At 44.7% G+C, this 72,089-nt stretch overlaps 1 protein-coding gene across 1 annotated transcript; it reads right to left on the bottom strand.

Annotated features, from left to right (window-relative positions):
- Positions 1 to 50,307: 50,307 nt before the first annotated feature.
- LOC311010236 (uncharacterized protein) lies at positions 50,308 to 71,568 on the bottom strand (the record flags this gene model as incomplete). Its single annotated transcript, XM_084040779.1, has 9 exons — positions 50,308 to 51,083; positions 51,394 to 51,581; positions 68,789 to 68,839; positions 69,064 to 69,079; positions 69,288 to 69,372; positions 69,470 to 69,595; positions 69,691 to 69,757; positions 69,867 to 69,937; positions 71,480 to 71,568. The coding sequence occupies 9 exons, from the start codon at positions 71,566 to 71,568 to the stop codon at positions 50,655 to 50,657; spliced, it is 1,122 nt and encodes a 373-aa protein (XP_083896905.1). The 3' UTR covers positions 50,308 to 50,654.
- Between the last annotated feature and the right edge of the window lie 521 nt (positions 71,569 to 72,089).

The following is a 72,089-nucleotide window of genomic DNA, read 5'->3' as shown; positions in this document are numbered from 1 at the left end:
CCACTGTATTTGGAACTCTTATATAAAAACACACACTCAGACATCGCATGGATGTAACAACATTGGTTTATTAACACACATAAAAAACAACTATTTACAGTGGAACAATTATTATATGAATACAAGCATGTATTATTATTGTGGTTTATACACTATGTCCATGTTGAATGCCTAAACGTGATGTTTAGCTCTCTTCCAGGAAACGGCTGGTGCGTTAGCTCCCTTCCAGGACCTGTGAGGAGATCCCGTGTCCTTCGAGCGCCGCCATCTTGGATTTCCTACGAAAAAACGACATTACCCACAGTCAATAGCACGTTTTAAACAAAATGGCGGACTGACTACCGTCTTTACGGTAGATTTACCGGCAGTGACCACCAGAGACACTCACACCTGAGTTAACGTGCTGCCCATTACGCACCGTAGCTGCATAATTCCCGGACATTCTACACGAGCTCGTCCATCATTCTTTTCATAAATATAGACAAGTTATTCCTGAAGAAGGTTCTGCCATAGAACCGAAACGTCGACCATATAACTTGTCCTTCTCTGCCCGCGTGAGTACGCTCTATTGCAGACACAGTGTCGCTCGCCATTATTGCTGTGCACGTACTGCTTTATTGTAGCGTGTTAGCCACGGGGCCTAAGCCAGCTAACGGCATCGTTATCTACGGCTATTTCACCGTTTAGACCATGTAACTTGTCATTTTCTGCCCGCGTGAGTACGCTCTATTGCAGACGCAGTGTCGCTCGCCATTATTGCTGTGCACGTGCTGTGTTATTGTAGCGTGTTAGCCACGGGGCCTAAGCCAGCTAACGGCATTGTTATCTACGGCTATTTCATCGTTTATTCACCGTTATTTCACCGCTTGTGCACCGTTACTCCACTATGACTATTCTCGAACGAGACAGAGACGACGGCTGGACGGTAGTTAAGCACCGTCGCGGCCGCCAGACACAACGTGAGCGCCAGCCTTCTCCTAGGCATGATTCCCGGCGCCGCCACCAACCGTCTTATGCGGATATTGTCCGTGATTATGACATCATTCTAAGGGAAGCTTCTCCCCGACGCCAGTATAGGCGGGATTCCCCTGGCCTTCGCCGTCCTTCTCCCCAACGAGACTCGGACATAACACGGGACGATTATAACCCGCCACATCCTCAGACTTGGACATCCATCGTACGTGATAACGGCGCGGCCACGCGCGATGACGTCCCCCGACGCACATTCCGGCGAGACTCCCCGGACCGCCGCCGTTCTCCTTACGTGCATGACACGCACAAAACGACCGACTACCGGTCCGCCGATAATGAACGTCCTCATTACGACGACCACAGTGATCCTCATTACATGTATGACACGCGTAAAACGACCGACTACCGGTCCGCGGACAATAAACGTCCTCATTACGACGATAACACAACCGTGTACCGTAATGTACGTAATACACGCAACCCAACTTACCGCGTCCACAGACCGGAACCACGTCACGGACCACAATATAACCCTAAATCCTATTATGCACGGAAACCACAACGGAATCCACACCAAAATACATCCCGCGAAGACGCGCGAACCAACAGACCACTCTCAGATGATCCGGACTTTACGGCTAAAGTCCGCATTCTCTACAGAATTATTAAAACTGTACATCACCTCAAAAACGTTTCGGAACGGGACCCTCCCGTCACGATAACTCGTATGACAAAAAATCTCGCAACGGTTATTAAACCATTAGCACCCAGCTATGATACGGCACAACTAATTGGGGATAACGCTAAACATTGGGAATACACCACGTTAGTTATCCTACGTAACCACTACACAGAGGCGCTGAAAACTGTAATCACACAGCTAGTCAACTTGCCTAACCTTGAGTACCAGGACCCTCTCCAGGTGGCGACGGGCTGGGCCAGACGCAGCTTGGGCCGCCGTCTCCTACCGGAAACCCTGCAACGGACTGAGACATTGCTGGCAGCGCTTCTGTCGACCCAGGAGACCGACGAGGACTCCGACACCACATCAGAGAGGACTGACGCCGACCAGCTCATCACGGCGATCATGGCCCAGACGGTGGGACCTAGGACCGCACGGGGACCTCCTCCACCACCTGCCAGGAGGACGGCAGGACCGGGGACGGCAGGACCGGGGACACTACACAGACCCCAACAGCCCAACACAGACACTGCGGGACCGGTTACTTCGCAGAGACCTTCTCAACCACCTAACAGAGACACTACGGGACCAGCAACGTCGCAGAGACCTTCTCAGCCACTCAGCAGAGACACTGCGGGACCAGAAACCTCCCAGAGACCTCCCCGACGTTCTCAACCGCCTAACAAAGACACCACGGGACCAGAGATCTTCCAGAGATCTGCTCGACCTTCTCAGCCGCCCAACAGAGACACTGCGGGACTGGAGAACACACAGGGACCTCCTCTGCGGTTCTCCTCTCCACCGATGGCCACACCCCCACGCCCGGGGACGCTGCAGACGACGCTACGGGTGCACGACCCACCCCACGTCGTCACAGACATTGTTCAGCTCGACGCGGCTACCCCGACACCACAAGGGGCCGCCTCGAAAGCTCAGCCGCCCAACAGAGACACTGCGGGACTGGAGAACACACAGGGACCTCCTCTGCGGTCCTCCATTACACCGATGGCCACACCCCCACGCTCGGGGACGCTGCGGACGACGCTACAGGTGCAAGACCCACCCCACGTCGTCACAGACATTGTTCAGCTCGACGCGGCTACCCCGACACCACAAGGGGCCGCCTCGAAAGTGAAAATCCCCCCTACGGGGCCCAATACAGACTGGTTTGCTACCCCAGATGGAGGGAATATGACCACAGACTCGTACACCATTACACCGTTTAAGAAGGAAACAGTTGAGGAGAACTCAGTGTTGGATATACTGGACTCCGACTACGTCGACATTCCCGAATCGGAACTCCAGTTTCCCTCCCCCTCTCCTCCTCCTTCTGCTCAGAGACGATTGCGTAAGGCCAAAGTCAAGACAACCCCCTTGGTTACAAAGCTTGTATGGGACGTGAACACTCCAAAAGGGCCTGATCCCTTTCCCTGTACCAGCAGTACACGCAGACCCACCAACACTGCCAGGAAGATACATGCCCGTTCAAATTTGAATTCAAATTGAAAGCAGCAGACTTCCCCATAAGCCCACAAAATAAGGAGGGGAAATTAAAAATATTCAAATAAAACCAAAACGTCGTTTCATGCACTCTTGTTTAGACACCAGACATGTTTGCAAAAAAACACACACAACAACAACTCTTTTATTTTATTTTTATTTTTATTTTATTTATTTTTTAAAAAACAGTTTTTCATGACAAAGCTAAGACACACAACTGTATAGATGTCAGGAACTGTATACTATGTGGTTTGCATTATGTCGGGGAAACCCAAAACACTTTACCCAAGGAGGACTGAAGGAGAGATGACCACTGCCTGCACTGCGACGAGGGAGGAGTCGTGCTCGGGAGGAAGAGCTGCAGATGGACAGTGCATCGGACTCCGCCGCTGCTTTGCAGCGTCGGAGTCCACCACCCTCTCCTCCCCCTAACCAGCCCGTGCCTCCAGCTCGGACTCTCGGGTGCGGTCTGCTCCCTCCTGCAGCGGCGGTGGTATGACACACTCTACACATCCTTCCTCCTCCCCATCACATCTAATCTGGACCCACGTCTAAACCTAAGTCACAGGCCCCCCACGTCATTCGGACCCACTTCTAAACCTAAATTACAGGCCCCATGCACAATTTGGACCCCATCACACCCCACTACAGACCCACGGTACATAGGGAAATAAGACACCTCACCCTGTCCACTTTCCCTAACCTTAACCACTCCATCTCCACACCTAACCCTAATTACGGGATAGGACGGATCCTCCTCCACCCGTGTTCGACCCCGGCCACACGACCTGGATGACGATCTGGTGGGTTTGGATCCACTGTCTAGTCCAGACTCCCTGAGCCCAACCATAAGCCACCATCCACTGTATTTGGAACTCTTATATAAAAACACACACTCAGACATCGCATGGATGTAACAACATTGGTTTATTAACACACATAAAAAACAACTATTTACAGTGGAACAATTATTATATGAATACAAGCATGTATTATTATTGTGGTTTATACACTATGTCCATGTTGAATGCCTAAACGTGATGTTTAGCTCTCTTCCAGGAAACGGCTGGTGCGTTAGCTCCCTTCCAGGACCTGTGAGGAGATCCCGTGTCCTTCGAGCGCCGCCATCTTGGATTTCCTACGAAAAAACGACATTACCCACAGTCAATAGCACGTTTTAAACAAAATGGCGGACTGACTACCGTCTTTACGGTAGATTTACCGGCAGTGACCACCAGAGACACTCACACCTGAGTTAACGTGCTGCCCATTACGCACCGTAGCTGCATAATTCCCGGACATTCTACACGAGCTCGTCCATCATTCTTTTCATAAATATAGACAAGTTATTCCTGAAGAAGGTTCTGCCATAGAACCGAAACGTCGACCATATAACTTGTCCTTCTCTGCCCGCGTGAGTACGCTCTATTGCAGACACAGTGTCGCTCGCCATTATTGCTGTGCACGTACTGCTTTATTGTAGCGTGTTAGCCACGGGGCCTAAGCCAGCTAACGGCATCGTTATCTACGGCTATTTCACCGTTTAGACCATGTAACTTGTCATTTTCTGCCCGCGTGAGTACGCTCTATTGCAGACGCAGTGTCGCTCGCCATTATTGCTGTGCACGTGCTGTGTTATTGTAGCGTGTTAGCCACGGGGCCTAAGCCAGCTAACGGCATTGTTATCTACGGCTATTTCATCGTTTATTCACCGTTATTTCACCGCTTGTGCACCGTTACTCCACTATGACTATTCTCGAACGAGACAGAGACGACGGCTGGACGGTAGTTAAGCACCGTCGCGGCCGCCAGACACAACGTGAGCGCCAGCCTTCTCCTAGGCATGATTCCCGGCGCCGCCACCAACCGTCTTATGCGGATATTGTCCGTGATTATGACATCATTCTAAGGGAAGCTTCTCCCCGACGCCAGTATAGGCGGGATTCCCCTGGCCTTCGCCGTCCTTCTCCCCAACGAGACTCGGACATAACACGGGACGATTATAACCCGCCACATCCTCAGACTTGGACATCCATCGTACGTGATAACGGCGCGGCCACGCGCGATGACGTCCCCCGACGCACATTCCGGCGAGACTCCCCGGACCGCCGCCGTTCTCCTTACGTGCATGACACGCACAAAACGACCGACTACCGGTCCGCCGATAATGAACGTCCTCATTACGACGACCACAGTGATCCTCATTACATGTATGACACGCGTAAAACGACCGACTACCGGTCCGCGGACAATAAACGTCCTCATTACGACGATAACACAACCGTGTACCGTAATGTACGTAATACACGCAACCCAACTTACCGCGTCCACAGACCGGAACCACGTCACGGACCACAATATAACCCTAAATCCTATTATGCACGGAAACCACAACGGAATCCACACCAAAATACATCCCGCGAAGACGCGCGAACCAACAGACCACTCTCAGATGATCCGGACTTTACGGCTAAAGTCCGCATTCTCTACAGAATTATTAAAACTGTACATCACCTCAAAAACGTTTCGGAACGGGACCCTCCCGTCACGATAACTCGTATGACAAAAAATCTCGCAACGGTTATTAAACCATTAGCACCCAGCTATGATACGGCACAACTAATTGGGGATAACGCTAAACATTGGGAATACACCACGTTAGTTATCCTACGTAACCACTACACAGAGGCGCTGAAAACTGTAATCACACAGCTAGTCAACTTGCCTAACCTTGAGTACCAGGACCCTCTCCAGGTGGCGACGGGCTGGGCCAGACGCAGCTTGGGCCGCCGTCTCCTACCGGAAACCCTGCAACGGACTGAGACATTGCTGGCAGCGCTTCTGTCGACCCAGGAGACCGACGAGGACTCCGACACCACATCAGAGAGGACTGACGCCGACCAGCTCATCACGGCGATCATGGCCCAGACGGTGGGACCTAGGACCGCACGGGGACCTCCTCCACCACCTGCCAGGAGGACGGCAGGACCGGGGACGGCAGGACCGGGGACACTACACAGACCCCAACAGCCCAACACAGACACTGCGGGACCGGTTACTTCGCAGAGACCTTCTCAACCACCTAACAGAGACACTACGGGACCAGCAACGTCGCAGAGACCTTCTCAGCCACTCAGCAGAGACACTGCGGGACCAGAAACCTCCCAGAGACCTCCCCGACGTTCTCAACCGCCTAACAAAGACACCACGGGACCAGAGATCTTCCAGAGATCTGCTCGACCTTCTCAGCCGCCCAACAGAGACACTGCGGGACTGGAGAACACACAGGGACCTCCTCTGCGGTTCTCCTCTCCACCGATGGCCACACCCCCACGCCCGGGGACGCTGCAGACGACGCTACGGGTGCACGACCCACCCCACGTCGTCACAGACATTGTTCAGCTCGACGCGGCTACCCCGACACCACAAGGGGCCGCCTCGAAAGCTCAGCCGCCCAACAGAGACACTGCGGGACTGGAGAACACACAGGGACCTCCTCTGCGGTCCTCCATTACACCGATGGCCACACCCCCACGCTCGGGGACGCTGCGGACGACGCTACAGGTGCAAGACCCACCCCACGTCGTCACAGACATTGTTCAGCTCGACGCGGCTACCCCGACACCACAAGGGGCCGCCTCGAAAGTGAAAATCCCCCCTACGGGGCCCAATACAGACTGGTTTGCTACCCCAGATGGAGGGAATATGACCACAGACTCGTACACCATTACACCGTTTAAGAAGGAAACAGTTGAGGAGAACTCAGTGTTGGATATACTGGACTCCGACTACGTCGACATTCCCGAATCGGAACTCCAGTTTCCCTCCCCCTCTCCTCCTCCTTCTGCTCAGAGACGATTGCGTAAGGCCAAAGTCAAGACAACCCCCTTGGTTACAAAGCTTGTATGGGACGTGAACACTCCAAAAGGGCCTGATCCCTTTCCCTGTACCAGCAGTACACGCAGACCCACCAACACTGCCAGGAAGATACATGCCCGTTCAAATTTGAATTCAAATTGAAAGCAGCAGACTTCCCCATAAGCCCACAAAATAAGGAGGGGAAATTAAAAATATTCAAATAAAACCAAAACGTCGTTTCATGCACTCTTGTTTAGACACCAGACATGTTTGCAAAAAAACACACACAACAACAACTCTTTTATTTTATTTTTATTTTTATTTTATTTATTTTTTAAAAAACAGTTTTTCATGACAAAGCTAAGACACACAACTGTATAGATGTCAGGAACTGTATACTATGTGGTTTGCATTATGTCGGGGAAACCCAAAACACTTTACCCAAGGAGGACTGAAGGAGAGATGACCACTGCCTGCACTGCGACGAGGGAGGAGTCGTGCTCGGGAGGAAGAGCTGCAGATGGACAGTGCATCGGACTCCGCCGCTGCTTTGCAGCGTCGGAGTCCACCACCCTCTCCTCCCCCTAACCCTAACCCTAACCCTAACCCTAACCCTAACCCTAACCCTAACCCTTATTGTTATTATTATTATTATTATTATTATCATTATTATTATTATTACTACCCAAGAATCTAATAGTAGCCCTTACCCTTAAACCCCAACCTCAACCCTCCAATTATAGCCCCTAACCCCAACCCTTAACCCTAACCCTAACCGTAACCCTAAAACCTTTATATCCAATCCTAGCATTTAACCTCTTAGTCCTTAGTGTTATCTTAAACCGACCTTAACCCCACCCCAATTCTAAACACTTAAACTTTACCTCTAGATCTAATCCTTACTTTAGCTCTATTTTACCATATCCTGTGCTCTACTAAGGTTCTTTATCCTAACCCTTACCCTAAACCCTTACCCTAAACCTAAAAAACTTAGATTTTCCTAACATTCTATCCAATTAATTTACCCCTGGCTATATCCTAACTCTAACCCCAACCCTAACCCATAAAAATCTTGAATTTAAGCCTATAACCTTATACTCAACCCAACAAACAAGACCAACCTAAACGACCGCTATAACCAAGTGACAGAAAAACACACACGACTGAGGGGATATTGAATAACAGGCGCCGGCCAGTGCCTTGCCTTGGTGCTCCATTCAACTGCGAAGTCGTTGGACGACGCGGGGAGCTCCATGTGTCTTTTCTCTATACCTAACCCGAGGAGGGCTGTCCTCCTCTCCTCCCTCTTGACCTCTGGCGGGAACCTCTGAAGGACTAGTGGGAGCCATGGCAGTCCCCACTCCCGGTACCGCTCCATGTGGCCCTCCTCCGAGAGGCCCCGATCCAGGATCTCCTGAATGAGCTGCTCACCCAGCCTGATTGCACTTGTGGCCTGTGAGACCGGCTGCCCGCAGCTCAATGAAGGTGTCAAACCCCCAGTTGACCCATTTGGTGCCTTTAAAGGTGCGGTACCTCACGGCCGGGAAGTACCGCAGCCCGAGTGCTGCGAAGCCTGCCTCAAGATAGATGGTGGGATCCTCCTCCTCGGCCACCTCCATTAGCTCCATGGCCCGGGGGAGCACACAGGGGTAGCGGAAGTGGCTGATGTGCTCCACCACCTGCTTTGCACACTCCCCGTACTCGAGGGAGTCTTTGGGTTTGATCTCCTCATCACTCTTGCCCTGCAGCTGGGTGATCGGCAGATGTTGGTTGGTCTGGAATATGTCCTTGAGGAGCACAAGCACCAGCTCTGTGCCCAGGACTGCCGGATTTGCACTCATGCATTCAGTCAGGGGGAACAGCCGCTCCACCCTGAGCTGTTGAAGAGGGACTTTGGTCCAAAGGTACAGCGGTGGGGGCACTGTCCCCGCACTCGCTGAGCTCCATGGGGCAAGTCCGAGGAAGCCACGCTGCCGACTTAGGCTTTTAATGTGGACCGAGCTTGTGCCCAAGCTCACACTATACTGGCGGCTCAGTATGCTGCGGGGCTTGCCATGGAAGAACTCCTCCAGAGCTAATTCTAGCTGGTAGGCCTTCCAGGACGCGTCGTAACCACCCTGGCTTCTGGCCGACAGGAACAGGGCCTCTAGTGCAGTGGTCAGCTCCTCCAACACCATGTGGACCACCGACCGCAGACCCCCACCCTCCAACTCCCTGAAAGGCACGAGCATTGGCTCCTCCCTCAGGAGCTCCTGAAGCCGCTCAATGCGGATATACGAGAACGCCGTGAGGATCGTTGGCACACTCTTGCCCTCCATCAGTATGACCGCCTCAATACGGGCTGGCAGCTGATATCCACCCTTGCCAGCAAGGTCTGCCATGTGCCGCCCATACCGCTTGGCCTTTTTTAGGAGCTCCTTGGTGGTGTTGTGATGAAGGAGCCCACAGGTGGCGATGGCACCACTCACTGGGTGGGAGTAGAAGGGGCTTTGGTGCTGGTGGAGTGCATCACAATACATTTGCAGGAAAGTCACCACGTTGCCCGCACGCACCCGGATTACCTGCCACAACTTCTGGTGGACGTCAATAGGTTTGCCATCCAACAATGACTGGTAGTTGGCAGCCTCATGCAGCGACATGTTGGTATAAATGTTGGCATTCAGGCCACACAGTCTGTTGATGGCATAACGTGACCACATGAGGTCCACTAATGGGTCGGCGTGGTAAATGTTGATGGCAACGTGCACACTCATTCTGTGTATTTGGTCAATATCTGTCACAATGTCATTGACAAGCAGCGGCTCGGGGTCCTGCTGGCCAAACTGGGCAAGGGAAATGAAAAAGGACAGCCCCGGCTTAAGCTGGACACCTGCCAAAGCTTCATCCAGCAGCTTCAGGATGAACACCTGGTCCCCCCTGCAGATACGGAAGGTGTCTAGCTCCGTCAAGTTATTTTTTTGAATGGAGGCCCTGTACCTCTCTTCAACTGGGATGCTGCACAGAGCTTCACTGAAGGCTGTGGCCAGCATGCCCGACACCTCGTTTGTGTACTTCAGCGCAGTTAAGTTACTCTCTAAGCAGCTGCTGCTGCCTGAGTCGGTCCCGTCTGGCACAACAGCAAGCTTGAGTACCCACCCTCCATCCAAGAACCCGATCTGGAATGCGTGGACGTGTCTCCACAGCTTCAGGACGCTTTGGGATAGGGTGGTGAGGTGCAGGTGTTTCTTCAGCTCAGGCCATTGAAGCCGAGCCGAATAATTCACCCGCAACTGTGGCAGAAAAAGACGTTGCACCGGCACCTTTAATCCGGAAAAGCTCTTCAGTTCGAGTACTGCCCCATCGAGGTCATGGATGAAATGCATGCTGCTTGGATCGCTGTGCACCGTGGGGTGCACAGCTACTTTGACGTCCTCCGATCGCAGGAAGTCATCGGTGCAGGGAAAGGCGTTGTAGGACTCCAGCAGCAAGCTGGAGTTCTCCTCTGCTGTCTCCAAGAACTCCATGGAACACCTATCACTAACCACACTGACTGCTGTTGAATGGCTGGTGTCTGCTGGGCAACTGAGCTCTCCCCAATGCACTCACTTATATAGCCTCTGTTTCTCGCCTTTTTTTTTTATAAACACTATAAACTTCAAAAGTCTTAGGGCATCACAGTTTACGTTTTAAAATGTTTTTTTTATTTTATTTTGATGTATTTTCTCACCCTCTTTCCATTTATGGAGTCAGATTTGCGCTAGGACTTATAGTTTTTGCGTTATTGAATGTTTTGCTTATAACTCATCACAGGAGTGTCCCAGCGGCTTGGGACGATTATATCTTTAATATATGCCATTCCTTGTTCGTCTCGTCGAGCCGAGTCGATTGGTACCACGCACGAGCCTCTAGGTCCGAAAAACAAAACCCGAAATAGGTTTTTGTTGAATAACTTCCGATGGGAGTATCCTACAGACACGGGCTTTCACAATTCGTTTTCCTCTCGTCGAGCCGCGTCGATTGGTGCCGGCCCCGACTCCCTGCGTCAAAGTGGGGCGAGGCAAGAGCCGAAAAACCACCCGCGAATAGGTTTTTGTTGAATAACTTCCGATGGGAGTATCCTACAGACACGGGCCTTGACAATTCTTTTTCCTCTCGTCGAGCCGCGTCGATTGATACTGGGCCCGACTCCCTGCGTCAAAAGGGGGCGAAGCTATGGCCGAAAAACCAATCCGAGCGCAAACATGAGGTTCGCGGACCTTCTTGGGCCGCGATATGTCGAATGCGATATCTCGCCAACGGTACATGCCACGGGGATGGTTCAGGTATCTATGGATTCGTCTCGGCGAGACCTACACGTGGACACCCAACACGATGCTCTTTTTTTCCAAGTAAATAAAATTGCCTGATTCATGCTCCTAAGGGGTCTCTGGGATGTCGCCTTTCCATACAACGACAAAACATAGCATGGGAGTCTATGGGGGAGCGACATCTCGCGATTTCTCGCCAACAGTACATGCCACGGGGATGGTTCAGGCATCTTTGGATTCGTCTCGACCAGACCTTCACTTAGACACCCAACATGAGGTTCGTGGGACCTTCCAAGACCGAGACACGGCCACTTCCGGTCGCGTTTTCCAAGAAAATAAAATTGCCTGATTCATGCTCCTATGTGGTTTCGGGGATGTCGCCTTTCCATACAACGACAAAACACTTAGGCGTTTTTCAAGGGGGACACACATTTAACATGGGAGTCTATGGGGGAGCGACATCTCGCGATTTCTCGCCAACGGTACATGCCACGGGGATGGTTCAGGCATCTATGGACTCGTCTCGACCAGACCTTCACTTAGACACCCAACATGAGGTTCGTGGGACCTTCCAAGACCGAGACACGGCCACTTCCGGTCGCGTTTTCCAAGAAAATAAAATTGCCTGATTCATGCTCACAAGTGGTTTCTGGGATGTCCCCTTTCCATACAACGACAAAACACTTACGGTGCGTACCCACCAAACGCGATGAACGCGATTGAAACGCGCGACAAATGAAATCGCGTCGCGCTAGACGCTCCAGTTTTGACGCCGGTCCAATATGCCAAAAAACGCCTCATCGCGGCATCGCGTCATCGCGTCGCGCGACGAGCTCGCCCAAACAACAACATTTCTTCCGCCATTTCATTCTCTCGTCGATCATGGCTGAGATAACCACCATCGCTGCACTGTATCTACTCTGGAGAAGTTCCCAGCTTCGTCTGCGGGCTAGGCGCCGACGTCGGTTCTGGGTGCATGCTACCCTACGGAGGCGGCGTGAGCTCGGCGAGTTCCACCGTCTCCTGCAGGAGCTGCGCCTGGACGACGGCCGGTTCCAGCGGTACTTCAGGCTGACTGTTGCCCAGTTTGAAGACCTGCTAACCAGGGTACAGGACCGGGAGGTTTAGCTGCTGCTCTGCCCAGAACTGGTGCTTCATAGCCGGCCATAAGCCCCATTGATAAACAATCGCAAAAAAAAAGATCTCTGTGTGTGAAAGAGCTGGGATTGATATGTATGTATGTGTGTGTGTGTGTGTGTGTGTGTGTGTGTGTCTGTGTGTGTGTGTGTGTGTGTGTGTGTGTGTGTGTGTGCGCGCGTGCGTGCGCCCCCCAACTTTGATTATGGGCAATATATAATATAATATAATATAATATAATATATAAATATTGTGGCAAAAAGCGAGGGAACACCAGGACGTCCGTACGTCAGCACGTCGGTGACGATCTCAACGCTGATAGGCTGTCGCGGCGCGTCTTCACGCGAATTCGCCGCAAAAGTTCAATTATTTCAACTCGAGCGATGGCGCGATGGCGCGATGAAGCGATGGCGCGATGAAGCGATGAAGCGATTTTTCGCGTCCATCGCGTCCATCGCGCCGCGCTATCGCGTCCATCGCGTCGCCCGGCGCGATGAAGCGTCTAATCGCGTCTTTGCATTGACTTTACATGTAATCTTGTCGCGCGATGAAGTTTCATCGCGTTTGGTGGGTACGCCCCGTTAGGAGTTTTTCAAGGCCGACATCCATTTAACATGGGACTCTATGGGGGAGCGACATCTCGCGATATCTCGCCAACGGTACATGCCACGGGGATGGTTCAGGCATCTATGGACTCGTCTCGAATAGACCTACACGTGGACACCAAACATGAGGCTTTCGGACCCTCCCCGGCCGAGACACGGCCACTTCCGGTCCGCGTTTTCAAAGGAAATGAAATGGCCTGATTCATGCTCCCAAGTGGTCTCTGGGATGTCCCCTTCCCATACAACGACAAAACACTTAGACATTTTCAATCACTCCCATTGACTTGAATGGGGAAACTTAAAACGCTTATAACTTTGGACAGGAAGGTCGTAGCGACTTGGGACCAACACTGGCGTGCTCAGGGTGCATGGAAATGGGGGGGTAGCCGCAATGTCATCCCGATGTCACGCTGGGAAATACACTTCTTGACGATCTTGATTCCCCATTCATGTCTATGGGAAAAAACAAAGTGTCCAAAGTTGATGATTTTATGTGAGGCATTCAAGGGGCATATCCCCCTGAGCCCCCACACGAAGTTTCAGCTCAATTGGATAAAGTTAAAGGCATTTGCCCCCTATTTCCAAAGTGGCACTCATCCCTATTACCCCTAACCTAACCCCTAACCCCTAACCCTCTAACCCTAACCCTAACCCGCTCTGCAGGAAGAGCAATTTGGTCCGCCAGCCGCTAGTGTCGCTGTAGAGCAAGTTACCCGTCTAGATACTCTCTTTGCACAGACACCGACGTCTACCTCTACCTGTTTGCGGAGTCAGAGCGAGGAGATTCAAGAAAATGGCGGCAAATATAAATCCAGCACCTTCGTGCTTAAAAGCAGAGTGTGGGAGCACTTTGGGTTTAAAAGGAAGAAGGAAAGTGACGACTTAGACAAAAGCATCGCGGTTTGCAAGGCTTGTAAGATACAGTTTGCACTGTTTCAATAAATGGAACTAATTTTCTTAACACATCTTTGATTCATTTTGTCCAGCATTTGCAAGCTGTAGACTCTCTGTCCAGTCAGACACATATTGTGTAATTGATGTTTTTTGTTTTCAGTTCAATTAATTCAATCCAAGTAAATGGAACACTCACAAGATGTCACCAAAATCACACTGTACCTTTTAAATCTTTCAGAAAATGATGTAAGTGTATCGAATTATATCAAATCGTATCGAATCATATCGTTGACTGAATATTGTGATATATATCATGTCGTGAGCTGAATATCGTATCATATCGTGAGATTAGTGTATCGCTACAGCCCTAATTGGACCCACTACACACACACTGTTGGAGCTATTTGGTTGTTTGTTTGTTATTGATAATGTTTGATTAGTATAGTTTTATTTTGATTCAATTTGTGACATTATTTTCTATTATTAGTAATTTAAGGTAAATATTATTGGTTTGTTTCGCTAATTTAGTTTTTTGTTTTCTTTGTAAATTGGGTAGCACTGGGCACCGGAAATTATATAGGTATGAACGCAGGTGGAGGACCAGAATGCACCTGGGTGGGCACATGGTTTTTTACCAGTGCAAGAGAGGCAAACACAAAACAGGATTTGTTTGTTTTATTGTTTTGCTTGCTTGTTTTTTGGGATAAATAAATCATCTAAAGGAAACCAAGAACTTTGAATGGACAGTGACTTCTTGCCTGCGTACGATTCACCCCCATGGTGCACGAAGTGGCCCTCTTTGATTTGATCAGTTATAAGTTAAATTGATTTCTGGACAAACGGCCAATACATAAAGTCAAAAACCTGCCCTTGGACTAAAAGGAAGGAGCCCTCAGTATTGGACTGGACTTTTGTGGACTATTGTGGACTTTGGATGGAGGAGCGGAGCGGTGCGTTTCATTCATCGCTCTCTTTGTTCTGCATCAGCGGGAAAGCTCCTCGTGGCACGGATTAACAACTACGTGTCTTCATAACATACTGGTATGTGATACTACTGCAAGCTGTAATTGGAAAACGGCCAAACGAGTGGAGTTTGAAGATCAGTGTTTCACAGCCAGACGTACAAGTTACATGAAGTTTGAAGATGGACAATGTTGAAATGCTGCGCGTAATCATTGCGCAATACTTTACGCACGAGTGCCATGTGTAATGAAGTGGATCTGTGAGCCTGAAGCCACGGCTGTTGTTTTACCTGCCTTTTACCTGCCTTTTACCTGCACTATCCACGACTGAAGAATGGAAGAAACGCTAAAACCTGTTACGGCGAGTGATGTTGAAACGTCGTCAGTAAAAAGACGCATGAAGTTTACCGCTAAAGGCTTCGGTTTCTACGTGGAAATGTGTCAGGAAAAAAGGAGTAAAAAAATCAAACAAGCCAAACGGTGTTTGGAAAACATCCGGACGTTAATGACATCAGATGAAAACATTGTACCAGTGAATTCTGAGCTTGCCAAGTTTATGAAATATTACCAAGACGCAAGTGAGATGCACGAGTCTTTCATTAACTTACCTTTGCCACAAGATGAAGTGACGAGGCAAAATGAATATTTCAAGGCAAAAATGACGATGTATGGTGATTTCACTGAAAAGGTAAAACGCTGGCTGTCTGAAATGGGTCATCCTTATGTGCAGCCAAATACGGACCCCCCTGATGATCAAAGTGTCATAGACAACATTAACGCTGATGACAGTGCTTCTAATGTGTCAAGCATAAAAGGACCTTCTGTCAAGTCACACTCTCGGCTTTCACGGATTTCCTCAACATCATCTGCACGCATTAAAGCTAAGGCCGACCAGGCGGCTCTGATGGAGCGTGTTTCAGCATTAAAACGGAAACATCAAATAGAAGCTGAAGAGGAAAAGCTAAAGAGAGAAAAGGAACAATTGGAGCTTGAAACGGAATTGGCAGCAACAAGTGCAAAGCTTAAAGTCCTGGAAAACAACTCACAGTGTGGCTCACAATTGTCAGATGGCATGAACTCTTATTTTGAAAAGAACAATTTACAAGAAGCAGGTAAATTAAATCCCAATGCCGGCAGCTTTGTTCCAGATGAAGTGGATGAAATGGTTAACACTCTAGCTGTGCCTGGTTATACATCTCAACCACAAGTTGTTAAGCCTAAACAAAGACCAGCAACCAAAATGGAGGAAAGGAGTTTATTGAGGGTTGACGCTCCAGTTCAAGTGATGCAAACTGTTGGAAATCATACATTACCTGTGTCTCCTCAAGCTCAAGCCATGACTGACAACTATCAGAATGACATTGTAAATATTATGCACAGACAAAATGATATCACTGCTCTACTGGTTCAGCAAAATCTGTCCTCTGTCCTTCCACCAAGAAATATCCCTGTGTTCGATGGAGATCCTCTTCATTTCAGGTCTTTCATCAGAGCTTTTGAAAATGGAGTGGAGGAGAAGACGAACAATTGGAGCGACTGTTTGCACTTTCTTGAACAATGCACCAGGGGGCAACCAAGAGACTTAGTGCAAAGTTGTCAACATTTACCTTCTGAGCAGGGATACCACAGGGCCAAAGGTCTTCTGGCAGAACATTTTGGAAATGAGCATAAAATTGCATCTGCTTATATGGAAAAGATTCTGAACTGGACACCTGTTAAAAGTGAAGACATTGAAACATTACAATCATTCTCCTTGTTTCTCAGAGGATGCTCAAATCTAACAGAGCAAATGATGCATATGAAGGAGCTGGACTTACCATCAAATATGAGGAGCATCATCCTGAAGCTTCCTTATAAATTAAGAGAAAAATGGAGAAATGTTGCTTGTGATCTGCAAGAGCGAAGTGGAAGAAGAGTGCTGTTTTCTGATCTTGTCACCTTCATTGAAAAGCAGGTCAGAATACTATCAGACCCACTTTATGGCAACATTCAGGACTTACCATCCACCAACTTTAAGGCCTCCAATGCTAGTCACCTAAAGCAGAGGAAAAAAGGAAGCAGTTTTGCCACCAATGTCACTGCAGTGAAAGAGGGAGTCATTACTCAGGATATAGGAAACAAGACCAAGTCCTTCACTACTCACAACTGTCTGTTTTGTTCACATAGTAGTCATTCACTTGATAAATGCTCACAGTTTAAAGTTAAAGTACACCGGGACAAGATTAATTTCATCAAAGAAAAAGGAATCTGTTTTGGTTGCCTGAAAGTAGGCCACACAAGCAAAGACTGCAGGAGTCGTTTGGAATGCAACGTGTGTCACCAAAAGCACCCCGGAGTTCTTCATATTGAGTGGCAGGATAAAGGAACATCCTCATCACAAGCCCAGCCATCTTTGAGCCCACCAAGTGATTCTACTACTACTACTACTACAATGTCTCAGACCTGTGGCCATATTGGGGCCGGTTGTGAAGATGACTCCATCTTTTCTATTGTAGCAGTTAAAGTCAAGAGCCAAAGGAGTAACAAAACTGTACAGACATATGCCTTCTTGGATCCAGGGAGTTCCGGCACGTTCTGTACAGAAGACTTGGCAAGGAAGTTGAACCTGAAAGGTAAAAGGACAAGTATTCTGTTAAGAACAATGGGTCAAAAAAAGGTTGTAAATGCTCATGTTCTATCAGGTCTTGAAGTGTCTGGTATGGACATGACTGATTTCATTGAGTTACCGGACGTTTTAACTCAGAGGACCATGCCAGTCTCTACACTCAATGTTCCACGACAAGCGGATGTTGATCGGTGGTCGTATTTGAAGCAAGTCAAGCTCTACGACACTGATGCAGGCATTGATTTGCTTATTGGAACTGATGCCCCTAAAGTTATGGAACCTTGGGAGTTGATAAACAGCCAGGATGATGGTCCCTATGCAGTCAGAACCAGGGTCGGTTGGGTTGTTAATGGTCCACTTCGTGGCGGAAGCAGCGCGAGTAGGCGTGGTTGCCCTGCTGTAACAACAAACCGAATCTCTGTTGAACACCTTCAAGAAATGCTGGTTAAACAGTATAATCAGGACTTTAATGAGAGATCATCAGAGGAACAGATTGAAATGTCTAGAGAAGATGTCAAGTTCATGAACATCATGACCAGTACTACAACATTAACTGGAAACCATTACTGTATCGACTTACCTCTCAGACAGGAGAATACCATCTTACCAAATAATCGCTGTGTGGCAGAACAGCGCCTCCTGAGCCTGAAAAGAAAATTTGACAAGAATGGTCCATTTAAGAAGGAATACATCACATTTCTTAAGGACATGATAACTCGAGGATATGCTGAGCTGATACCTGCACAAACTAAGGCAAAACGATGGAAAGGTGTGGTATATCCCTCATCATGGAGTTTATCATCCCAGAAAAGGCAAGCTGAGAGTTGTTTTTGACTGTGGAGCAACGTACAAAGGGACATCACTAAACTGCCAGCTCTTGCAGGGTCCTGATCTTACCAACTCACTTATAGGAGTCCTTGTTAGATTTAGGCAAGAGCCTGTTGCTGTAATGGCAGACATTCAAGCCATGTTTCATCAAGTTCATGTCTCAGACAAGCATATCAACTTTCTACGCTTCCTCTGGTGGCCTAATGGTGACACTGCACAGTCTCCCCTGGAGTATCGCATGAAAGTACATCTGTTTGGAGCTGTATCATCACCAAGTTGTGCGAATTATGCTCTGAGGAGAACTGCAGATGATAATGCCAAACAGTTCCCTATTGAAGTGGTCAGTACAGTCAAACGTAACTTTTATGTGGATGACTGTCTGAAATCGATGGCTACAGTAGAGGAAGCAGTGCACATGGTCAAGGATTTGACTGCTCTCTGTCATAAAGGAGGATTCAATCTTTCCAAGTGGACCAGCAACAGCCGTACAGTGCTACTATCAATTGCTGAGGACAGCAGAGCAAAGGACATGATGGAATTGGATTTTGACACAGACCAACTTCCTATGGAACGAGCACTAGGACTACAGTGGTGCATCGAAACTGACAATTTTAAGTTCAGGATCTCAGCACAAGAACGACCACAGACCAGAAGAGGGATTTTGTCAGTGGTCAGCTCACTTTATGACCCTTTAGGATTTCTAGCCCCTTTTAGTCTGCCTGCAAAGCTGTTGTTGCAGGAGCTTTGTAGGAGAAATTTGGGATGGGATGAAGCAATTCCCAATTCCTTTGCTGAGCAGTGGTCTGAATGGCTGGAGGGCCTCCAAAAGGTGGCTGAATTCAAAGTGGACCGCTGTATTAAACCCAGAGACTTTGGAGATCCTGTTACAGCACAGCTTCACCACTTTTCGGATGCCAGTCAAGTTGGATACGGAACTGTGTCTTATCTAAGACTGGAGAAGGATCACAAAGTACATGTTGCATTTCTCTTGGGAAAAACCAGAGTCGCTCCTCTGAAGCAGACTACAATTCCTCGATTGGAACTCACAGCTGCAGTTCTTGCTGTTCGAGTGGATAAAATGCTACTGAAAGAGCTGCAACTTAAGCTGGAGAAGTCCGTTTTCTGGACCGACAGCACAACAGTCCTTAAATATATCTGCAATGAAAACAGGAGATTTCACACCTTTGTGGCAAACAGAACCTCTGTCATCAGGGAACCAGCAGATGAAGCATCAAGAGGAAGGAGAGCTGAGGATTTCCTGAATGACAGGAGATGGATAAGTGGACCTCAGTTTCTCTATAGGTCACAGGAGGAATGGCCTAAAATGGATGTGGATCTTGGTGTGATTCCTGCGGATGACCCAGAGGTCAAGAGGGACTTGATAGTGAACACTGTTGTCAAGGATGTGGAAAATGCCACTGACAACCTCATCTGTTATTTTTCATCTTGGATGAAGCTAAAAACATCTGCAGCTTGGTTTCTGAAGGTCAAGGAAACTCTGATGTTATTGGGACAGAAGAGAAAGGAGTTTTGTGCTTCTGCAGGCCTCAGAAAGGACAATCTCCAGATGCAAGAACAGGAAGTGGAAAGGAAAATTCACAGCTTCAAGGACACACTCAAAGGACAAAGTCTTACTCCTGAAGATCTTGCTAAGGCGGAGCAGTCAATTATTCAATATGTGCAACGACACAAGTTCAGAAGCGAAATTGCCTCACTTAAGGGTGGCTGCAAAAACATTCCCAAAGACAGTCTACTGTACAAACTGGACCCGGTAATGGATGGTAAAATCCTCCGGGTGGGCGGTCGACTGAGTAAAGCAGCAATGCCAGCAGAATCCAAACATCCAGTCATCTTGTCTAAAGACCTGCACATATCCACACTAATTCTGCGCCATATCCATCATCAATGGGGCATGCAGGAAGAAATCACATGCTGTCCAGTTTACGGCAAAAGTACTGGATAATTAGTGCAAACTCTGCGGCCAGGAAGGTAATATCTGACTGTGTTGTTTGTAGACGTAACAGAGGAAAGCTTGGTGAACAGAAGATGGCAGACTTGCCTGAGGAGAGAGTGTTGCCTGACAAAGCACCTTTCACAGATGTTGGTGTTGACTATTTTGGTCCTATCGATGTTAAAAGAGGCAGAAGTCATATTAAAAGGTACGGAGTACTTTTCACCTGTTTGACCAGTCGGGCTGTACACTTGGAAGTCGCATATACATTGGATGCAGACTCCTGTATAAATGCAGTTCGGAGGTTTATCTGTAGACGAGGACCAGTCTCATCTATCAGGTCTGATAACGGCACAAATTTTGTTGGAGCCAATCGGGAGCTGAAAGAAAGTTTGGCTGCTTTAAATCATGGCAAAATTCAAAGTACTTTGGTCAAGGACGGCCTAAACTGGAGCTTTAACACACCAGCAGCTTCCCATCAGGGTGGTGTTTGGGAGCGCTTGATCCGTTCAGTGAAGAGTGTTCTCACCTCCGTTCTGAAGCAGCAAATTCTGGATGATGAAGGTCTCCAAACCATTTTCTGTGAGGTTGAGGCAATTCTAAATGACAGACCCATTACAAAGGTCTCAGATGACCCGAATGACCTTGAAGCGCTCACACCAAATCACATTCTACTGTTGAAGGGGAAACCAATCATGTCATCAGGACTTTTTGACCAGAGTGATCTATACGCCAGGAAAAGGTGGAAGCAAATACAGTACATGGCTCAACTCTTTTGGAAAAGGTGGACTTCTGAGTACTTACCTATGCTGCAGGAGAGACAAAAATGGACAAGGCCAAGAAGAAGCCTCACTCCTGGAGACATTGTTCTTGTTGTGGATGCCACGGCTCCAAGAGGATCTTGGACAATGGGGAAAGTTTTGGATGCCAGACCAGATGCTAAGGGCCTGGTTCGCTCAGTGCGCCTTAAAACAAGGACCAGCATTCTGGACAGGCCTGTGACGAAGCTCTGTCTGTTGCTGGAAGCAGCAGTCTAGCATCATGGACTGATCATCATCTCTTTCTCTCTCTCTCTCTCTCTCTCTCTCTCTCTCTCTATTAATCTCTCTATCTTCTTATTTTTTGTTCATTGCAGGTTCATCAAGAATACGAAGATTCGATTAAGATAAATGCATGACATATAGAAGGTTGCTATGTCCATAGTTTTTTATTGTGAGAATAGCTCCTCTCTTGGTAATGTATTGGTAATTGTGATACAGGCACAATTAGGGGCCGGAGTGTTGGAGCTATTTGGTTGTTTGTTTGTTATTGATAATGTTTGATTAGTATAGTTTTATTTTGATTCAATTTGTGACATTATTTTCTATTATTAGTAATTTAAGGTAAATATTATTGGTTTGTTTCGCTAATTTAGTTTTTTGTTTTCTTTGTAAATTGGGTAGCACTGGGCACCGGAAATTATATAGGTATGAACGCAGGTGGAGGACCAGAATGCACCTGGGTGGGCACATGGTTTTTTACCAGCGCAAGAGAGGCAAACACAAAACAGGATTTGTTTGTTTTATTGTTTTGCTTGCTTGTTTTTTGGGATAAATAAATCATCTAAAGGAAACCAAGAACTTTGAATGGACAGTGACTTCTTGCCTGCGTACGATTCACCCCCATGGTGCACGAAGTGGCCCTCTTTGATTTGATCAGTTATAAGTTAAATTGATTTCTGGACAAACGGCCACTACACACACTTAGTCCGACATTTTCTGCTATAAATCATTCATATAACCTCACATGCTTCAAACATCACTAGTCACATGACCATGACATTTGCTTCATCAGTTTCCAAGCACATGTGAGCATATCAGGTGTCAGATTGCCATCACTAATTACCAACAAACTTACAATATACTGCTTTGGGACACACCTTTAATGAAAATATCACTTATCTCTACTGGATCTCCAAGACCATAGGCTGTTGATCCACGATCTCCTTCCTCCTCAGGGAAAACTTGCAGTCCATCTTCTGTCATCATCATAGTTTTCTGGATCATCAGGAACATAGACTTCTCCTCACTTTGGTGAAATGCACACAACTTGCACTGGATATATCACCTGAAATCAAAATCAGCTTTGTCATCTTTACGCTTTATTTGATCTACTTTATAGTGGACACATGTATTTTTCTTTTATGGAGATTGCAGCTTTAATGTGTCACTCTCTCACAAGTCTTTTGCAGGTGGAATGTCATTTGTAGGACAAGCGGGAAGTTGAGCCAAATGCTTTTTTCACATCTCTCTCTATCATTACATGTATAGACACAATTTTCCATTTTTCCCTGTATTTTTAGAATAAAGATTTCAAGTTCACCTACTGGTCTCTGTGGATTATTTGGATGTGGACATGAGGGAGCTCACTAAGAGCATCACATTTAGCCCTCTGAGACCCACATAGAGAACTTTCCGTCTTGTCATACTTTTGTGTATTGCCTATAAAATTGTCATTTTTTAGAGTATCATCAAGTTATACACATCCCCAGAATCAGCACAACCTCAGCTAACTGTGTGTATCACTCAATAAATACTTATATACACTATAATAGGGGATTTTGCCCCATAAATTAAAAATAAATAAAAACGCACCTTAAATCTTTACACATTTTATTTAAAAAAGCACTGTAAACCATTATAACGAAAGAAAAGCTCAACATAGAAAGTTTAACACACTTGTTTGGATTGTTCTAGAAGTTATTTGAAGCTTCTAGCTGCTTTTGTCTATGAAATATGGATATTCTTTTGAGTAGTGTCCATGGGCGTTTTTTTTGCCAGCAATCGTCCTTTCCTCTCCCTGCCCTAAATATGTGTGTATATAATGTACTTCTTCTGTGCCATTTATGTATTTAACTTTCTCTATCACTACAGTAACTTTTTGACCGTTCTTTTTCCTCTGTGTCTCCCGTTTGGGCAAACACAACGACTCACGGCCAAGCGTAAATCAGGCTTTCCGATTGGCTGTAAAAGCCGCTACGGGAGCCAATAGGAGTGTCTGAGACATAAACGTAACTCTATACGTCACTAGCAAGATGGCGGATAAAAACAATGATCGATAAACATAAACAAAACGGAGAAATGCGCCGCGGAAACGAGGAGACATCTAGTCACATCTTTACAACTTTACGCATTCGTTTTGTTAATAAATCGCTCACATGGACAAGCAGGGTACCGTTGTTTAGTCCCGTTTCTCTAGTTTAAGAGGAAATAACCCGCATCGTAAACCATTACGGAGTTATGACGCGCTAAAGAAAACATGATTATTTGTAGCGTATACGCCACAATGGGTCTCAGAGGGTTAGGCTTTACCTACACAGCTTTTTAACTCATATTACAATTACAGTACTCATCAGGCGACATTTTGTAAAGAAAAAAAAGGCCGGTGAATTACTCGTCATACGTGATACATTTAGCTGCTAATGCGTACACCAAATCAGCATTACAATTACTGGCGGCTGGAAAGCCACTACGTCACCTTACAAAATAACTCATTATTCGCTGGGATGAGCCCCGTAGCCCGGTGACAGCGGGACGTGGCGCTAAACGAGTCCAGCGGAGCAACTAGGCGCTACACTGACATAACGGCATAACACTAAGCTAACGCCAAGAGGCTAACTGAACTCCAGAAACAGACGTGTGTCTGCAACAACTTCACAAACAGGCAGACTGCGCGGCGGAACAGAGAACGTTTATGTCCATAAGGCCCGGGGCTACGCTGTTCAGCTAGCGTCATGGCTAATATGACGCTAGCTGACTGGCTAATATGACGCTAGCTGACCGGTGACTGCACGCCAAGCTAAAACAATCATTAATTATTTTTAAAACAATTCAAAGTATATAAAATACTTCATTTTATGAATTACTAACCCGAAAAAGCATCCAAGAAGGAGGGACACCTCACACACGATTGTTGTGGCAAAGTCACGAAGTCACCCCTGAAAATTACTGGGTGTTTTGAAAATGTCCATGTTGGCCAGGCCGTGTTCCAATAGTAACATAATACATATTTACTGTGTACATACTGCATACTGTCTAGTAAATCAACGAATCGGAATGCAGTTACTCAGACTGTCAAGTTGCGCAAAATACAATGACCGTTTCCGGTTCGGTCTACAAAATAAAACAAGAACATCGAAGACGGGAGGGGGGAAAAAAGAAACGACTAATCCTCTGACGGTTCACACGAAAGTAAACACGTCTAATGTCTCTCACGTAACACCGTGATTACATTTAAGGCCCGACCACCCGTTTCATGGAAATTAAAAATACAAACCATGATTATTATCATTACACTTCGTTACATATTTACAAATATTATTTAAATCAAATTACCATTGTTAAATTGGTTATTTTTAAGAGACACTCTTTATTGCGTGTAATCTGTCATTGTGATTTCACTGCCGTTTTACTCAAGTGCACTACTTTATTTTCACCACAGTGTGTCGCAAGTTTACAGGTCAAGGGCTCATGCAGCATCGTTGTGATTTGACTGCCGTTTTACTTACTGAGGTGCACTACTTTATTTTCACCACAGTGTGTCGCAAGTTTACAGGTCCAAGGGCTAATGCAGCATTGACTTCACAGTTCATTCCTGCATTGTGAAGACTGCTTTGTCTCAAAGAAATACGCCAGAGAGGCTAAACATGGTTTCTTCTTCCATCCATCCATCCATCCATTATCTTCCGCTTATCCGGGACCGGGTCGCGGGGGCAGCTGCCTGAGCAGGGACGCCCAGACTTCCCTCTCCCCAGACACTTCCCCCAGCTCCTCCGGGAGGACCCCAAGGCGTTCCCAGGCCAGCCGGGTGACATAGTCACTCCAGCGTGTCCTGGGTCTTCCTCGGGGTCTCCTCCCGGTGGGGCATGCCTGGAACACCTCCCGAGGGAGGCGTCCAGGGGGCATCCGATGCAGATGCCCGAGCCACCTCAACTGGCTCCTCTCGATGTGGAGGAGCAGCGGCTCTACTCCGAGCTCCCCCCGTGTGACGGAGCTCCTCACCCTATCTCTAAGTGAGCGCCCCGCCACCCTGCGGAGGAAGCTCATTTCGGCCGCTTGTATCCGGGATCTTATTCTTTCGGTCATGACCCAAAGTTCATGACCATAGGTGAGGGTAGGAACGTAGATTGACCGGTAAACCGAGAGCTTCGCCTTTCGGCTCAGCTCTCTCTTTACCACGACGGACCGATACAGCGACCGCATTACTGCAGCCGCTGCACCGATCCGCCTGTCAATCTCACGCTCCATCCTTCCCTCACTCGTGAACAAGACCCCAAGATACTTAAACTCCTCCACTTGAGGCAGGAACTCCCCCCCGACCTGGAGGGAGCAAGCCACCTTTTTCCGGTCGAGAACCATGGCCTCAGATTTGGAGGTGCTAATCCTCATCCCGGCTGCTTCACACTCGGCTGCAAACCGCCCCAGGACATGCTGGAGGTCCTGGCTCGAAGGAGCCAACAAGACCACATCGTCCGCAAAAAGCAGGGATGAAATCCAGTGGCTCCCGAACCAGATCCCCTCCGGCCCAAGGCTGCGCCTAGAAATCCTGTCCATAAAAATAATGAACAGGACCGGTGACAAAGGGCAGCCCTGCCGGAGTCCAACATGCACCTGGAACAGGTCTGACTTACTGCCGGCAATGCGAACCAAGCTCCTGCCCCGGTCATACAGGGACCGAACAGCCCTTAGCAGAGGGCCCCCGACCCCGTACTCCCGAAGTACCTCCCACAGAATATCACGAGGGACACGGTCGAATGCCTTCTCCAAGTCCACAAAACACATGTGGACTGGTTGGGCAAACTCCCATGAACCCTCGAGCACCCTGCGGAGGGTATAGAGCTGGTCCAGTGTTCCACGGCCAGGACGAAAACCGCATTGTTCCTCCTGAATCCGAGGTTCGACTATCGGCCGAATTCTCCTCTCCAGCACCCTGGAATAGACTTTCCCGGGGAGGCTGAGAAGTGTGATCCCCCGATAGTTGGAACACACCCTCCGGTCCCCCTTTTTGAATAGAGGGACCACCACCCCGGTCTGCCAGTCCAGAGGTACTGTCCCCGACCGCCACGCGATGTTGCAGAGACGTGTCAACCAAGACAGCCCCACAACATCCAGAGACTTGAGGTACTCAGGGCGGATCTCATCCACCCCCGGTGCCTTGCCACTGGGGAGCTTCTTAACTACCTCGGTGACTTCAGCCCGGGTAATGGGTGGATGAGCCTCTGAGTCTCCAGCCTCTGCTTCCCCAATGGGAGACGTGACAGTGGGGTTGAGGAGATCCTCGAAGTATTCCTTCCACCGCCCGACGATATCCCCAGTCGAAGTCAGCAGCTCCCCACCTCCACCGTAAACAGTGTTGGTGGAGGGCTGCTTCCCCTTCCTAAGGCGCCGGATGGTTTGCCAGAATTTCCTCGAGGCTGACCGATAGTCCTCCTCCATGGCCTCCCCGAACTCTTCCCAGACCCGAACCTTTGCTTCAGCGACCGTCCGTGCTGCAGCACGCTTGGCCTGCCGGTACCCGTCAGCTGCCTCGGGAGTCCCCCGAGCCAACCAGGCTCGGTAGGACTCCTTCTTCAGCTTGACAGCATCCCTTACTTCCGGTGTCCACCACCGGGTTCGGGGATTGCCGCCACGACAGGCACCGGAGACCTTACGGCCACAGCTTCGAACAGCCGCGTCAACAATGGAAGCAGAGAACAAGGTCCATTCGGACTCAATGTCCCCAGCCTCCCTCGGGATCTGGTCAAAGCTCTCCCGGAGGTGGGAGTTGAAGACCTCCCTGACAGAGGGTTCCACCAGACGTTCCCAGCAGACCCTCACAACGCGTTTAGGTCTGCCAAGTCTGTCCAGCTTCCTCCCCTGCCAGCGGATCCAACTCACCACCAGGTGGTGATCAGTTGACAGCTCAGCCCCTCTCTTCACCCGAGTGTCCAAAACATACGGCCGGAGGTCAGATGACACAACCACGAAGTCGATCATTGACCTCCGGCCTAGGGTGTCCTGGTGCCATGTGCACTGATGGACACCCTTATGTTTGAACATGGTGTTCGTTATGGACAAACCGTGTCCAGCACAGAAGTCCAATAACAGAACCCCACTCGGGTTCTGATCGGGGAGGCCGTTCCTCCCAATCACGCCCCTCCAGTGTTACCTGGAGGGTTTCTTCTTCAGTCAACTTATTCCCCCGAGTTCAGCGCTGGTGAGGCTGCAAACCTCAACAGTTATGCTCCCACACTTTTTACTTTCTTCCTCTTACACCGGTGGTAAAAGTCACTGAAGGGTCTAAAAAATATCAGGAAATTATACAATTAAAGTAAACAACAGAACGATAATGATTTGTTTCCCTGTGAGTTTATTGTATCCACACAATAATTCCAACATACATTTTTTTCCCCTCAATTTTAAATTGAGAGTATGGTACAGTGGATACAAAGATGTAAAATAATCTCTTAATCATAAATACATTCACATAAATGGTATTTATTTTATTATGGTTCAATGACATACAAGGAAATATGTGTTGACTGGGAACACGATATATTTACAAGTATAATATTTAATATAATTTAATATAAGTTATTGAACCATAATAAAATACATAAAATTATTTTTTTTTACACATTAAATTAAAAAGAAAAGAAAAAGCTCTTCTTTCCGGCTATGCGGGAACCTGGAGGACGCCTCTCACTGAAACGGAACACAGAAACAAACACAAATTAGTACTAGTCTATGGTAATCATGCAGAGTTTAAAAATGAAAAGTGGTATCGTACCCGACGACGCCATCTGAACAGCAGTCCTGGTCCTGGTCCACATTGGTGTGCTTCAGGATGCTCACTTTCTGGACCGTGTGGATCTCTTTCACCTCGGCATCAGCGGGCCAGGAACGTGAAGATGTGAAGTACAAAAAAACTATTTAGTTCATTATAACGGAAACAGAATCAAACTACCCCCTTCATCCAGTTAGGCTTCAAAGTGTCTCGTGCCTTATTTACTGAATCTCCATGTGGACAATAGATAGGTTTACATGACCAAAAAAAAAAAAAAAAAGACATACCTTTGATATCTAGCTGAAACAAAGAAAAGTTATTGCACCAATACAGATCTAAGCTGATGATTCAGAAGTCGAAGACCTGTTGGGGTATCAGTCGCTGCAGTGTTTGAAATGCTGGAGAAGTCGAGGTTTAAAAAAACATTCACTTGAAAGCAATTAGTTGCTGTGAATGTTTGACCCTTTGTATTAGCCAAATAGTTGATATACTTTGTTACTCATGTATTTATTTTGTCTCTTGTGCATGAATCATATATTGAGGTCGTCTTCAATGGCTTAAGCTTTAGTGAGTGAATGTGTTGTATTGTTTTTGTCCTGTGAGAAGATGCATCTCGAGGGGTTATCCTGTTCAAACCGTGTACTGTACTCCAGGATGTTATGAAGAGTGATCAGATGAATTGAAATTCATTGCAAAGCCCCCTTTTGCTCTGAAAATGCCACAGAAGGCCCAGCTGACCTCAGGTCAGCGATTCTCTCAGGGATACCGTGGTGATAGTGTTGATGAGGACAAGGCTGTCGTGCTGATTGAGTTCGAACAACGGACTGATGTGTGGCACTTTAAATCATTGTTCTTCCTCTGGTAACCATGGTAACCTGCAGTCATTGGGTTGCACAGAAAGGGCATCACAGGCCAGGATAGCGCTGCTGGTGAGTGCACCGTTTATCGGATCATCAAGAACTTCGAGGTTCAGTGGTTGTGAAGACGTCAGAGCGCCCAAGAAAGTCCAGCAAGCAGCAGGACCTGAAAGGTGATTCAGCTGCATGCACAGCAAAGTGAAGGCTTGTGGAGGATGACCTGGTGTCAAGAAGGGCAGCAAGGAAGCCACTTCTCTCCATGAAAACCATCAGACTGATATTCTGATAAGGTTCAGGGATTGTTCTGCTGAGGACGGGGTGAAGTCATGTTCTCCGATTGTTTAGGGCATCCAGGAGATACATATGCGAGTGAGAAAGAGATCAATAAACCAAGTGAATGATCAGTGGGCGTGGTGGCCACATTGGTATGAAACCAGTTTTTGTGAATTGCAGACCAGGAAATGGCGCTGTAATAAATTGGCAGCTGCAGCTGCCAACCAAAAAAAATAAAATAAATAAAAAAATAATAAAAAAGGTACCTTGGCCATTGCACTGTCATGTGAGATGCTTGAGTGAAGGACCCATTGAATGTTTGCATGCCAGCCCTGTAAGCAGCTCTGTGGCTGCTTCACACCTTCCTATGAAACCAGGATTTGTGAATTTCCGTTTAAATCACGTTTTGTTGACCCAAACCGGCACGTCTGCCATTGCACTGTCATGTCAGATGTTTGTAAAAAGGACCCATAGAGTTTTTGTTTGACACCTTTGTATGAAACCAGTATTTGTGAATTGCAGACCAGGAAATGGCACGGTTATAAATAGGCAGCTGCCAACCCAAATAAAAATAAAACCACACATCCACATTCATACACAAGCACACAAAGACAGACGGGCGTGGTGGCCAGCCACACCCGCCTGTCTGTCTGGAAGCAGCTCTGTGGCTGCTGAGAAAGTCAGTCAGTCATCGGTGCACCGTTGGTCAGTCGAGTATTAGGTCACCAATGCTGCCAATAAAATAATCTGAAAAAACCTGACTATTAAAATATAGATATTAAAAAAAGGTCTCACCTTATCCACCCGGGAAAAGAAAAAAAGCAGTTTCACCAACACTGCGATGGACAAACCAGTCTGGAACGACTGTCATGAAAGAAAGACATTCAGATCTACAGAAAACAATTATTAAAAAAATACTACAGTTTTGTAAATCTAAACAGGATTTTAATAAATCCACCCATCGGTGATATGACTTATATTCTGATTATTGTGTATTAAATGTTTCAATCATATTTCGCAAACTAAATTTACCTACAATATTTATTAAATAAATACTATTTAATAGATTCAAAGGGTAGGCTCGTGGCCAACCCCAAAAAACCCACACAATTATTAAATAAAAAAATAAAAAGGACTTACCTTTTGTAGATCCACCCGGGAAAAGAAGAAAGTAGTTCCACCAACACTTAGACGACAAGTCTGGAACGCCCGTCATGAAAGAGAGAGAGAGACATGCAGGTGTTTGTTTTTTTTTGTAAACTGAATTTATCCACAATATTTATTAAATAAATAATATTTTATATATTTAATGGGCAGGCTCTGTGGCCAACCCAAAACCCCCACACAATTATTATATAAATAAAATAGGACTTACCTTCAGTCGATCCACCCAGGAAAAGAAGAAAGTAGTCCCACCAACACTTGGATGGACAGACGAGTCTGGAACGCCCGTCATGAAGGAGAGAGAGAGCGAGAGAGACATGCAGGTGTTTTTAAAACTTCTCTATAACAACATAACTCATTGAACCTAATCCAAATGTATATACAATATTTATTAATATATAAAAAAAAAAGTATACTTACCTTCAGTCGATCCACCCGGGAAAAGAAGAAAGTAGTCCCACCAACACTTAGACGACAAGTCTGGAACGCCCGTCATGAAAGAGAGAGAGAGACATGCAGGTGTTTTTTTTTTTTTGTAAACTGAATTTATCCACAATATTTATTAAATAAATAATATTTTATATATTTAATGGGCAGGCTCTGTGGCCAACCCAAAACCCCCACACAATTAAATAAAATAGGACTTACCTTCAGTCGATCCACCCAGGAAAAGAAGAAAGTAGTCCCACCAACACTTGGATGGACAGACGAGTCTGGAACGCCGTCATGAAAGAGAGAGAGAGCGAGAGAGACATGCAGGTGTTTTTAAACTTCTCTATAACAACATAACTCATTGAACCTAATCCAAATGTATATACAATATTTATTAATATATAAAAAAAAAAGTATACTTACCTTCAGTCGATCCACCCGGGAAAAGAAGAAAGTAGTTCCACCAACACTTGGATGGACAGACGAGTCTGGAACGCCCGTCATGAAAGAGAGAGAGAGCGAGAGAGACATGCAGATCGACAGAAAAAAGGTTATTGCATCAACATGGCACGGCGGCCATGCTGGACAGACATGACACGGCCGCCATGCCCGGCGGCGACACGGCCGCCATGCTGGACAGACATGACACGGCCGCCATGCCCGGCGGCGACACGGCCGCCATGCCCAGCAGAGACACGACCGCCATGCCCAGCAGAGACACGACCGCCATGCTGGACAGACATGCTAGACAGACATAGCTCCGGCCAAGTCCTGGAATGACGCGGCTGCTGTGTCGGAGAGGACAGACCAATAAATGCCATAAACACTTCAGGCACCCAACGATTGTATTAAAACGGTCATTATTAGATTAAATTAAACTATTTCGGATTTAATTAACTTTAAATTAATTCCTTTATTATACAGTGTATGTGCTACATTTATTATAATTATAATATTATATTGTGTGGAAAAGAATTGACACAGCAGCCATGTCGGAGAGGACAGCTAGATTTGGAGGCTCGGCAGCCAGCCAAACCAAAAAAAGGGGGGTCTTACCTTATGTGGCGCCACCTGTGGAGAAAATCCCTACACTGATCGCACACATTTGCCTGCCAACAGCCCTACGTCACCAAGGGGCGTCCACTCATGAAAACTCAAGGACAGTCGTATGGAGGAAACAGGGCAACAGAAACCATCGGACTGAAAACCCAACCCATGTTCAGACTCCACCCCATTGTGACCGACGTGTGAAAACGCTGTAGACACCAAAGAGCCTCTACCTATGATGGAACATTCCAAGCCTCCAAATTCACTAGTCATCGGATGCTGAAGGTTTTGGTCGCCCTCCGATACCTTGTCCGAACGCCCACCGATACCTTCTCCGACCGCCCTCCGATACCTTCTCCGACCGCCCTCCGATACCTTCTCCGAACGCCCTCCGATACCTTCTCCGAACGCCCTCCGAAGCTGTCACTAACGTTAGCATAGCAGCTGTAGCTAGCCTGCGTTTAAACAATCTGCTTCAACCCTAGTAGGCAGCAAAACTCCGACACCTCAGTACGAAACCCGTAGTTGTGAATTAATGGGGAAAACTCACAGTACGATGTACTGCACTGCAGGAAAGGCACGGTGGCCATGAAGATCTATAACTTTTGTTAGTGACATCACCTGTAAGAAAAAAGGTATCTATTTAAAGTCATTAGTGACTTAATTTGAGATAAGGATTATAGAATATATCTATACTTATCTATGTAACTAAAATTTATTTGAGATAAAGATACATATTTTGTAGGCATAATATATCTATATTTATTGTTTACCTATGCAATTAAGAAATTAATCTGAGATACCTTAGATGAATCTACATCATTTTTAATTAATCCACTGATTAGTCAGCGATATCACCATATCGCTGGAAGGAAGAAAAGGAAAGTACAAGCCGCCATGCTGATATGCAACAAAAAAAACAATCGTTTTTAAATGTAGACTTACCTGACATCACACCACCTAGGAGAAAACCACAATTAAAATAAGAGCATTTAGCACCACCTGGGGGAAAAATAAGTTAGTACACCAACATGGCACGGCGGCCATGTTGGGCAAATACGGACAGCGACGGTGGCGATGCGAGTGAGTTAGTGGGTCAGAGAGGTAGTGAGTGATGAACGGAGCGATAACTAAGAGCCAATCAGCTCGTCTCAAACGCACCTAATACAGAAATGGCACAAAGGCCGACAGTGATGTCATGTCAGATGTTGGAGTGAAGGGTGTATTTTAATTAACTTTTGTGTGTGATATCACATATATTCTTATTATTTCTAAGAATTCCTTTAAAGTTTAACTAAAGTATCAATTTAGTTTTTAATTAATACACCTGTCTGTGATATCACTTATTTTGATAATGTATATGTTGTCTTGTTTATCATCGTTTAAATGAATTACAATTAAATTTAAAATTAAATATATTATATATAATAATAAATATATTTTACTTCTACAAAGTTTGGAGTTATGTACCTGAATGTTTATGTGATGATGCAACTTGATTTGAGATAAAGATGGAAGGTTAGACAAAATACACAGCAGATATATCAACAACCAAATACACCACACAATTCAAAGGACATATGTAGGAAAACAAGTTATTGAACAAACACCGAGACGGACGGAACGGTCGGGCGATGTGAGCGAGTGAGTGAAACAGAGGGAGGGGTGGGTGAGGGGGTGACAGAGTGGTAAGAACGCGTAAGAGTTAGTGAGTGTTAAACGGACGGCTAAATCAGCGTTCACCTGGGGAAAAAGGTTAGTGCACAAACGATACATTTTGGCATGGCGGCAATGATAGAGAGAGAGGGAGAGACAAGCAGGCAGATCGATACTGTGATCTCCCCAAGCAATTCACATATTCCATTCTGAGGGTGTCAGACATACTACGTGCTATCAAAGCATGCCAGCTACAGCCGTGCCAACGCCAGCACATGGTACCTTCAGTCACCTTTGAACCTTGTGAACCCTTTGGCTCAGAAGCCCATTTAAGTGGCCAAGACCCAGTGGCTCTTGCAACGCCGCGGAATCACAAGCCACAACAGGGTTTTATCATTCCGTGGGTTAAAGTCATGGAGTACGACCCATCTGCCACCTCGGAATCCCCCTACCCAGGCATGACCTGCCCTCGTAGCAACATAAGCAACGCAGCTACATGAGAAACGCAACTAATGAGCAACGCAACACCATCGGCAAACCCCTGCTTCATGGCCAATTCCGTGCTCCATTCGCAACCCAGCTCTACTCGCAACCCAGGCTCCATTCGCAACCCCAACTCCAATCGGCAACCCGTGCTCCATTCGCAACCCAGCTCCATGGCCAACTCAAGAAGCAACGCAAAATCATGAGCAATACACCTCAGTGACGTAGGACCCTCAACAAAGCAATGCTGCAACCATCTCACCTGACTACTCTGCATTTAATTACCAACTATACCACTGTGGTCTATGGACAACATGTCCACAAAGATTATTAACATTACGTTTAAAACAGAATTACTATATTCTAGCTGGAAATTTAGCATAGCATTGACATGTGGTGGCTAAGCTATGAGGCTACAAATAAAACAGGAGCAGAAATCCAAGTAAATCATCCTAAAACTGGTCTAAAACAGCACTATTTAGATATATTCGATATATTATTTAAATACACAGACAGTCTGGTACAACCTGTGTCGCACCAAACAAACCTAAGTAACACTGAAGCTACAAGGCCCACATGGCCAAGCACAAACCAACAACCAATACCACCTTTAAGCTACATGGCTACCGACAGTTCAGTAGATCACAGCATCAAACCAAACCAACGGCCAAATTTAACACAAAAACCACCAGAGATTATAAACCAAACTGCTAATTTAACACCAAAACCACCAGAGATTATAAACCAAACTGCTAATTTAACACCAAAACCACCACAGTCAATAAACCCAACAACTAATGCAACCTAAAAATGACCAACACCAGTCAAAAACTCCAATACTACCTTCAAGCTCCTGACTGTCACAAACCAAACAGCCAATTGAAGGCCAAACCACCAGAGAAAACACACCAAACAACTGATGCAAGCTACAAAACACCAACACCAGCCACAAAAATGGCATCAAACCAAACAAACAGCCAATTGAAGGCCAAAATCACCACAGAAAACAACGCAGACTCGAGCTAACGCAGACTCGAGCTGCGGCCTCCTCACCTCCGAGAGAAAGACAGAACGACAGAGAAGTCACATTTTATACTTAACGAGCATGCGGAAATTAGAAAATGTCCACTTCCGGGACAAAGTCACCGTGATTGGATAACCTGCTGCTCAGTGGGCGGGACTAAAAAAAACCCAGCCAATGAAATCATCAAAAACACTCCACTGCATGAAAAGTCGGATTTTCGTCCCTGTAAACGCCCGAAAATCTCCCTAATTTTCGGGAGTTAACGACAATTTACAGGCTGCGAACGCCGCATTCGTCTGTGCCGAAAATTGTCGGAAACGAACCACAGCGAAGGCTCTAATTAGCATATGAATAGCAGCGAAACCGCGCCAGGCCAGAGATGGCTTGAATATCCTCACTCAGGATTGGATGAAACAACTAGTTTTAAACAAGTATAATCGCTCGTGATTGGTTGGCAGATCTGGTCATTATAAATGTAAAGCCAACCCACGTTGACAGATGTGTTACTATTGGTCACACTGGGTCTTTTAAACAAGAATAATCACTAGTGATTGGTTAGCAGATCTATCACTATATATAAATACATATATATATATACATATATATATAAATACATATATATATATATATATATATATATATATATATACATACATACATATATATATATATATATATATATATATACATACATGCAGGCAGCTGGAAAACAATTAAATGAGTGGTATGAATAAGAAAACTTAAGTCACAGTAAAATTAAAACAAGGAAGAAGAAAACAGTAAAAGTTACTTACACACAATGGCGTCACTATCAGCGTCATAGAAATCCGGACTTGCGGACAAAGCTCCGAGCAAGTAAGAGGTCACAGCTTCGTTATGAGGCGAGGTTCGTCTGTGAAAACAAAATGAACAGTTAAGATAGGTATCTACTGTTAACGCATCTATTTCCTTATACAGCAGAATGAAAGCATATTCTTTAAATCGTACCCTTGCTCCGGTTCGTAGCGCCTACAATTCGTCTCCGAGTTGTGAAGACGGCGTACTGCTTCCTGTAAAAGACCAACAACATACACTCAACAAAGCAACTTAACGTTACACTGGTTCCTCTCTCTTGTTCTTTTACAAGGCTACTATGCTACTTTTAGCTTGGACTATTAGCTTTTAAGCTACTTTTAGCTTGGGCTTGCTTTGCTAATTTTAGCTTAGCTAGCAGTCACCGAACATATTCTTACCGCAATCATCCTGAGAGTCTCCAGCAGTCCTGGATATAAGAATTATAACATTTAAACCACATTTTCTTAAGTGAAGCCTCTCAGAGCAGCATTCCTGCTGCCGGTGAACGTGAACGTCTCCTCCTCGTTCCCCCCACTGAATGAGGCGCCCGGTGTCTGCATCCGCCCCTTTAACGGACAACGGTGCACGGCGTTATTAATCACCGTTAGTAAATATATAACCACGGTTTAACATAAGCACTATATTATTAGTTAACGTCGGTAAAAACGGCACATTTTCCGCTTCGCTTGCGCTCGATAACCCCTAAATGGTAAATTAGCGTCAGTAGGCTAGCCGGCTGCCAGGACCTTCGATTCGTAACGTTAACGTACAATGCCAACAACAATAAAGTAACGTTCATTATCAATACGATTTAAAAGTCAGCTGGAAACATAAAAGTCATGTTACAGTATACTTACATGTGTACGCGGTTTGTGTCGGGCTCCTCGCCAGAATCACCGCAGTCGTCCGCCATTATCCAAAACTTGTGAAGTCAGACGAGCCGCAATGCATTTTGGGAAGTTGAGTAGATTTAGCAAGGTCCGCTGTACTCAGAAATTCTTGCCAATGCAGTATACATCCGGGCATTTCTCGCGTGCACAAATTCACATACTATTGTATGTGAACACTGCATGAAAAGTCAGATTTTCGTCCCTGTAAACGCCCGGAAATCTCCCTAATTTTCGGGAGTTAACGACAATTTACCTGCTGCGAACGCCGCGTTCGTCTGTGCCGAAAATTGTCGGAAACGAACCACAGCGAAGGCTCTAATTAGCATATGAATAGCAGCGAAACCGCGCCTGGCCAGAGATGGCTTGAATATCCTCACTCAGGATTCTTCTTCTTCTTCTTTGGAGTTTAATGGCAGTCGGCATCCTTATTGTTGCATTTACCGCCATCTGCTGGACTTTACTCCTCCCGTTCCTCCTCTTCTATATCCTTTTAATTAACCCAGTTGTTACTAGCAGTGGCGGTTCTAGACAAATTTTACTGGGGGGGCCAAGGTGGGGCCAATGTTTGATCAGAGGGGCACATTAAAAAATGGAAACAAATGATATTTAAACATAGCGAGATCAGACATTTACAAACTTGATTTTCTTATCGTAGTGAGGAACAACAGTAACACGGTTACGTGCAATAAATCACTTTACGAGATGAAATCGTTTTGCTTACCTTCGCCTCTTGCAACAAGACATTAGCTCCTCTCTTCAAAACTTGTGGCTGCCGTTCTCACTCTCATCTCGCATCCGGCAAGGCAGTGTTTGGGTGCGTCGCTCTAATTATTCCGTGTAGAGCGCTGAGTCACATTAGTTCCGCTTTTGGCGCTAGCGCATAAAATCGTAATAACTTGATCAATTTATTTCATTTTCATTTTATCATTCAGTCAGCTTATTCAGTCAGCTCTGGGGGGGCCACAGGGGGGGCCTGGGACATTTTTACAGGGGCACTGGCCCCTGTAGGCCCCCGTGTAGAACCGCCACTGGTTACTAGGTATCTTATTATGATTCTCCTCCCTTCCCTCGATTTTCCACATTCTATTATACTGTTAAAATTAATTTCCCTCACTCCTACCTTCTGCAACCCTCTATTCATCCTCTCCCTCTCCCTTTCATATCCAGGACAATCCATCACCACGTGTTCAACTGTTTCCCTCTCCCCACAATTACACAGACCATTTGCATGCTTCCCTATGATATTAAGTGTGCTGTTCAGTTTGGTATGCCCTATTCTTAATCTGCTCATTGTTACCTGTTCTGTTCTATTGTCTCCATAACCCCCCATCTCTCCTACTACTCCCTGTAATTTATATAAATGTCTCCCTTTTTCCTGGCTCTTCCAATACTGGTTCCATTGATTAATTATTTCCTTCCATATTAAACTTTTCCCCTCTGCTTTTGATAATTTTACTTTCACTTCCACCTCCTTTTTCTTTACTGCCTCCTTAGCAGATTTGTCTGCATTTTCATTTCCTTGTATCCCCAAGTGAGCTGGCACCCACATGAACGTTATCTCCCTCCCCTGTTGTGTTAATCTGGATGTTTTTAACAGTACTTCATATAATAATTCCTGATGTGTTTTTGCTGACCTGTTTTTTATGCTTGAGAGTGATGAAACTGAATCACTGCATATGACTGTCTTCTTGTCCACTCTGTCCTCGACCCAGTCTATTGCCATTAATATTGCGCATAGCTCCACTGCATATATGCTTAGGTGGTCTGATGTTTTTTTTGATATCTTGATATGATGACTGGGAACCACCACTGCTGCACCTGTTGCTCCTGTTTCCGGCTCTTTTGATCCATCTGTATATATGTGCACATATTCCCCATACTTTCCCTCTGTGTAGTTATAAAATTCCTGTACTAGGTCAGCTGTTTTATTTCTTCTCTTGATGTTCCATATTTCTAGGTCTACGCTTGTCTCTTGTAGCATCCATTCTGGTATTTGCGTCCACAGAACTGTTGGGCTGACTTCTATTTGCTGTATTTTTAGTTGTTCTGCTATTCCCTCACTGACCCACCCAAAGCTTGATTTTTGTTCTTTCCCCTTTTCCCAACACATCTCCAAAACTCTCTTTGTTGGATGGTCTTCATTGTGTCCTTTTAGATGTATCCAGTGATTGGCTGTAAGCTGTTTCCTTCTGAGCCATAATGGCATTTCTCCTGCTTCAACCTGAAGGGAGCATACTGGTGCTGTTTTCATTGCTCCTTAACAAATTCTCAGTGCTCGAGCTTGAATGACATCTAGCTGTAAGAGGACTGATTTAGCTGCTGATCCATATCCCACGCTACCATACTCTATTCTAGATCGTATTAGTGCAATGTATATATGTTTTAGTGACGTAAAGTCAGCCCCCCATTCTAGCCCGGCCAAACACCTCATAACATTCAATACTCCCTTACTTTTTTGAACTATTCCCTTCACATGCTCTCTCCACGTTAATCCAGAGTCAAAGCTTAATCCCAAGAATCGCATGCTGTTTACTCTTTCTAAGTTCCTTCCATATAAGTTTACCTTTTTATTTTCACTGATTTTCTTTTTTGAGAAGAACATTACTTTACTTTTTTCCACTGGAAATTTGAAACCCCATTCTGCTCCCCATTTTTCCACTTGATCTATCCCTTGCTGTACTTTCATGACTATGTGATCTATGTTGCCTCCCCTCTTCCATACTGTCCCATCATCTGCAAACAGAGATCTTCCCATTCCTGTTGGTATGTTGTTGAAAATGTCATTTATCATTATTGTAAATAGTGTAGGACTGATAACACTCCCCTGCGGCGTACCATTCTCTACAATATAACTTTCTGAGATTTCTGACCCAATTTTAACCTGGATGACCCTTTCCCTTAGAAAATCCATGACCCAGTTAAATAACTTTCCCTCAATCCCCATGTGATGCATCTTAATCAGCAAACCTTCTCTCCACAACATGTCGTATGCTTTTTCGACATCAAAGAACACTGCGGCCACCGTTTCTTTATTTACCTGCGCTTTCCTAATGTCGTCTTCTAAACATAATATCGGATCCATTGTGCTCCTACCTCTTCTAAATCCACTTTGATACTTAGTCACCAGTCCCCTCTTTTCAATATAATACATGAGCCTCTCATTAATCATTCTCTCCATTATTTTTCCTATATGTGACGTAAGAGCTATGGGTCTGTAGTTTGTTGGCTTGCTATGATCTTTCCCAGGCTTCCTGATTGGGATGATTATCGCCTCTTTCCAGCTTTGTGGGACTTTACCCTCTCTCCAGACTTTATTGTATAGTGTTAATATTTTCATTAATCCCCCCTCACTTATATGTTTAATCATTGTATAACATATTCTATCTTTACCTGGTGCACTCCTTCTTGTTTTGGCTATTGCTCTTTTCATTTCTCCGATGGTAAATGGGACATCTAACTCATTTCCCCTACTATCCTTTCTTTCTAACACCTCCCTGTTTTCATTCCTAGTTTTCTCCCTACCATTTCTTCCCTCCTCCGTTAAATTATTTGAGCTGTGCACCGCAACAAAAGTTTTAGCCATTAACTCAGCCTTCTCTTTATTGGTTACAGCGACCTCATTTCCAGAACTCAGGACTGGATAATTCCAGTCCTTCCTATCTCCACCCATTTTTTTCAACATCCCCCAGACTTCACCTATCTTAGTAGTGCTCCCGATCGATCCACAGAACTCCCTCCAATACGACCTCTTTGCTTGTCTTATTGTTTTCCTTACCATTGCTTGTGTTGCTTATATTGGATCAGATGTTGAAAGTTATGATATCTTTTAACTAACTTAAATGCTTTGTTTCTGCTTTTAACTGCTTGTTTGCATTTTTCATCCCACCATGGTACTAACTTATTCTTCTTTCTGCCTGTACTTTTAGGTATGGAGCTGGTTGCTGCGGCTATGATCCCCCGCTTTATTTCCCTTTCCATCATTTCCACCTCTAAGTTACCGCTAATCTGAGAGAGATTTTTATCGCACTCCTTCATGAATTCTACCCAATTAGCTTTTTCTAAGATCCATCTTCCTCCTGCTCTCTCCGTGGCCTGTACTGTTGCTAAATTTATTTTATTATATATAGGATAATGGTCACTTCCTATAGTCCCTTTTTGACACACATTCCATTCACATAATGGCGCTAATGTATTGGTCACTAATGTCAAATCTAAAGCCGACTCCTTCCCAGTATTTACGTCTATCCTTGTCCCTCTCCCATCATTCACACAAACCAGATTCTTTCCATCTAACAATTCCTCCACTGTCTCCCCATTGCGGTCGTTCTTCTCACTCCCCCATAATGTATTATGAGCATTAAAATCTCCACACCACACTGCGTTACCATTGCTCTTGCCTTCCATTTCTTCCAGTTTCTTAATGTCCAACTGTCTGCATGGGTTGTAAAAATTTAGTATCACCAGCTTCCTCTTTCCTATCCATACTTCTATTATAATACTCTCCATCTCAGCTCCAATATCAATAATCCTGTAGGGAATGCCCTCTTTTACAAATGTGACACATCCGCCTCCTGTCCCTTCTCCCCTGTCTCTTCTGACTGCCACGTACTCTTTAATAATGAACTCTAAGTTTGGTTTTAACCAGGATTCCTGGATGCACATTATGTCTGGTTTTTCCTGTTGACGATAGATGAACTGTTTAAACTCCTGACCATTCGCAATTAGGCTTCTCGCATTCCACTGAAGGATTATCATTATTATTAATATTACCCAATACATGATGGTTCTTGACTGGCCTGAACACTCAACTCATCTCTTACCTCTTCCCATCTTATCCCCTTCATATCCAGATGATGTACTGCCGCTTTCACTATTATTTGTATTCTTTCTGTTTTAGATTTAACATCTGCGGTCGCATTTATGACTCCTGCTATGAATGTCACCAATCTCTTTTTCTCCTCCAACATTTTCTTTTCAACTTCTTGTACAACACTTGTCATCACTTGTTTCTCTCTCTTCTGTTGCATGCCACTGATATTCCCTTGTCCCGCTCTCTTAGCAGCTTCAGCATACGACACTTTTTCATTCACTTTTATCTGTTGCACTGTTATTTCTCTCTTCATAGCCTCACAGCCCCAGTATGCTACGCTATGCTCTCCTCCACAGTTACAGCATTTTGGCCTCACCCCCGTTCCACATTTCCCATATTCATGGTCTCCTCCACACCTTGCACACCTTCTTTTGCCTTTGCACCGGTTAGCTATATGTCCATACTCCTGACAATTGAAGCACCTCATTGGTTTTGGGACGAATTCTCTCACATTGTATTTTACAAATCCACAATAGAGTTCCCTTGGGATTGTTTTTGCATCAAACTCTACCACTACTGTTTCTGATTCTTTTTTCTCAGGTCCTCTTGTCATTCTTTTAACATCTTTAACTGTGGTATTTCTCATTTTTAGATTTCCCACTAGATCTTTTATGCTGATACCAAGGGGAACCCCTGTTATCACTCCCTTACATCCATTATTTGTCTGTTCCCCAACTTTCACTGTTTTTGTAACCTTCATTTTTCCTACACTCACCATTTTCCGAGCTTTTTCTACTTGTGTTTCTGTGTTACACCCAATAAGCAGGTTCCCATCTCCTAGCACTTTAGCGTACTTAACTTCTCCTACTTGTGCTGATTATTTTTGTGATTTTTAGTGGGTCCATTTTCTTTACCCCCCCTTCTCCCTCAAATCTCACCACTACATTAAGGGATCCCTTCTTCCCACTCCTTACCTCCTCTCCCTGCCCCTCACTCTCTGTGCCTTCCACACTATCTTTATCTTCCTTCTTTCTCTTTTTCCCACTTGCCTTTCTACACCTTCCTCCTCTCCCTACTTGCTCCCATTCACTACCCCCTTTATCAATCTCATACTCCTCTTCACTCATTTCCATACTGTTGTAACTATCTCCGTCCCCCTTCCTTCCCTCCATTTTACACCCACTTACAGAAAGCAGCGCAAGGGTACCGCTACCGGACCTATACAGGCCGTCGGTCGATACCCCCACAATCTCCTCTCTGTAAGTTACCTACCTACTTTCAACACTCGAATGACAATGTCCCGCACTCTTGTCAATTCAATTTTCACTCTTAGATTTTTAAGTTTTACCGCTCTTCCACAGATCACTCTCTCCGCTCCTCACTCAGGATTGGATGAAACAACTAGTTTCAAACAAGTATAATCGCTCGTGATTGGTTGGCAGATCTGGTCATTATAAATGTAAAGCCAACCCACGTTGGCAGATGTGTTACTATTGGTCACACTGGGTCTTTTAAACAAGAATAATCACTAGTGATTGGTTAGCAGATCTATCACTATATATATATATACATATATATATACACACATATATATATATGTTTATATATGTATATATATATATGTATATTTATACATATATATATATATACACACATATTTATTTTTATTTATTTATATATTTATAAATATAAATATGAATGAATTTATTGAGGAAAGGAAAAATTGCCAGGAGGAAGTATTCAAAGAAAGAGCTTTATTGACAACACAACTGTACAAATTTGCCCACACAACAAACAAATGAACTGGCGACATTCTGTCCGAATTTGGTCAATTTTACAGCCGCCTGCGGTGCGTGGCCCTGTACTTGGGAGTCTTCTCTAATCGCGACTGTAGAGTCGCACAGAGCTCGGTGAGCTCCTGGCTACGAGAGGATGGAGGTCACACAATCCATCCAGACACCCCGCCAACGACGCCGTCCTCCTCATCAGACATCATGTCTGTGGTGGCGCACTTCCAACGGTCCACCTCATCGCCAGCAAGCACACTCCGTCTCGTTTCCAGCAGCTGTAAAACAATAAATAAAGACAATCAGTACTGCGCGATGCACTGCGCATGGACACAACACATCTATTAATGCACCTGAAAAATAGGTTTAGGTAGGTTTGGTCAAATTGACCAAAAACGGATCTAATAAATCTAATAAGTCTCCCCCTCTTTCTCCTGGAACGACTCCGAGCTGACGTCTTCACAGCTTCCGCCTGCGATGCAAGATCAGGCTGTGTGTGTCTGAAGCTCCTGCGTACCGTTTCATAGTATGTCTTACAGGCAGCTGGAAAACAATTAAATGAGTGGTATGAATAAGAAAACTTAAGTCACAGTAAAATTAAAACAAGGAAGAAGAAAACAGTAAAAGTGACTTACACACAATGGCGTCACTATCAGCGTCATAGAAATTCGGACTTGCGGACAAAGCTCCGAGCAAGTAAGAGGGGACAGCTTCGTTATGAGGCGAGGTTCGTCTGTGAAAACAAAATGAACAGTTAAGATAGGTATCTACTGTTAACGCATCTATTTCCTTATACAGCAGAATGAAAGCATATTCTTTAAATCGTACCCTTGCTCCGGTTCGTAGCGCCTACAATTCGTCTCCGAGTTGTGAAGACGGCGTACTGCTTCCTGTAAAAGACCAACAACATACACTCAACAAAGCAACTTAACGTTACACTGGTTCCTCTCTCTTGTTCTTTTACAAGGCTACTATGCTACTTTTAGCTTGGACTATTAGCTTTTAAGCTACTTTTAGCTTGGGCTTGCTTTGCTAATTTTAGCTTAGCTAGCAGTCACCGAACATATTCTTACCGCAATCATCCTGAGAGTCTCCAGCAGTCCTGGATATAAGAATTGTAACATTTAAACCACATTTTCTTAAGTGAAGCCTCTCAGAGCAGCATCCCTCTTGCCGGTGAACGTGAACGTCTCCTACTCGTTCCCCCCACTGAATGAGGCGCCCGGTGTCTGCATCCGCCCCTTTAACGGACAACGGTGCACGGCGTTATTATCACCGTTAGTAAATATATAACTACGGTTTAACATAAGCACTATATTATTAGTTAACGTCGGTAAAAACGGCACATTTTCCGCTTCGCTTGCGCTCGCTAACCTCTGTGGTAAATTAGCGTCAGTAGGCTAGCCGGCTGCCAGGACCTTCGATTCGTAACGTTAACGTACAATGCCAACAACAATAAAGTAACGTTCATTATCAATACGATTTAAAAGTCAGCTGGAAACATAAAAGTCATGTTACAGTATACTTACATGTGTACGCGGTTTGTGTCGGGCTGTCGCCAGAATCACCGCAGTCGTCCGCCATTATCCAAAACTTGTGAAGTCAGACGAGCCGCAATGCATTTTGGGAAGTTGAGTAGATTTAGCAAGGTCCGCTGTATACTCTGAAATTCTTGCCAATGCAGTATACATCCGGGCATTTCTCGCGTACACAAATTCACATACTATTGTATGTGAACGCACTACGTACGTCCCAATTAAGTACGAGTAGGACGTTAGTATGGCATTTCTAACACAGCCGAGATCTATGATCTATGAACCCATCCTTGACCCTCTAGCAGAACTACGACCAGCCATTATAAAGCAGTTTATAGTTGTTAATGTTGTGTCAAAAGGTACTGCATTTAAACATGTTATTGCGCAAGTTTCCTGGCTTCATCCCCATCCGGACAGACATTTTTATGGAAAGCCAATAGAAGTTTGGAGCTTGCAGGGAACAGCCCAGCAAGACCAAAGAAAGGGTCACTGTAGTCATACCACTATGCACAGTGGTTGAGCTCTAGGAGACTGTGATGTTGTTTGCATGAATGTACATTTTACCTTTGTGGCAAAGCCTGATTAAAAGTAATTGTTGAAGCAAATTGTTTTGTGTATCTTTGAATGAAGATGAAATGAAGTTATATCTTTGAATGAAGATGAAATGAAGTTAACACCTTTCAGAAAAATGTCGCCTGGGGGAAAACTCCCCCTGCTACCCTGATTTGCATTTGTATAGCTCACAGCATTTTCATTTACATGTTAAAGCCTCCCCTAGGATTACGGGGAGGGGGGTCATGGGGGGACAACTGCCAAGCAAGGCCCACGTCAATTCCCGGCAATTTACGTCAGTTTTCTGTGTTTCCTGCAAATTGCCGCTTGCAGTCGTAAACCTGAACTTCCACGGGAATTTACAGGGCCGCTAACTGACGAAAATCCCACTTTTCATGCAGTGGAACGCACTACGTACTCAAATTTACGTCACAATTAAGTACGAGTAGGACGTTAGTATGGCATTTCGAACACAGCCGAGATCTATGATCTATGAACCCATCCTTGACCCTCTAGCAGAACTACGACCAGCCATTATAAAGCAGTTTATAGTTGTTAATGTTGTGTCAAAAGGTACTGCATTTAAACATGTTATTGCGCAAGTTTCCTGGCTTCATCCCCATCCGGACAGACATTTTTATGGAAAGCCAATAGAAGTTTGGAGCTTGCAAGGAACAGACACGTCATACCCAGCATCATTTCTGCCTGTTGAGCGCATTGCTGGGAGATGTGTGGTTAACACATCCACTGTGCATTTAAGCACAGAAAGGGTCACTGTAGTCATACCACTATGCACAGTGGTTGAGCTCTAGGAGACTGTGATGTTGTTTGCATGAATGTACATTTTACCTTTGTGGCAAAGCCTGATTAAAAGTAATTGTTGAAGCAAATTGTTTTGTGTATCTTTGAATGAAGATGAAATTAAGTTATATCTTTGAATGAAGATGAAATGAAGTTAACACCTTTCAGAAAAATGTCACCTGGTGGAAAACTCCCCCTGCTACCCTGATTTGCATTTGTATAGCTCACAGCATTTTCATTTACATGTTAAAGCCTCCCCTAGGATTACGGGGAGGGGGGTCATGGGGGGACAACTGCCAAGCAAGGCCCACGTCAATTCCCGGCAATTTACGTCAGTTTTCGGTGTTTCCTGCAAATTGCCGTTTGCAGTCGTAAACCTGAACTTCCACATCAATTTACAGGGCCGCTAACTGACGAAAATCCCACTTTTCATGCAGTGCTCACTGCTACCCTATTGGTTTACTTTCATCACATGGCCACGTGCTTCCTTTAATTGACTGCGGTGAAACACGGCACCTTCTTTACATTAAAATATGACTTTATGCACGCGCACGCACACATACACACACACACACACACACACACACACTTATTTTATTTTTTATACAGTGGACGGTACAGGAGGAGGATGTAGAGGAAGAGGGATGATCCCTCTACCTCTACATCCGCCCCGCGTGAATCTCCTGATGACATGACAGCTATGTCTGTGTGCATTATCTGTCTTTCATAAACAACCAATGTTAGATGCAGGATATGCATATCACTTATACATACACACACTTATATCATATTTCATATTTCACATGATGCATTATGACTAACTTTCCTTATATTCAATTCATTTGTATTATTCATGTCCTATTAAATAAAATCCTGTATTAGTCCGACAGTGACACACTGCAGGGTTACAACAGCAAGAGTATAAATAACAGAGCAGTGCAAAATACAATACAAAATACTATAGTATTTTTTATAGTAACAAATTTCACTGTAAAATAACAGTAAATTACTGGCAGCAGGGACACCAGTAATTTACTGTTATTTTTACAATGCAACTACTGTTATTTACTTTAACAGTATATTACCGTACAGTATATGAACGTAAAATAACGGTGGGTGTTGTGGTTGTTTTACAGCGCATCTACTGTAATTTATCGAACAGTATAATTTAGAATTTAAAAGTTTTTTGGATTACAGAACATGACAGTAGGATAACTGGGTTATGATAATTTTACAGCGCATCTACCGTTATTTATTTAAATACTGTTTTATGCTGTTACATTTCAGTTATCTACTGTTATTGTTAAATGACTGATTTAACTGTTAATTTACATGCGAGGGATGAATATTTTACAGTATTTTACGATTATTATAAAATACAGTAGGCTACTGTTGTAAATCCACCGCAAATTTACAGCAATTCGTTACAGTGTAAAATAATGAACTACAACAATGTGCATATGTACATATGTGTTAGCAGCGTGTGTGTGTGTGTGTGTGTGTGTGTGTGTGTGTTGTCAGAACCCCTCTCTCTCCTATGTTTCCTATCTGTCCACTGCTAATAGAGGCGTCTATGCCTAATAAAATCTTTAAAAAAAAAAGAATATGGTAATTAGGTTACATTTATATTGACTACATTAAATTGGAAATTCAATTTAACACACCTTATAAGCAACACTTAGTGCCACCAGCCAATATTAGTGGTTCCTATCCATCATCAGCCACTAGATGGAGCCATCTCATTAAACAAAAGGATGATACAACTTGTGCCAGTGGGTTTATTAGAATACAGATGGTTTTAGAATGTCCCCAACCTAAAACATGTATTTAGAAAATAAAATCACAATGTTTAATTCACTGTTTTTAATTACAATATAAACACAACATTTACTAATCATGTTCACATTGGAAACATCCAAACTCAGCTGGATCACATTTTACTGCAACATCAGGTTAAAGATACTGAAGTTTCACTTCGCCGACTGGAAAATAACTCAATCGCAACCATGATGTGGCCCCACTGACCTCGGACCCGTGTTTTCAGGGCCAATAGCTCATGGTAGCTACTGTCATCCCACTTCATCCCTTATCCCTAATCCTCAACCGGCCATGGTCATCACACATCTGCATCCTGGTGAAAACAACATCGCCAACAGCTGGATTTATTCAGGATTCTTAAGACGTCTCTGAGGAAACAAGGGACAACCGTTCAAAAATACTACTGGGTTTATAACCATACAAAGTGTTGTGGTAATTCTTTAACCTTCCTTTTGTTAACACAGCTCCGGTGGATAAGAAAACTTACTTCAAACACTACAATTGTCTTTGTCTTTGTCTTTTATTTGAAGCTTCAAAGGTAAAAGTCATACAGAGTCTGCAGGAGAGTACAAAGATGGCGAAAGAGCAGAGATACTTTATAATCTTGAGACAGGTGTGTGTGTCAGTGCTGTCTTTTGTTCAAGTCGATGTGTGTGTGAAACTGTTTGTGCAAGTGAGTAACAATTTTTTGCTCATTATATTCAAATGGCCTTGCAAAAGCACACAGTGTCCAGGATCAGAAGACCTTCGCGATAAGGCAGCGCTTTGCTGTTGCAGCTGCTTGTGAGATGGGTCTTCATGTGAAATGGCAGTGACAGATCTGTAATACATCGTTATATGACACATAAATGTTAATTGCCATTACAAAAGCTTAATGCAGATGGGTGAAGGATCCCTTTAAGCCATATTGAGTGCTTTTAAATTTTGCACTTTTCTTTGTTTTTGAAGGATTGAGACACTGTGTGTGCAGTAATGGTCCTCAATGGGATGTTATGATACTAATAATGACAAGATAAATATTGGAGAAAATATGGAATTATTGATGATACAGTTTACAGTAGTATTCCAGTCACTGTTCAGTGATGCATTACAATAGTGGTAAAGTTACTGTTACTGTAGCAACAATACAATTTCATTGGTAACTCATTCTGTAAGAAATACATAAGGCATACATTACAAATGGAGTGATGTCCTTTGAATTCTATGTCTAGGATTCAACGACAACCTGGCAAGGGTGGCAGAAGAAAACTTCTCAATCAACAACAAGAACAAGAGATCTGTAACATTGTGATGAAGAAATGAGACCCCTGACATCCTTGTGTTTGTGGATGAGGCTGGTTTCAACCTGGCCAAGGGCCGAGGACGTTTCAACCTGGCCAAGGGCCGAGGACGTGGCCGCAATATTATGGTGGATGTCCCAGGCCAGCGAGGGGGCAATATAACTGTGTGCTGCCATTTCGGAGAATGGTGTGGCCACTCACATTCCCAGTCTTGGCCGATACAACACACAGAAGCTCCTCATCTTCTTGGACCGCCTTTATTTACATTTCATCCCTTAAAATGACAGAGGTCTCGTAGGGCCTCACCTACCAAGCTGTCATTGTGTGGTACAATGTGGCCCGCTCATCAGGGCCTGGTTCACTACCCATCCAAGGATGGTCATGGTGTTCCGACCACATTACTCTCCTTTCCTAAATCCCATTGAAGAGTCTCCGCTTGGAGGTGGAGAGTGGATGTTTTTTGTTTAGGTGTTTATAGTACAGAATATTATGCTGTATACCTTTTATTTGACTCTGATGTATGGAAGTTACTTTATAAGTTTGTGAATAATAATGGTTACAATTTCCTTTCCAATGGGAGGAGTCAAGTTACTAACAGTAGGGAGGCAGATTTTAGTCAATTTCTTGAATCAATAGTCAGCCACCTTAAAAATACTAGCAGTGAGTAAGACCAACCAAGATCACGGTGTCGGTGCGGTCAGGATCAGGTTCCAACACGGTCCAGGGAAACCTGCTAGGCGAGAAAGCACAGGGACTCCGGGGAACATAGAGAGAGAGAGAGAAAGAGAGAAAGAAAGAAAGAGAGAGAGAGATGCTCAGTGTGTCGTTATAAATCCCCAGGCAGTCTAGCCTTATAGCAGCATAACTAAGAGCTGGTTCAAGGCAAAACTGAGCCGTAACTTCTATAAGTCAGAAGCCTGAAAGAAAATCAATATCAGCAGAAATGAACTCAATCATCAAGGTTTTAATGTCATACATCTGAAATGTTAGTGACGCAACAAACAGGAACCAAGAACATGGTAAATATAATACATCCACAATGGTACAATCAGAAGATACTGTTGTTTTTGATCGACAGCATGCAGTTATAGTGACTTGGTGTCCACGTTTCAGCCTGTGTTCAGCAGGAGGTCATAGGTCATGAACTATCTGAATGTTCAGACATCTGACTGTCCGTCAGTCGCCATGGCAACAGCGTTAAAGCTGCAGGAGCAGCCAGCTTACATTCACACGTCTGGCGGTCAACAGCTGCTGGGCAAGTCTGGTTGACAAATACTGTGGTTTCCTCTCGCTCTCTTCTCTGTTTTCGTCTCTGTTGAAAATCCAGATCATCGATCCAGATCGTCCATCCTGTTTCCTCCACCGTTTTCCTTCTCCTCTTTCTCTGTTTCCTGTCTTTGCTCATCTTCCCTTCCTTTGTCCTTTTCTTTCTCCTCTTTCACCCTTGCTCCTCCCTGGTTCTTCAGGTCCTGAAAAACCTCTGTGAAGAAATGTGGGTCGGCGTTGATTCGCAACATGTTGGCGCTCAACCACTTGATCAGCTCCAGCGCTCGTTCCCAGAATGCATCACGACTGGACTCCACCAGGAAAGGTTTCAGGGGGTATGAGATCTCGTTACCCAAGTAGGAGTAGCTCAGGTAAAGACAGGTGAGGGAGATGGCGTGGAGCTCCTGTTCTGAAGACGTGTCCTCGTCCACAGCCTCCCTGCACAGCAGGTACACAAAAACCAGACTGGCAGGACTGATGAAGCACTGGTCCTGTAGGGGGATAGGAACAAGTACTTCAGAGACAACAGTACTACTACTACAGAGAATCCCTAGTACTAGGGACCAGTACTACAGATCGAAATTACCTGTACCAGAGGTCTGGAGGGTACTTGTGTGGGTTTAGGGATCAGTACTAGAGGTTAAGGGGCGAGCACTAGATGTCTGGAGACCAGTACTAGAGGCTAAGGGACAATAGAGGTCGGGGAGGTACTCCACAGGTCTCAAGACCACTACTAGAGGTTTAGGGACCAGTACTAGAGGTCGGGGGTACTCATAGAGGTCTGATGAATCAAACCCTGACCTGCCAGCCTTGAACCAGCAGCGCTCTGTCAACGTTTCTGAACCAGAGGACAATCTGATTGGACGAAAGCTCCTTCAGTTTGACACAACGACGACAAAGAAAATCAGAAAGACAACGAAGGAGCTCGCCGGTGGACGCCTGCAGAAAGGAAACCAAGAGAGGACACGAGGAGACGGGGAGAGGGGACAAGAGAGGAGACAAGGAGAGGACACAAGGAAATGGGGAGAGGGGACAAAGACAATCAGAGGAGACAAGAGACAAGAGAGGATACAAGGAGAGGACACAAGAGAGGAGACAAGGAGAGGACACAAGAGAGGTGAGAAGGAGAGGAGACAAGGAGAGGACACAAGAGAGGAGACAAGGAGAGGACACAAGAGAGGAGAAAAGGAGAGGACACAAGAGAGGAGACAAGGAGAGGAGACAAGGAGAGGACACAAGAGAGGAGACAAGGAGAGGACACAAGAGAGGAGACAAGGAGAGGACACAAGAGAGGAGACAAGGAGATGAGACAAGGAGAGGACACAAGAGAGGAGACAAGGAGAGGAACAGACAAGGGAAGGAACAGACAAGGAGAGGAGATAAGGAGACAAGAAAGGAGGTGCAGAGGAGAGCAGACAAGGAGGGGACACAAGGAAATGTATTTAAATCATGTGAAGAAGCAGGAGGACAAACAATCTTTCACGAATTAAATAAAACTGACTTTACTGTGACTATTTATTATTATGTATCTTTATTAAACTCTGCCATCTGTATCAGTACTGATAACTGCATTAAGAGTACTGATGAGCGTATTCTAGTCCGGCTCAATGTGTTAAGTGTCCTGAGATGACTTCTGTTGTGATTTGACACTATAAATAAAATTGAATTGAATTGAATTGATAACTACTGTAAGAGTACTGATAACTGCAGTAAGAGTACTGATAACTACAGTGTCACAGCCCGGCTCTTGACTGTGGCAAAGATGGGAGACCAGACTATCGAGTGAAATTAACTTAACATTTATTCACAACCAACCAAGACCATAAACAACAGAACATATATAAATGTCACTAATCAGTAGTGTAAGCAGGTGTGTGAGTGTGTCGCAAACAAATAGAACAAAGCAATGGCTGCAGCAGCAAGAGCCAGCCCAGATCTGCAGAACGGTTAGCATTATATAGACAGCACACCAGCCAGGTGTCTCATCAAGAAGACGACCCTCCCAAGACCTGGAACCTGCAAAGGGAGAGCAAAGCAGCAAAGAACACAGAGGCCCCTAGTGGAGTGGTGGGGTCGTCACACCCTCCCCCTTAAAAAGGGGATTCCCCCCAGGAATGCCGGCCAGCCACAACTACACAAAATTTCACTAAACGATCTACTCATAACCACTAAAGAGAATAAATGCACTACCTTTTTTTTGTTATAGAAGTATAGCCCTCGTTTTTAACCAAATATTTACAAGGAATCCTACCAAGGACATACAAAACCACCCTCAAATAATCCAGCTCAACCGTTGGTATAATACTGACCCGCTCAGAAGAACATACCTGGCCACCAAGCAGACCCCACTGTGACCCAGCAACTCCGGCGCCTGGAGAAGCAGTTTAAGAGTACAGCAAAGAGACATGAAACCAGGAAAATGTAACATTACAAGTGAATCTAAGAGCGAGGTGTTCTCGACAAAGCATCCGCCACAACATTACCTTTTATGTGACGGATGTCCAAACAATAAGGCTGCAGGAACAAAACCCATCTCATCAATCTACGGTTTGGGCAATGTAGAGACTGCAAAAAGGTGATAGGATTGTGATCTGTATAAACCACCAAGGGGATGCTACCAGAATCAATGTAGACTTCAAAATGCTGTAATGCCCAGATGAGTGCTAGCGTTTCCTTCTCGATGACAGAATAGTTCCTCTGAAAGGAATTAAATTTCTTGGAGTAGAAAGTCACCGGTCGTTCAACTCCACCATCATCATTTTGGGACAAGACAGCACCTACCCCCACGTCGCTCGCATCTACAGTGCCTTGAAAAAGTATTCATACCCCTTGAACTTTTTCACATATTATCACTCTACAACCACAAACTTAAATGTATTTTATTGAGATTTTATGTGATAGACCAACACAAAGTAACACATAATTGTGAAGTGGAAGGAAAATGATACATGGTTTACAAAAATTTAAGCAAATAAAAATCTGAAAAGTGTGGTGTGCATTTGTATTCAGCCCCCCTGTGTCAATACTTTGTAGAGCCACCTTTCGCTGCAATTACAGCTGCAAGTCTTTTGGGGTATGTCTCTACCAGCTTTGCACATCTAGAGACTGAAATTTTTGCCCATTCTTCTTTGCAAAATAGCTCAAGCTCAACCAGATTTGATGGAGAGCGTCTGTGAACAGAAACTTTCAAGTCTTGCCACAGATGCTCAATGGGATTTAGGTCTGGACCTTGACTGGGCCATTCTAACACATGAATATTCTTTGTTTTAAACCATTCCATTGTAGCTCTGGCTGTATGTTTAGGGTAATTGTCTTGCTGGAAGGTGAATCTCCTTCCCAGTCTCAAGTCTTTTGCAGCCTCCAACAGGTTTTCTTCCAGGATTGCCCTGTATTTAGCTCCATCCATCCTCCCATCAACTCTGACCAGCTTCCCTGGCCCTGCTGAAGAAAAGCATCCCCACAGCATGAGGCTGCCACCACCATGTTTCACAGTGGGGATGGTGTGTTCAGGGTGATGAGCAGTGTTACTTTTCTGCCACACATAGCGCATTGCATTCAGGCCAAAAAGTTCTACTTTGGTCTCATCTGACCAGAGCACCTTCTTCCACGTTTGCTGTGTCCCCAACACGGCTTGTGGCAAATTGCAAACGGGACTTCTTATGTCTGATTTTCAACAATGGCTTTCTTCTTGCTACTCTTCCATAAAGGCCAGATTTGTGGAGTACACGACTAATAGTTGTCCTGTGGACAGATTCTCCCACCTGAGCTGTGGGTTTCTGCAACTCCTTGAGAGTGACCATGGGCCTCTTGGCAGCTTCTCTCACTAGTGCTCTCCTCGCTCGGTCTGTCAGTTTAGGTGGACGGCCATGTCTTGGTAGGTTAGCAGTTGTGGCATACTTCTTCCATTTTTGGATGATGGATTGAACAGTGCTCCTTGAGATGTTCAAAGCTTTGGATATTTTTTTATAACCTAACCCTGCTTTAAACTTCTCCACAACGTTTTCCCTGACCTGTCTGGTGAGTTCCTTGGTCTTCATGATGCTCTTTGTTGACTAGTGTTCTCTAACAAAGCACTGAGGCCTTCACAGAACAGTTGTATTTATACTGATACTAAATTACACACAGAAGGACTCTATTAACTAATTAGGTGACTTCTGAAGGCAACTGATTGCACTGCATTTTATTTAGGGGTATCAGAGTAGAGGGGGCTGAATACAAATGCACACCACACTTTTCAGATTTTTATTTGCTTAAATTTTTGTTAACCATGTATCATTTTCGTTCCACTTCACAATTATGTGTTACTTTGTGTTGGTCTATCACATAAAATCTCAATAAAATACATTTAAGTTTGTGGTTGTAGAGTGACAAAATGTGAAAAAGTTCAAGGGGTATGAATACTTTTTCAAGGCACTGTACATGTAGAATAAAAGGATTATCCATTTGCGGAGCAGCTAGAATAGGAGGAGAGGACAGAACATTTTTAATGTTCTCAAAAGCTTGCTGACAGGCCAACGACCAGACGTATTTCGCTTTTCCCTTTAACAAATCTGTTAAAGGGGCTGCCACAGTTGAGAAGCTTTTGCAGAAACTGCGGTAATAGCCCACCAGACCAAGAAAACGTTGCAGTTCCTTTTTATTGGCTGGCACAGGATACTTTGCTATAGCAGAGACTTTTGCTTGCACTGGCCGCACTTGCCCCTGACCCACTACTTTACCAAGGTAGGTGACAGTAGCCTTAGCAAACTCACACTTTGCCAAATTTACAGTAAGACGCGCTTCACTCAGACGTTCAAACAACGTCCTGATGCGAACCAAATGCTCCTCCCAGGTATTGCTATAAACCACAACGTCATCCAAGTAAACGGCACATCCTTCAAACCTGATATGGAAATTTTGTACTTCTTGATGAGAGATACTGAACTGAAGACTTACACATGAGAAGGTTTGGTGAATGTAAATGTGTCCTGTGGCCTGTGGCCATTTGTGTGTGTTTTGCGACATGGGTGTTTTGCGACATGGGTGTGGTTTATGACCCAGGTGGGGTTTGCGACCCATGCAAGGTTTAGATAAACATCGGAGTTTATGACTTCCATCCCTGTGAACTGAGTGAAAACACAACCACAAGAAGATGGATAAATATCATGTTCGTCTCACAACATTTTGAGTCTACACATTGTAACAGACCAGCATGTTGCTCTGTGAATTCTCCTCTTGATCAAGATTAAATCCCTGTTTGGACCTTGAGCTGACTCCGATCTCCTTCCTCCAGTTCTATACCAACGGGTAATTATTTTAACACTTTGGCGCCCAACGTGGGGCCCCAATATCTTTCCCTCTCTTCGTACCAGAGGACCTGAAGACCTTAAGGCAGAGGAAATAGAAATCCTCTGAAAGACCTCCACCGCGGGGCTCATATAGCCTCGTTTGGGACAGGAGGCCAGGTCCTCTGAAGAGGGGGCGGTGACGGGGCCAACCACAGAGGGGAGACGGACCAGCCAGGCAAACAGAGTCAGGGACTCATCGAAAGGGTAAGAAATCAAGGAGGCTGGCGGGGGAGAGGAGGAGCAGGGAGACCCAGACGAGTTGATGATTCATCGGCGTGACTAGCCAATAAATCAGGTCATGCACAGTCACACACACACACACACACACACACCAAGACACAGAAGATGAGGAGGAAGAAGTATGTTCACTAGAAAGCGCTGAAATATTTTTAAGCATGAATCAAAAACCGATAGTCACTCTGTTGGTTAATAATCATAAAACTTGTTTTCTATGCGATACGGGAGCATGTAGAACAATAATCAGAAAAGATGAAGGCGGTGATAGACTGCCACTCCAACATGGTAAAGGCATGAAGGTTAAATCTGCGACAGGACACATAGTCACTGAGCCACTTAGTCAACCGGTGTCAATTACCGATCTAAAGACAAATACAACAGTCTTAGCAGTGGTTGCAATCTCAAACCTGTGTCCAGTGAATCTGTTAGGGAGAGATTTAATGGAAAAATTAGGAATAGGAGTAATTCCAACCCCGTTGGGCATGGAAGCCTGCAGGATGACAAAAATACAAATGTCTCAAATGACAGAATGATACTTACTGACTGATAAAGAAGAAGAGGAACTGAAAGTTGTTCCTGAAAAACTATGGTCTAAAGGGACAGCAGATGTAGGGCTAATACGGGGTATATGACCAGTAGAAATAACCCCGAAGGGTTCATTTAGGCCCTACCAAAGACAATATCCATTGAAACAAGAAGCAATAACAGGAATACGGCCAATAATCAAGGATTTATTGGCTGGAGGGATAATCAGAGAGTGTCCAGATTCACCATGTAATACACCATTATTCCCTGTAAAGAAGGCGGCACCGTCACAAGGATGGCGCATGGTTCAGGATCTGCAAGCAGTAAATCGAGCAATAATACCAAGAGCTCCTTTAGTTCCTGATCCACATACTTTATTAAACGATCTGGACCCGAAAGTAAAATACTTCTCAGTAATAGATCTGGCAAACGCATTCTTCTCAGTTCCAGTACATAGAGATTCACAATTCTGGTTTGCATTCCAGTTTGAGGGTAGAAAATATACATACACGAGAATACCTCAAGGTTACTGTGAAAGTCCAACTATCTTTTCTATGGCCATGTCTGCAAACTTAGCAAAATTTGAACCCCCGTGTAAAAGCCAGATACTATTATATGTGGATGACATCTTAATAGCGTCTAAAACTGAAATAGATTGCAAAACAGATACCTTAGCTCTATTAAAGTTCTTAGCTGAACAAGGACATAAGGTCAGCAAAAATAAATTACAATTGTGGCAAACGGTTGTAAAATATTTAGGTTTTAATATTTCACAGTCAGGTAAACATCTAGACGAAAAAAGGAAAACAGCTATTTTACAAGCACCAAAACCTACAACCAAAAAACAAATGATGTCTTTCTTAGGTATGACTAATTTTTGCAGACAATGGATTGCTAATTATGCTGAAATAGCACAACCGCTCCAAAATGCTATATATGACCAGCCTATGGCAGCTCAAGACAAAATAACATGGACTCAAGAAACTAATGATGCTTTTGTTAGACTCAAACAAGTTCTAGTGAGCTCTGCAGTATTAGCTTTCCCTGATTACTCAAAGCCATTTGTTCAGACTTGCGATGCAAGATCTGGTTTTATGACTAGTGTTCTAACACAACCATTTGGAGGAAAACAGAGACCTATTGCATATTATTCATCAAAACTTGATAACATCACAAAGGCTATGCCACCTTGTTTGCAGGCAGTACAGGCAGCTGCACTCAGTGTGCAGAGTTCTGCTTCTATAGTGTTATTTCACCCACTGACACTTCTGGTGTCACATGCGGTCTCAGCACTTCTAATGCAGAACAAAATAGCCTTTATGTCACCAGCGCGACATCTTAGTTGTATGACTATCCTACTGTCACAGCCACATCTCACTATAGAGAGATGCACTACATTAAACCCATCAACCCTGCTACCAAATGAAACAGATGGAATAGCACATGATTGTGTAGGAGAAACTAGTGCTAGAGTTTTACCAAGACCAGATCTCACTGATGTACCACTTGATGCTGCTGATATTGTGATATTTGTAGATGGCTCATGTAAAAAGAATCCTGACGGGACAAATGTAAGTGGATATGCTGTAGTAACATCTGACAAGGTTTTGAAGTCAGGCTCCTTACCGTCGCATTTCTCTGCGCAGGCAGCAGAACTTGTTGCACTTACAGAGGCGTGCAAAATAGGGAGAAATAAAGATATAACTGTATACAGATAGCCAGTATGCATTCTCGACACTTCACGTGTTTGCACAACAGTGGAAAAATAGAGGCATGGTAACATCTACAGGGAAACCTATTACGCATAAAGATCTCATTTTGCAGCTACTGGATGCCATTCAACTGCCAAGAAAAGTTGCAATATGCAAGTGTGCTGCACATACTACGGGTAAAGATTTTATTTCAATGGGAAATAAAAAAGCGGACGAGGAAGCAAAACGAGCGGCTGCTACTCAGAAAAATGTAGATGACATTTATACTACTGAGACTACGCTTACACATATAGATCATGACATTTCGAGAGACATGCAAAATAGTTCACCTGAGACTGAGAAAAACATGTGGCGAAATAAAGGAGCCACACAGACAGAAACGGGGATTTGGGAGAGCCTCGACGGAAAGCCTATACTACCAAAAAATTTATTTAGATTTGCTGCGATATTGAGTCATGGGATTACCCATGTCTCAACAGGAGGGATGGTATCCACAATAGAGAACATTTTTACTACATATGGATTTCACAATTACACAAAAAAATTTTGTGCCTCATGATTGATTTGCTCTAAACATAATGCTCAAGGTAGACTACGTCCTAAACCAGGTAAATTCCCAGAAGCGACATACCCATTCCAATGTATCTGTATGGATTTTATTGAATTAAACAAAGCTGAAGGAAAGAAATACTGTTTAGTAATAGTGGATATGTTCTCCAAATGGGTAGAAATTACACCAACAGTGAACAATGATGCAATAACTGTGGCCAAAATTTTAGCTACAATAATAGCTCCAAGGTATGGTTTTCCAGAAAAGATTTATTGTGATAACGGTCCTCATTTTAGGAATCAAGTAATACAAAAGCTATCGGAAATATTTTCAATCCAACTCAGGTTCCATTGTAGTTATCATCCACAGTCAGCAGGACTGGTGGAAAGAAACAATGGAACTATTAAAGCAAAACTGAGGAAGGCTATGGAAGAAACAGGGAAGAGTTGGGTAACATGTCTACCAGCTGTAGCATTAAGCTTACACATTCAACCTAACAGTACAGGATTATCACCATTTGAAATATTATATGGAAGGCCATTTAGGGTACCGCTAAAAGATACAAAGGGAGATGATACAAGATTGACTGAAACAATCGTTGACTACATGTCAAAAATGATGAAGAACAAAAGTGTTATGTCTACAGTATCTCCTCCTACAGATCCAGCACCAACAGGAGGGCCAATAAACCCAGGAGCACCAACAGGAGGGCCAATAAACCCAGGAGCACCAACAGGAGGGCCAATAAACCCAGGAGATTGGGTGTTTATCAAAGTCCTGAGGCGAAAGAATTGGTCAGCTCCCCGCTGGGAAGGACCCTATCAAGTGTTACTGTCTACACCCACAGCAGTCCGCATAGCTGAAAGACAGACTTGGATCCATCTCACACACTGCAAAAGAGCACAAATACCACTGTCAGATAAGTAGAAACATTCACCATGCCGGATTTAAAGCTATGCTTGATAACTGTTTTATGTGTGACCACAATTGCATTCCTTATTTCAAATATAGTGACACAAGGCCAGGTATACGATAAAATGAGGGAAAGAGCTATAGGAATACAATCCAGGTGGGACACTAGTAGAGGTGTAGTGATAATAAAATGTACTGAAGGGATGAATTGCATTGCTCAGATTGATGCATGTCAGGTTTTCCCCTGTTCAGGACAACACTTTCACTGGCCGGAGACAGAAAATTATATCTGTGTCACCACGGAGGTATGCAGCGCATATAGAAAAGCGTGGGGTAGAACTGTTCATATAGGTGGGTGTGCGTGTGAGAAGTGGAGTTGGGTAATTGCTAATACAGGACCACAGGTTTGGGGATACAACCCAAATTCTAACTTGAAAAACCGACTGAAAATTATCAAGATATTTGCAAAACAAAATATTTGCAAAACAAACAATTGCATGCCTGTAATAATAACACTTAAGACTCCTAAACGCACTGATAACGGAACATATGTGTTGGGAGCATGGGGGAGTGGAATAAACAAGGTTGGGATATTCCATATAATAGTGTCCCCAAGCCCGAGAAAGCAGACAACATCTGTAACAGCCACACCAACCAAACCGACTTCGATGAAAAATAATCCTGTAAAATATATAGACATAAGAAATATGAAGGAAACGTATGCCCTAGAAACAGGATTCACAGACTCAAATGTATGGCTACAATGGATCGTTCACACAGCCCGAAACAGCAAGTTATCCTCTTCCAATTGTCTAGCATGTGCAGCAGCCAGGCCGGGGTTAGGCACAGTGCCTTTTCCCCTTAATCCAGATAATGATCCAAAAGGTTTTCGTTGCATGCTAGAATTATACAAATCAGAGAGTGCTACAAACTGCACCACTTTGAAACTTCTGTTCCCTCCAGTGTCATCACAGATTAAACCACCTTGGTTTACGCCATACACCGGGAATTATACCTGCTTGACACGAAACAGAGGTACTGTGTCAGTAGGAGTATTGACAACCTGTAAAACCATCATTGATGTAATTAAGGGCGAGAGCAATGTCACTGATGACATAGTGAATGATCAAACCATGGCCAGAGCTGATGTATGGTGGTTCTGTGGAGGTAAGATACTCAGAGCAAAATTACCAACTGATTGGAAGGGAACTTGTGCTATGGTACAATTATTAATGCCGACATATATTTTACCATATGACACAATGGCATTAGAAAAAGTGGCGATACATAATTTACGAACAAAAAGAAATGCACCAGCAGGATCTTTTGACAGCAGAGTTTATATAGATGCAATTGGTGTTCCTCGAGGTGTTCCTGATGAGTTTAAAGCCAGAAATCAGGTTGCTGCAGGATTTGAATCACTCCTGGCTTGGTGGGTAACCGTTAATAAGAATGTGGATTGGATAAATTACGTCTATTATAACCAACAAAGATTTTTAAATTACACTAAGGAAGCAATTGGGGGCATACATCAACAGTTAGATAAGACTAGTTTAATGGCATGGCAGAATAGGATGGCGTTAGATATGTTGTTGGCTGAAAAAGGAGGAGTATGTAAAATGTTTGGAGATATGTGTTGTACGTTTATTCCTAACAATACAGCACCTGATGGCAGCATCACTAAGGCGTTGAATGGATTGACCTCCCTATCTGCAGAGTTAGCTGAAAACTCTGGTTTTGAAGATCCTCTGACAGGATGGCTCCAGGACATTTTTGGAAAATGGGCAGGTTCTATAAAAACTATGATGTTATCTGTAACCGTAATGATTACCATTCTAATCGTTTGTGGATGTTGTTGTATCCCCTGTTTGAGAGGACTGTTACAGAGACTCATTGACACCGCTGTGACTAAAACAACTATGCTGTACGAAAGGATCCCCACCACCGATGATCACCGAGGGGACTATGAGAATGCAGCACAAGAAAATGTTACTTCTGATCTGACAGATGATGATTTATATGGTAACCTCTTTGATGAGGATAAGGACACTACGGACTAAGAGATAATTGCTGTTATATGTTTATTCTACTGATTATGATGAGACTACAGAAAATCTAACTGAAGTTGTAGTTTTCTGAATTGGCCGACTAGAGCCACTTAGGAGAAAAATATTCACAGCATTTGTACATATTGAAGGTGACCCCATTTCTTTTGTTCTTTTTACGTGCAAGGGATAGTTTAACTAGGTAGGGATAGGTCCGTAGCCAAGCCCGATAGGTTGACTAGCTTGGCGAGGACATTTATGTTTTGTTTTTGGGGGCAACAATGTAATCAAAATGCTTTTGAATTTATGCTTATTTTTTATATAATTTCTGTGCCTTGTTAAATGGAGTACCTGTGGGTGGTTGCCGGGGCAGCGGGACCGTGAGAGAGTTTCCCTTTCTAGAAGGATAATGGATAATAAGAATGTTTTGAACTGCCTGATAGGGTTTTCGCTCTCACACTTCACAAAATGTATGTTATGATTATGCTTAGAATCAGCATAAACAGGAGGGATATGATATGGAAATTTTGTACTTCTTGATGAGAGATACTGAACTGAAGACTTACACATGAGAAGGTTTGGTGAATGTAAATGTGTCCTGTGGCCTGTGGCCATTTGTGTGTGTTTTGCGACATGGGTGTTTTGCGACATGGGTGTGGTTTATGACCCAGGTGGGGTTTGCGACCCATGCAAGGTTTAGATAAACATCGGAGTTTATGACTTCCATCCCTGTGAACTGAGTGAAAACACACCCACAAGAAGATGGATAAATATCATGTTCGTCTCACAACATTTTGAGTCTACACATTGTAACAGACCAGCATGTTGCTCTGTGAATTCTCCTCTTGATCAAGATTAAATCCCTGTTTGGACCTTGAGCTGACTCCGATCTCCTTCCTCCAGTTCTATACCAACGGGTAATTATTTTAACAAAACCCAGACACAACAATATTCATTAACCGCTGGAACGTTGCAGGTGCATACCGCAGTCCAAAGCTCATCACGTTGTAGGAAAACAAGCCAAAGGGTGTGATAAAAGCAGAAATCTCCTTTGCTCGTTTTGACAGCGGTACTTACCAGTAACCCTTCAGCAAATCAAATTTGCTGACATACTGTGCTGAACCAACCTGATCCACACAATCTTCCATGCGCGGCAGTGGATATGCATCAGGCTTGGTAACTCCGTTTACCTTCCGATAGTCTGTACAAAACCGAGGACTCTTATCAGACTTATCCACCAACAAGCAAGGGGATGCCCAACTAGACGACGAGGGCTCTGCAATACCATTCTCAAGCATGTACTTTATTTCTGATTCCATCACCTTACGTTTTCCCTCAGACACCCGATAAAAACGCTGGCGGATAGGCTGTGCATCACCTACAACAATGTCATGTTCAATCAAATGCGTTTGGCTCGGTGTATCACCAAACAGCCCATGATAGCTGGCAATTAGCGTAGACAACTCAGCACGCCTCTCAACTGACAGCTGACCAAGCAAAGTGTCTAGGTTACGCAGCGTCTCAGAGTTTTTTAACCGGCCTCGCAGCAAACTCTCATCTGGTGGGGTCACACCATCGTCCTGCTGCACAACCGAATGCTGTGGAGAACCGCTTTCCACTGTGGCTGCCACCGAAACTGACCTAACCGACCGGTCCTGCTCCTTGCCACTAGAATCAGAAACCGGTGGCGCACGCTCAAAATAGGGTTTCAACAGATTAACATGGCAGAGTTGAGTCGATTTCCTACGTTCAGGTGTTGACAACAAGTAGTTCTGCTCTGAAACCTGCCGCAACACTGTGAAAGGACCAGTGAATTTTGCTTGAAATGGAGAAGTCACCATAGGCAACAAAGCTAACACGCGATCACCAGGACTAAACTGATGCTGCCCAGCTTTCCGGTCATACAGACGCTTCATTTTTACCTGTGCAGAGGCCAACTTTTCCTTAGCCAATTCTCCTGCTGCATACAACCGATGTCGAAAACCATTAATGTAATCAATCAAATTTACAGGCGGTTCTTGTTTTGCAACAGGATCATGCACCAAAGTCAACGGCCCATGCACCGTGTGCCCGAAAACAAGTTCGTTGGGGCTGAAACCCGTGCTCTCTTGCTCCACACCTCCCTTGCGGCTAGCAGCAACCATGGAAGCCCCTCTTCCCAGTCCTGGTTCATCTCAACGCAATACCCATGCAACAGAGACTTCAAAGTCTGGTGAAATCTTTCCAGGGCCCCTTGACTCTGAGGATGATATGCGGAAGCCTGGTTATGTTTAACCCTTAACTGCTTTAGCACTTGAGCAAACAGTCGAGAAGAAAAATTTGAGCCCTGATCACTCTGAATTACTTTTGGTATACCGAAAATGGAGATGAACTGCGTGAGCGCCTTTACCACCGACTTAGCAGTAATGCTACGCAATGGATAGGCAGCCGGGTACCTTGTACTCCGACACATGACGGTCAGTAAGTATTTACTACCTGATTTAGAACAAGGTAAAGGGCCCACACAGTCTACAATCAGATGCTCAAATGGTTGTGCAATAGCTGGAATAGGGTACAGTGGAGCTGGCTTAATTCCCTGATTTGGTTTCCCAGTTAGCTGACATGTAGAACATGTTCTGATGTAGCTGGACACATCACTCTTCACACGAGGCCAGAACAAGTAACGCAAAATATATACATATGTTTTACGCACTCCCAAATGCCCACAGTGATCATGGGCGGCCTTTCCGAACCTCAGTGCGAAATTTAGTCGGGACAACAACCTGCAACACTGGATCACCAACAAAATTGTCACCATGTGGCATCCACTTCCTCACCAACAATCCATCCTGCACAAAATAACCATTAGCAGCGCTCCTTCCATCTGCAACAGTGACAACCCTGTCATACAGTGATGTCAAAGATGAATCTGCTCTCTGTTCTGCCATGAGGTCACTGCAGGAAACAGACAAAAGAGGATCAGGAAAGGACACCGGGAATGTCTCCTTGTCACCCTTTTCAATCTGGTCAAGGTCCCGTTCAGCATGGCACATGGCCCGTGTTACTGCACAAGCTGTAAACACCTCAGGAAACCCCCGAGCACCTCCATCCAGCTCTCCTGTAACCAAGGGTGAAGTAGTCACAATTGGCGGTGGTGAACTCTTAGCCCACACACAACTGCCTGCCAGATCATTCCCTAGAATGATATCTACGCCATCAATAGGCAATGCGGGGTGCACCGCCATAGCAACCTCACCCTGGACCAACCCACAGTTTAACACAAATTTGTGCAATGGAACAGGTGACACTGTCAAACTCATGCATCTCATGAGGACATAATCTCCTGTATCAGATTGATGAGAAAATGGCAACACCAAACTCACAATATATGAATTAAAAGCAGCAGTATCCCTTAGGATTTTTACAGGTACAGAACTGTCGCTGCCCACCAAAGACACACACCCATCAGACAGAAAAGCCGAGAACGACTCCTTCAAACCTTCCTTCACTTCAGCCTCCACCTGCTGACAAGAAATAGGCCCGACATATGGCACAGAGGTAGCACACGCAGCCGACTTAACCTGTACTCCTTCCTTCCCACGTCCAGCTTTGGGACAGTCAGCCTTCCAATGCCCCTGGCCTTTGCAGAAGTGGCACACCTTCCCTAAGTCCACTGGCACTCGACCCTGCACAGAACGCCCTGGTCTACTCAGGCCATGATAATGCGTTTCCTCCCACTTACTTGCAGTACTGAGCAACCCGGCATCGCTCCTGCTATCTCTACCGCTATACTCATGTTTCATCCTGTGTGTGAGCACATACTCATCTGCTAGGGTGGCAGCTTCTGCGGCAGTCTTCACTTTATGCTCACTGATATACACAGCAATATGACTAGGAACAGAGTTTTTAAATTGTTCCAAACAATTAGATCACATAGAGCACCATAAGTATCCACCTTCACAGCAGAACACCAGCGACTGAAATGAGTACACTGCTCTCTCGCAAACTCAACATGTGTCTGCCTACTCGACTTCTCCCATGTCCGGAACCTCTGCCTATATGCCTCAGGTACAAGCTCATATGAGCGCAACACTGCAGCTTTAACTGTCGCATATTCTCTACTCTCAACTATAGTTAGAGCAGAGTACGCTTCCTGTGCTATACCCGTCAACACACACTGCAAAAGTAACATGCGATCGGAGTCGGACCACCCCCTACCCTCGGCCACACGCTCGAAGAGTGAAAAAAAATGTCTGGGTCACGCTCACAGAACTGAGGAACCAACCGCAAGCTACCCACAACATCAAATACACCAGAGACCCTAGGAGAAAAACTCACCCCTGTCTCAGATCCACCCAAACTCAGCCTACGCTCCTCCAACTCAAGTCGCTTCCTCTCCACAACAAATTTCTCTCGTTCCGTTTTCGCTCTCTCCCGTTCCGTTTCCAGCAGAAGCAATTCCCTCCTCTGCTCAAACGTCAAACCAACTTCACTAACAAGCGCATCCGAAACATCCAGCCTGGCACCAGCAACATGCAACTTGGGTCTGAGAACCCCTGTTTCAAACAGATTAGCTTTCACAATTGCCTTAATGTTTTCCTTCATTCTTTTATCCCCAACATCCAACTCATAATACTCAGCAATTTTCACTAACTGTTCCCATGAGCAGCGCTCCAACCACTCCTCTGATGGAGCCCGCAAAAAATCCTCCACACTAGCCATCACTCAGCTCCAGCACAACAAAAACCTTACCGTGGTCTTGTCCCTCTAACTGCCTAATCAAAACTAACTAACTCCCCCCCCCTAGTCTTCAGGCGTTTTTGCGGTGGGTATTTACGCACTGAAACCCGCAAGCCCGGTGGAGCAAGCAGTAAATGCCGACCCCACCAGCAGCTTGGGACGTGCTCCCGAGACTACTGCTCCAGCCACATTTAACACCACACTACAAAACCCCCCAGCAATCTTCCAAGGGAAGTTGCTCTTCACCTATCAGGGACAAAACAATGGCAACTCTAGTGATCACACATAGGACAAAACACAGAAAACATTAGCACAATTTCCTCCTGTTACAGCCACTTAAATTAACAAAAAAAAATGCCTTGCTTACCACTCTAGTCCAAGTCTCCCGCGTCAACAGAATGTGAAGTCATTCACCAATCACTGAACTTAACATGGTACAACCGCTCACTGACGTCACACCTAGCAGATCTTACCAACTACACTAATACAACCCGGTCAACAAGAAAACCGACGAGCCCCCACTTGTCACAGCCCGGCTCTTGACTGTGGCAAAGATGGAAGACCAGACTATCGAGTGAAATTAACTTAACATTTATTCACAACCAACCAAGACCATAAACAACAGAACATATATAAATGTCACTAATCAGTAGTGTAAGCATGTGTGTGAGTGTGTGGCAAACAAATAGAACAAAGCAATGGCTGCAGCAGCAAGAGCCAGCCCAGATCTGCAGAAGGGTGAGCATTATATAGAAATGGTAAATGGCCTCATTTATATAGCGCTTTTCTCCAAAGCGCTTTACAGGAATGACTGTCATTCACCCATTCACTCACACATTCACACACTGACGGCGGAGTCAACCACGCAGGGCGAGAGCCAGCTCGTCAGGAGCAATTGTGGTGAGGTGTCTTGCTCAGGGACACCAGGCACTCAGCTAGGAGGAGCCGGGGATCGAACCAGCAATCTTGCGGTTGCCAGCCCAACACTCTACCTCCTGAGCTAAACCCCTTTGCAGGTATAGACAGCACACCAGCCAGGTGTCTCATCAAGAAGATGACCCTCCCACGACCTTGAACCTGCAAAGGGAGAGCAAAGCAGCAAAGAACACAGAGGCCCCTAGTGGAGTGGTGGGGTCGTCACAACAGTAAGAGTACTGATAACTACTGTAAGAGTACTGATAACTGCAGTAAGAGTACTGATAACTACTGTAAGAGTACTGATAACTGCAGTAAGTGTACTGATAACTACTGTAAGAGTACTGATAACTACTGCAAGAGTACTGATAACTACTGTAAGAGTACTGATAACTGCAGTAAGTGTACTGATAACTACTGTAAGAGTACTGATAACTACTGCAAGAGTACTGATAACTACTGTAAGAGTACTGATAACTGCAGTAAGAGTACTGATAACTACTGCAAGAGTACTGATAACTGCAGTAAGAGTATTGATAACTACTGTAAGAGTACTGATAACTGCAGTAAGAGTACTGATAACTACAGTAAGTGTACTGATAACTACTGTAAGAGTACTGATAACTGCAGTAAGTGTACTGATAACTACTGTAAGAGTACTGATAACTGCAGTAAGAGTACTGATAACTGCTGTAAGAGTATTGATAACTACTGTAAGAGTACTGATAACTGCAGTAAGTGTACTGATAACTACTGTAAGAGTACTGATAACTGCAGTAAGAGTACTGATAACTGCTGTAAGAGTATTGATAACTACTGTAAGTGTACTGATAACTGCAGTAAGAGTACTGATAACTACTGCAAGAGTACTGATAACTGCAGTAAGAGTACTGATAACTACTGTAAGTGTACTGATAACTGCAGTAAGTGTACTGATAACTACTGTAAGAGTACTGATAACTGCAGTAAGTGTACTGATAACTACTGTAAGAGTACTGATAACTGCAGTAAGAGTATTGATAACTACAGTAAGAGTACTGATAACTACTGTAAGTGTACTGATAACTGCAGTAAGTGTACTGATAACTACTGTAAGAGTACTGATAACTGCAGTAAGAGTATTGATAACTACAGTAAGAGTACTGATAACTACTGTAAGTGTACTGATAACTGCAGTATTACAGAAACATGACACTGAATCAAACCCGTCTCATCCGCACTACAAGTCAATGTACAATAAATCCTCAGTCTAACCTGCAGACACACTTCCTTCCTCTTCTCCGTCCATCTTCTCAAACACCTCTTCTGTACAAACAGAGAGAAGGACCAGTTGGAGGAGAACAACTTAACAAAGGAGGCCACAAGAGTTCACCACCATCACTTTTCCTTCCTGGCTGCCTTTTTCAATGGATCTGATCAATTCACTCACATGCAGCCATTCCTCTCGTTGTGTACTACACACATCCTCGGGTACCAGAAGACCAATACCGGGGGGGGGGGGGGGGGCTGAGCAGGAGGACCTGCCACACCAACTGCACCCACGTTCTGGAACAACAACACGTTGTTAGGAACAGTTCAAGTTAATGATTCACATGTTTTTCAAAACTCTGTCAGGTGCAAAAAGGTTACAAACATCATCACTGTCTATCCTCATTTCTTTGGGCCCAATACCAATCACATGAAGTACAACTCCAGTTTACCATTTTCCACACACACATTTGCATTCACCTCAGCAACAATCAACATCACTCACCGCCTCTCGCCTCGTCCACGTCCACAAATTGATGGTGGCGTGGAGTCCATCTTGGCTGACGTCTTTGGAAAACCACTCGTTCATCCTGTAACAAAGACAAACAGTTAGAAACCACTTCACTCCTTTGGACAAGGAAGTAGAGATGTATTGATGCCCGGTGATGCAGCTGCTGAGTTCCTCACCTCCTGTTCACCTGAGGGATGATGGCCATCTTCTGACACCGCTCATGGAGGCCCATCTCAGAGATGACAACACCATCGCTGACACCACAGAGCTCTTCCAGCACCTTCATCCCCAGCAACACCAACCTGACCAGAGGCACAAACACAGAGAGAGAGACATTACAGTACAGAGTTCAACATCTAGACTTACCTGCTGGTCCAACCAGGCCAGTTGTTAACACCGCCAGGTAGCTCGGACCTGATCTAACACAGCAGGAAGCACATGCTGGGACCACATGGGACTCCAACCTGCAGGACAGAAGACAAGTCAAACACTTCTTTCACCAGCATCACTTTTCCTTCATGTCTGGATTTCACATCCATCTGATCTCCTGCTGTCACATTTCCATCTTCTCACCTGGACACTCAGCTGTCTCCTGGTCGTCATGGAAACAGGTACAAACACCAGGAGTGACCAGGGCTGCTCTTCTGTGGAAACAACACATAGTGACAAACCGTTCCTAGTTAATTCACATCCTGGCCAAACAAAGCTCACAAACACTCTTCATCAGACTCAGTACACAGGCTCATCATCATCTCTCACCTGAGAGCAGTAAGTGTACTGATAACTACTGTAAGAGTACTGATAACTACTGTAAGAGTACTGATAACTGCAGTAAGTGTACTGATAACTACTGTAAGAGTACTGATAACTACTGTAAGTGTACTGATAACTGCAGTAAGTGTACTGATAACTACTGTAAGAGTACTGATAACTACTGCAAGAGTACTGATAACTACTGTAAGAGTACTGATAACTACTGCAAGAGTACTGATAACTGCAGTAAGAGTACTGATAACTACTGTAAGAGTACTGATAACTGCAGTAAGAGTACTGATAACTACAGTAAGTGTACTGATAACTACTGTAAGAGTACTGATAACTGCAGTAAGAGTACTGATAACTACTGTAAGAGTACTGATAACTGCAGTAAGAGTACTGATAACTACTGCAAGAGTACTGATAACTGCAGTAAGAGTACTGATAACTACTGTAAGAGTACTGATAACTGCAGTAAGTGTACTGATAACTACTGTAAGAGTACTGATAACTGCAGTAAGAGTATTGATAACTGCAGTAAGAGTACTGATAACTACTGTAAGTGTACTGATAACTGCAGTAAGTGTACTGATAACTACTGTAAGAGTACTGATAACTGCAGTAAGTGTACTGATAACTGCAGTAAGTGTACTGATAACTACTGTAAGAGTACTGATAACTACTGCAAGAGTACTGATAACTACTGTAAGAGTACTGATAACTACTGCAAGAGTACTGATAACTGCAGTAAGAGTACTGATAACTACTGCAAGAGTACTGATAACTGCAGTAAGAGTACTGATAACTACAGTAAGTGTACTGATAACTACTGTAAGAGTACTGATAACTGCAGTAAGAGTACTGATAACTACTGTAAGAGTACTGATAACTGCAGTAAGAGTACTGATAACTACTGCAAGAGTACTGATAACTGCAGTAAGAGTACTGATAACTACTGTAAGAGTACTGATAACTGCAGTAAGAGTACTGATAACTACTGTAAGAGTACTGATAACTGCAGTAAGAGTACTGATAACTACAGTAAGAGTACTGATAACTACTGTAAGAGTACTGATAACTGCAGTAAGTGTACTGATAACTACTGTAAGAGTACTGATAACTGCAGTAAGTGTACAGATAACTACTGTAAGAGTACTGATAACTGCATTAAGAGTACTGATAACTACTGTAAGAGTACTGATAACTGCATTAAGAGTACTGATAACTACTGTAAGAGTACTGATAACTACTGCAAGAGTACTGAGTACCGTTGGCGAGATATCGCTAGATGTCGCACCCCCATAGACTCCCATGTTAAATGCGTGTCCCCCTTGAAAAACTCCTGTTTTGTCGTTGTATGGAAAGACGACATCCCAGAAACCACTTAGGAGCATGAATCAGGCAATTTCCTTTCCTTGGAAAACGCGGACCGGAAGTGGCCCGGGGAGGGTCGGCGAGCCTCATGTTGGGTGTCCACGTGTAGGTCTGGCCGAGACGAATCCACCGATGCCTGAACCATCCCCGTGGCATGTACCGTTGGCGAGATATCGCTATATGTCGCACCATGCAGGTGTCAATGAGAAAACGAGTGAATCAAGGGATGATAAGTTCCTAACTTTGGACAGGAAGGTGCTAGACTCATGAATCCAACGTGTGTGGATAGCTGAGGACCTGCGCTTTCCGACGATACCAGGTCCGACGCAACTTTCTCAAGATAAGGGGGCGTGGCCTCGAAAAGAAGGCTAAATCGGCTGTATCTCAAGAACGGTAAGTCAGAAAAATACAAGACACACACCAGCGTGTTCAGCGTGGTCGATTTATGGTGAAAGACGTCGTATCCGACAGTGTCCGACCTTCCCTTGGCTAGTTATGGCCAAAAACGCACCTATGCGGTCCAAATAGGACCAAAATTGGTCTTCATATCTCTGGCTAGGAATGTGCTAGAGACGTGGGGGAAAGCTGAGGACCTAAGCTTTACAACGATACCTCAAGAACGGTAAGTCGGAAAAATACGAGACACACACCATCGTGTTCAGCGTG

Source organism: Eutrigla gurnardus (genome assembly GCF_963514095.1).
Source record: "Eutrigla gurnardus genome assembly, contig: SCAFFOLD_61, whole genome shotgun sequence".
NCBI classification, from domain to species: Eukaryota; Metazoa; Chordata; class Actinopteri; order Perciformes; family Triglidae; genus Eutrigla; species Eutrigla gurnardus.
Note: the sequence above shows the minus strand (reverse complement) of the source record. Positions and strands in the feature narration are given on the sequence as shown.